Here is a 69,510-nt window from a genome sequence, read left to right as displayed (position 1 = left end):
ACATTTTCAACAGGTACGGGATCCCTAGGGCTGTCATCTCAGACCAAGGAACCCATTTTAAGAACCGTACAATAGAGGCTCTCATGAAGAAATACGGAGTCCACCATAGGTTGTCTACACCTTATCATCCTCAGTCCAACGGCCAGGCAGAAATATCAAATAGGGAGATAAAGGCCATTCTCGAAAAAACGGTGAACCCGTCTAGGAAGGATTGGAGTAAGAGACTGGATGATGCATTATGGGCTTATAGGACAGCTTATAAGACACCTATTGGTATGTCACCATATAGGTTGGTATTCGGAAAAATGTGCCACTTACCCGTGGGAATCGAACACAGAGCATACTGGGCGGTCAAAGAGATCAACATGAATCCGCAGGCTTGTGAAGAAGAGAGGAAGATGCAGCTCCAGGAACTGGAAGAGTTACGGCTTGAGTCTTATGAATCTGCCATGTGGTATAAGGAAAAAACTAAGCTTTGGCATGATAAAAATCTCCGGGTCAAGGAACTCAGGGTAGGACAGAAAGTCCTTTTGTTTCAATCCAAGCTCAAGTTGATGCCTGGAAATTTAAAGTCTAAATGGATTGGGCCTTACATCATCATGGGACTTCGAGCAAACGGAGAAGTTGAAATCCAGGGAAGTGCACCAAATTCCATACCTTTTCTTGTCAATGGACATAGGATAAAGGTCTTTAGGGATAGCTCAGAGTTGTGTGTAGTGGACGAAGTGCCACTACGCGCACTCTTTGATATCACCTAACCAGTCTAGGAAGGAAGTGTTTTTAAAATATCTCCTGGGTCTAGTAATATAAAGTTTGACTATACCCTGATCCAGGAAATTTTGAGAACACTTGACAACAATTTTGTAAATATTTAATTGCTTTCTTTAAATCAAGAAAAATCCAAACAAATAAAAAAAATTTATTCTTCCAAAAATATTTTCGAAACACCAGACCCATCGGGAATGTTTTTGATGCTGTCATATCCTAGACCCGGGGAGTTTGGCGTTTCATATTTGTTTTTTTTAGGTTGATGTTTTCTTTTAGTGTGTTTTGGCAGAAGGAATTTACTTGAGCAAGGAATTGTGGGGTAAAAGAGTTTTGGAGGGAATTGGCACCGGTCCGGATTTCAAAGAGCACTTTATGGGGAGGCGTACGGTCGCTAGCGTCACCACCTGCACCCGCCTGCAAAAGGAAACTGTCCTCTCCAATGCCTACACTATGATCGGTTTTGGCCTTTTTATTTTTTTCATTACTCATTCTCTCTCCAAATATTCTCTCTCCCAAATCAAAAACCCCAAATTTCAATCTCTCTCTAACCCTAATCTGAAAATTTCGCCCAAGTTCTTTTCAAAATTTTCTGCAGAATATCATGGATAACCAACAAGGAACCAGCAGCGCTTCTGGATCTGCCGAGAAGAGTGCGGCGGAGTTCATGAATGAACTATTTCAGAAGTTCGGAGGGGCCGATAAAGCGATGCAAGCGTTCGCGATGTTTGCAATGGGACAACCCATGCCAGCCGTTCCAACAACCACCGTGACACAACCGGAGGTTGTCGAGACACCACCCACTGCTGTACAAGAAACCGCACCGGAGGCTGCTACCATTATTCCAGACGAAACCACCTCTGCCCAGGACACAGTCCCAGAAACCGCCACCAGGCCGGAGGACGATGCAGTGCCCGACGTTCCAGGATCACCCATTGCGGAGATTCGCGAAGTAGAGACAGATCTGGCCGCGGGACTGACGTTATTGGCCGTAAGTGAACCCAGGTTAGGTTCTGATTCTCAGAAGGAATCCCCTGTTTTAAAGTTTGGAGGTGATGGTGTTTCAGAGGGAGTAAACCTTGATATTTCTGCTGTGAATTTGGTGGAGAGTGTTGTTGGGGGGGTAGATGCTCTTGTTGCGGTAGTTGAAGACACCGCTATTACTGTTAGTAGGGTTGAGGGGGAAACCCCTGTTCTGGAGGCGTCTGTTGAGAGGGATGCCGTTGTTGATGATGATGATGTTCAAGTGGGCGGAGAAGCCCTAAATTCTGAGAAGGATGTAGAAAAGGAAACCCTAGACGTAGTTGGGGGCGATGAAGCCCAATTTACTGAGGAAGATGTTAATGCGGGAAGGACTCCCGAAAAATCTGTGGGCACTGAAGCCCAACCTGAAGGAAATCTTACGGGGTTAGAAACCCCTGTTTATATCACGGGGGCAACCCCATTGTTAGCAGAGGAAAGTGGAGCACTCCATTCTGAGGGTGCTCAAGAAACTGTCGATGCAGGACTCAACATGATAGTAGATTTAACTGAGGTCTCTGAGGAGGCCGATTCGCAGCTTAATCTAAGGGAAACAAGGAGACGGACACGTCGGAGTATTCTTGATGACATTGCCGTATCTGCCCAACAAAGGGAAAAGGATACGCTGGACCTAGCGACAGCCGTGTCTGCGCAGGAAGACTCCCCCAGGCCGAGTGGAAGGGAGAGTGACGAAGAGGGGCGCCGCGCGAGGGCTAAGAAGAGGAAAGGGAAACAAATTGCTTCCTCCTCGACCGAGAAGGAGAGGGGGAAATCTACTGAATCTCCACTTCCTCCACCCGCCAAGGTACCATACGCCACGGAGCCCGAGAATCCTGCCAGGTCCAGTGATTCAGAGGAGCAAGACGAGGATGTACTGAACTTTGAGCCGACGGAGATTTGGATTACAAACGAGCTGCTAGACAATATGAGAAGATTTGACGATCCAAAACGTGTGGCCATATACAAGGAAAAGAGTGCTGAAGGAAAGGTGGCGAAGTCCGGAAAAATGTACCACCCGGCGGAACTCAAACATATTAGCTCTAACGATGAGTTCAGGGGGTATATAGATGCAATCGGTTTTGATTGGTTACTAAAGCACAGCACTTTCGAAGTTCCAGTCGACGCGGCCCGTGAATTCTTTTCCACCTTCCGGTTCAAATCCACCGCCGATTTGGATGCGGATTCCATAGCTTTCAGGCTTTTTAATGAAGAACATAGGATGAGTATCAGGGATTGGACGCTGCGGATGGGCTTGCTAACGAGAACAGAAGATGATGAGGGCCTGTGGAACGACAGAATGGTTGGTCCGCCGAAGTTGACGCCAGGATTTCAGGCACAAGGTGCGTGGGAGTTCTTGACTCACTCAAGAGTGGGTCAATTTAAAACAAGTTTTTCGAAGGCACACCATATAGAAAATCGGGTCCTGCGATTCGCCCAAACTTTTGTTAGCTACAACTTGATGGGCACTGCCAACAACGCCCTGACGACCGCCGACCTATACTTTACGTGGTGCATGGCCACAGGAGTACGAGTTCATTTGGGTTATTGGTTAGCCCAAGCCTGCCATCAAGTCACCTCCAACCCGTCCAGGCATCTGTACACGTGCCATCTTCTCGGGGCCTATTTGCAGCGCAACATTGTAATTAAAATCAGCAAGGCCTGCCGTGTAGTTAAGATGTGCTCAGCCCCGGAAGTCTTCAATTTCGACTTTTTTTTCAACAAGGGGTTGCTGATCGCCCGAGGGAAGGAGGTGTGTTTTTATGAGGTCGGTAAGTCAGAGGCACAAGTCAAGCAGGAACCCGATGGTGTGGAGGTAAAGGATCAAGCCACTGAGGACGAAGTCAGGCTGATGGTTCAGGGAGTTCAGACAGAAGTTGAGGAGGTAAGGAAAGGAATCGACGGGGTACGCAAGGAAATGACTGAGATCCGAAGGGAATTCGGAAAAAGCAGGGAAGGGGCCGCAGTCCTGAGGGGACGTATCACCGATTGGGTGGCTTCGTCAAGTGAGCAAACCAACAGGATGGCGGAGGGTATTGCTTTGATGACGACCATGCTGAAATGGCTGCACAAAAAGTTCCCGGATGCATCAGAAACTATTCCTGGGTCTAGCGGCAACATTACAACGCTAAGTCCAGGAAGTGTATCCGCGCAAAAGCCATCACAAGGCCCGAGGCCTCACATCACCCCCTCTTCCGCTAGACCCGTGGTCCTGAGGACAGCCATACCCCGACCTGCTGATGACAGACCAGTGAAGCCGGAGATGCCGGCCAGGAAGAAAGCAAAGGTGACCCAGCCGACGGTGCCACCAAAGTTTGGCTCCCACGGGGGCCAGACACCGAATTGAATTTCCCCTCAAACCCAAGTAACTTTTTCTTTCTTTTATTTAACAGTTCTTTCGTTTTATTTCTGTTTTACCTGCCAGCATGCTAGGTTCTGTATATATGTGTTGAACCCTTCCACTTAGACCAGGCATTGGTCTAAGTGTGGGAAGGGGTTATATGTCATAACATGTTTTGTGTTGTATGTTGTTCCTTCTCCCACTTAGCCCAATGCTTGGTCTAAGTGTGAGAAGTTTGTGTTTTGTTGAGTTCGTTTCATGTCGCCACTAACTGGCCTGCTTTCCACTTCATACGGATTGCTTGGGGACAAGCATAAATGAAGTGGGAGGGGGGACGCAGTTAGTGCAGTTAGTGTCTTGTACATATTCTGTTAGGTCTAGGAGTTTGTAGAAGTTTTTTTTTAGGTTTCGTGTTTGCATAACTGGTAAAATAAATAGCAAAAAGCCCCTTAGGGAGAGTAATTGAAGAGAAAATACATGCTAAATTGTGAATCCTTTTCTCTTAATAAATCAAAGTCAGTTGGATGAAGTGAGAACGATAGAGGATGCCTTAGATAACCCAGTTGTGCAGCCCTACTATAAGAGCGAGTTATAAGCCTATACACTTTGAGCTAACTTGTAAAAAGAATGGGCTACCACTTGATGCTTAGGGAGTAGAAAATAAAGGAGGTATAAGCTGGACGAAGTCCAGGAAAAGGAGGTATAAGCTGGACGAAGTCCAGGGGAGGAGTTAAAATAATAAAACCGGAGGTATAAGCTGGACGAAGTCCAGGGAAAAAAAAAAATTTAAGGGTAGGAAGCAGTAGTAACCAGACCCAGGAATAAAAAGGAGACGGTAGGAAGGAGAAACTCTCATAACCCGATGCATCAGTGGAGTAACTTTAACTTAAGAGCGATCCGATCCTAACATCCCTGGTGAGGAATGAGTGATCGAGTGAATCTAACAATTGGGAAGTCAGAAGGCTATCTTGACGAACTGACAACTCGACTAGATAGAAGAAGGGAAGGGGAGGAATCTGAGGCTGTAAACGCTTGGATTGACCTTAAACTTGTGGGGATGGCTGCTAGGAAAATACCAGTTTATGCGCTTATGTGTTTTCTTTTCTTTTGTGATTTTTATGTGTTTCGTGTTGTAGTTGTCTAGGTCTAGGAGTCTGTTTTGTTTGAAGAATAGTACTTGGGGGGGGCCGTGCATTGAAATTCGCCTTATTTCTTTTTCTTGTCTTTCATACTTGAGGACAAGCATGGTTTAAGTGTGAGCAGTTTGATAAGGCTAATTTCATGCATGGGTCTAGGGATTTAATTCGTGATTTTACTAGGACTAACGCACGTTTTAAGCCAGGTGTGTGAAGGAATTCGCCAGGTCCAGGAAAGAAGACCAAAAAATCACAAGGTCGAGGAACTGGCGATTTAGTGAACGATTATGAAGAGAATTGCTCGACGGAGGAAGCTCCAGAGTTGAAAGGTAGAATAGGGATTTCTACGAAGACTCAAGGACTATGTCCGCATCTATAAAAGGCAGAAGCATGCAAGCTGGAGGGATCTTCCCGGGGGAGACCTCACCATAGCCTGTTGCTTAGTTCACTTTCCCACACTTACACTTGATACTAGTTTTGAGGAGATCTCAGTTCGCACGTCCGGGTTTCATCTTAGCTTCCGATATGGTGTAACACCGCTCTTGTTAGGAGCGAAGAAACAATTTATTTTCCGCTTTCCGCATTTTGCTTACTCTGCCGAGCTTCGTTGTTCGAAGCTCGGTTCGCTGTTTTCACCGAATAGTTTCTGGTTTAAATGCAAGTTTGATTTTCCGTTATGGCGATTGTGTTGATTTCTGGTTTGATCGTTTCGCTTATTGAGATTTTGGAGTTTTTAAATTGTCTGAGTTGGATGCGTTTCGCAGCTGTTTACTGAGTTATTGTAGGTTAATGGTCAGATCTGGGAGATTGGAGTTGGATTGTGGAGGAATTTTGGTTGGATTTGCTGGATTTGTTGGTTGTTGGGTTCGGATGTCTTGGATCCGGAGTGGATCAAGTATTCTGACGTGAATCTGAGTAGTTTCGATCTGATTTTCATGCTTAGTTTACGTGTTTTTCTTTCATTCCGTCTAGTGTACGCAGATCTGATGTGTTTCCGAGTTGCAGCAAGATAACGACGGCCAAATCTCTATATTCTGTTCGAATCTCGCTTTTTGCTCTGTTTGTTCATCTGCAAGTTTAATTAGGTTGAGAGGATGCATTTTGCTGCGAGCTAGCGTCAGAGTTTGTTAATCTGCAGTTCTTTCCGTACTTGCCATTTTTGGAATTATGGTCCCCACTTTCAGTCATATTCTGTTTAGCTAGATTAGGTAGCTGTTTACACTGTCTAGGAAGTGGTTATGTTTCTTGTTGTCGAAGTCTGAATTTACAAGTTTAACATGTCCTAGGTCTAGCATTTACATTTTCTGCCTAGGTCTAGAGTTAGTTTAAAATTCTCAACCCTTTTGTTGCGTGGCAGCAGCCATTTGTCTGTCCAAAGTCTCTGAGCACTACTTTGCGAGTCCATCTCTGTGGGATCGACCCCACTTCCCTATACTAATTCATAGTATTCGGGTTGAGGGATTTATATTTTTTTTTGAAGGGGAGTCGATGTGTGTCCAACGACCAAGCACTTTATGTTCTCTTAAGTTCCTAGACCTTGTGCTCTAGTGGATTTAAGGAGCGTGGTGTCTTGACCAAGCGCTTGCAGTGATCTATTTCTGTGCACACGCGATATAAAAAAAATCCTCGTTTCAATTTCCTAATGCATTAAATGTTCTATCTTTTGTCTTGTAAAGTGTTTTGATACATTTAATTTTGCTTATTTTTTTGGTATTATATATTAAAAAACTTCTGATTAATTTATTTAATTTTTTCTTGTAAACATTGTTTGCTTCTCTTCTCATGCATTTATTTATCTTTATTATTTCTAAATCCTTTGCAAAACAAATTAATTTATTTTACTATTCCTAATGTTCTTAAACTTTTATTTTTTCTATTTTGAAAAATGACTAAATTTTACTTAGATAACTAAAAATATGATTTCTTCATAAAAATGATATATGTTGTTGCTAAATATAAAATAAATTATTAATATAATAATATAAATATTCTCATTTTTATATATAATGAAAATTATTATAAAAAAATATAAAATAATTAAAACATTGGTCGAATTTTGAAACTCTAAATCATTATAACTATTTATCGCACCCCCAGATCGAAAATCATGGATCCGCCACTGGATGGCTTTGGTGGGGTCTCTGGCATAGAAGGACCCTCATAACTCTTCCTTAGGATTTACAATTGGCTGCCCTGGAAACCATTCTTGGTTTTTTCTCATTTATAGAGACATCCTTGAATGTTTTATACATCCTTGAATGTTTTATACATCCATCCAGGTTCATGAACGCCTGTAATGTTTGTAACCGCCGACAGTTACAAATTAGCCTTAAAGGTAAATTTGACTCCATATCCTCCACATTGGCTATAAATAGTGATGCATACTCTTGCTTTCTCTGCACCAAGATATTTCAAGATACACTTGGAAATCTCTACACTCATAGCATACTCCCTCTTTTTTGTGCGTTGTTATTCTGTCGAAGCTTTACCCTCGCCTCCATCCAGTTCGTCGGAGCTCTGCTGATAGCGGTGTTGCTTCATAAGAGACGAAACCGTTTTATCTTTGGGGACAACACACCAAGAGCACTACCGGGGCGTATCTCGTCTTGCAGAAAGATGACTCCTCGACTCGGCTAATTACTGTTTTACGGTTATTATTTCGAATTCTTCATTGTAATTTCGTTTCAGTTACTTTTCTTTATTCATTCTTTTGGGTTGTATTACGTCCGACTAGTGTTTATCTTGTAATCCAAAAACCAAAAAACTTCTATATTTGGAAATAAATCACTCTCTTCTACTCCCTCTGCCCGCGAATAGGAGTCTCATTTTTCTATTTTGGTCCTCCGCGAATAGGAGTCCCGGTTCATAATTACTATAAATGGTAAAAAGGCCCCACATTCCACTAACTTACTCCACTTACATATCATTTATAACTAATATGTATAAGTGGGACTCATATTTTATTAACTTTCTTCCACCCACTTTTCTTAACATTTCTTAGAACCCGTGCCGGATAAAAATGAGACTTCTATTCACGGACGGAGGGAGTATCTTTTTATTAAAATATTCAATTAATTTTTTTTATCTCTACTTACTCCACCTAATAACTCTTCCTAAAATCTCGTATCATTTAAATATGTGTGTGGGACGGAGGAAGTATTATTAGAGCACCCGCAACGCGTCCTGCAGGTGTCTCTTATCTCATCCCTCCAAGACGAGATGGACGCGGTAAGCATTGCAGCGTCCCGTCTCGTCCCTATCTCGCCGAGACGCCTGTCTCACCGAGACGGCTGGCGCGCGTTCACCGAGACGCTTCGTCACGCTGACGCAATAAATTATTTTTTAAAAAAATCGAATTTAATAAAAAAATTTAAAAATTAAAAAACGGTAATATGACCGTTCAATGGTCATTTTTAAAAAAAAAAATTATTTATTTTTTCTTTTTTTATTCTATAAATACTCCTCTTTCACACACACAAACACACATCTATTATTCTCAAATCATCTCTCTTTCCTCTCCAATTTTCATCTCAAATCATCTCTTTTATCCTTCTCCCAAATTTAATCCATTCATGGATCCATTTGAGCAAATGCGTCGAATAATGGAAGAATCGCTTGAAGAAGATCGACGTAGGGAGGCGGAGGCGGAGGAAGCCGCGCCGCCCCAACGACGATCCTGGACTTACATCCATCGTAACCGGGAGGAACCCGCCGCAAGGTTAGTACGCGACTACTTCTGTGATAACCCGGTATGGGGAGAGACCTACTTCCGTCGCCGTTTCCGCATGCGGAAATCGCTATTTCTGCACATCGCAAATACATTGGCAGCCAGGGAAGAGTTCTTCCAAGAAGGGTTCGACACCGTCGGCCGTCCCAGCCACACGACGCTGCAGAATTGTACTGCAGCAATCCGTCAGCTTGCTACTGGACAAACGACGGATTTGTTCGACGAAAACCTCCACATTGGAGAAAACACTGGGAGAATGTGCTTGATGAACTTCTGCAAAGGCGTCCGGGCAGCCTTCACCGACGAATTTCTCCGGAAGCCAAGCACGATAAATTGTCAGTTTCTGTTCCACCTTCACGAAGAAGTGGACGGATTCCCCGGGATGCTTGGCAGCGTCGATTGCATGCATTGGCAATGGAAGACTTGTCCTATGGCGTGGAGGGGGTCATACACGAGCGGCCACAAAGGCACCCACCCCACCGTTATACTCGAGGCCGTTGCCGACTACCGGCTATGGATTTGGCATGCGTACTTCGGGGTCCCCGGATCGAACAACGACGTCAACGTGCTCAACCAATCCGACCTCTTCGCCGAAGTTTTGGATGGTAAAGCGTTGTCCATCAACTTCATCGCTAACAACCAGCGGTATAAAATGGGGTACTATCTTGCCGACGGCATCTACCCGAAGTGGCCAACCTTCGTGAAGACGTTCAACAGGCCGGTGAACGAAAAATAGGCTCTTTTTGCGCAGAAGCAAGAGGCTGCTCTCAAGGATGTGGAGAGGGCGTTCGGGGTTCTCCAAGCGCGCTTCAACATTATCAAAGCTCTGGCTCGTACGTGGTTTATGGAGAATATGGTCGACATCATGTATACGTGCATAATCTTGCACAACATGATTGTCGCCGACGAAGGCCCTGAGGCGGGAAATTGGTTCGACCCTGAAACCCCCGGAAGCTCTACCGCAAGTAGTCCGCCTCGCGATGGAGTGCATCCGTCTATGCAAGATCGGTTGTCTATTCGGGCAAGGACACGTGATTCTACCGCCCACGCCCAACTCCAAGATGATCTAATGGAACACATTTGGGCAAAATTTGGCAACCGGTAGACGCACATGATCTTTCTTCTGCTTCTTTGAGCTTTGAGATTTTGAATTTAGAGAGAGCGAGCGGAAGAAATTAAATTATGTAATTTTCATTTTTTAGGATTTTCAATTATGTTTTTTTTAATTTTTTTAGAATTTTAAGTTGTAATTTTATTTTATTTAATGAAGTGTGTTTTTATTAATTGAATTTGTTGGAAATAAAAATAAAAAATGAAATTGAATGAATAGTTAAGGGATGAGATGGTTAAGGGACAGATAAGAGATAGAGGGTTGCAGGTGTTGTCTCTTAGTTAAAAGATGGAGCGAAAAGTACAGTGGGGCTCATGAATAATTAAGAGATGAGATGGTTAAGAGGTGGATAAGAGATAGGAGGGATGACCTTAACATAAAATGAAAAAATTATCAAAAATAGAATATGGGGAAACTATTTTTTATTGGAAGGAGAGATTAATCGAAAAAAAGAAGGGTAAATGCGTGTTGTGTACTGGAGTCGACTGAGGGTAAATTCTTGCAGCAAACAGAGAGAAATCCGCTGCAGAAACAAATCTTCTAACCCTCTGAAATTTCCTTGTCAAAATAATACTTACCACGAGGTTTGAATTCCTTACCGTTTCTCTGTAATCCGCCAATTTGGTTTATGTAGGTAGTTGTGAATGTGTATGTGTCTAAATTTCTATTCACATATTTTGTTTTCTTTATTGCTTCGCTTTCCAGAATTATAATTTCTCATTCCTATGCGTAAAGTTCTATGCTTGTGCTTTGTGTTGATGCTTGGGCTTTTCTCTTACCTGAAATTCTCTTTTTGTGGACTGGCACTTGTTAAAATTTGGTTAATTGACAAGGGTCTGAACAATCTATTTTTCAACATTTTAATGTTGGCTCCACTTTCGATCAATGCCATTGGCTTTTTCGATCGATGTTGACTGCGGTGGGTGGATTAATCAATTAATGGGTTACTTTTTTTTCTCTTGTTTGTTGTTATTGTTGTTTATAAAGAGTTGATGAAGTATTCTTGTAATCAACCTAGTTCATGGTTTGATTAGTTTTTTATGATGTTTGTGGCACAAATGTGAAATCATGAGACCTTTGGGAATATGAAGTGTTGATAGGAATTAGGAAACATCAAGATTTTACCACATAAATGTTCATTTAGGTCAGTTCCTTAATGTTTTTTGAGACTATGTGAATCCACATCTTCCTTTCATATGTTTTTTATCCACTGTTGCATTAGAAGCACAATAACTTTGTTCGCCTTGCTGTGCAATCTCATAACAAACAAACATGAACTATTTTTGATTCACGTATTTAAGTTCAAGCTCAACAATCACTCAATTTATAACCCTCTTGCAAATTTGTTAGAATTCATTATATGGACTTTTTCTCCACAAACAGCATATTGGAAATTTGTTTGTCTTGTTTTGGAATTTCGGTTGTTCGTGCAATCAATCCTATCTGCTACTTACCATGTGTTCCTCTTCACTTTGCAGTTCTTGTGCTCAGTCTGGCAAAACCTATGATTCTTAATCCTGCTACTCGTGCTTACTCAACTGAGGCTAATGTTTCTGGCCCTGGAAGCCACTTAAATGGAAGTTCAGCTGAAGACAGCGAATGGGAAAAAACTAAATGTCTTCCTGGTTTTATATTCCTATGTAATATGAGCACAAAGTTGCAATGCTACCAATACCGTGTGTTTGGACTTCCCTTTGGCAGAATGGAAGTGGTGGAGAAGATAAAGATTGGCTCAAAGCTATTTTTGTTTGATTTTAAGTCAAAACTTCTATATGGTGTATATGAAGCAACTTGTGATGGAAACCTTAACTTGGAACCTGCAGCTTTTGGAGGGCAATTCCCTGCTCAGGTATAGCTTCAATAATTGATAGTACTAACCAAAAATGGGAGTAGAAAAAGTTATTATCCCCTCAATATTCTGATGCCTTGCTTCATTTTTATGAATTTACATTCTCATTATTGTGCTAAATCTGCAACTAGTATTAGACATATTATGTAATGATTTATCACATTATGTTTTGTTTGTTGTTCTAAGATTTGAGATATTATATATTTATCATTTTCTCTATCTTTCCATTTTATATATTTATAATTTTGGTCGATCTCCATAAGCCGCCATACGCCATTAATAACACCGGTAATGTTATCATTTACTGAAATCAGCCCCCAAAGCATTAAGATATGAAAAATGCAGAGAATAATATGGTTCGTTTCACTTTTTATTGTTTTGGTGAAATCGTGAAGGTAACGCGACCTGTTCAGAAACTTTTTTGACGAGCTGCTATTATCTCCACTTTCAGGTAAAGTTCAAAATCTTCAAGGAATGTCTTCCAATTCCTGAGAGTTCCCTCAGGTATATTATAAAGGAGAACTATACAGGTGCAAAATTTAAGCAAGAACTCGATGGAGAGCAAGTAAGTTATCGTTTCCATATCCACAGAGTTCAGTATATCTCCTTATCCTCTAATTTTGTATTGTGTACAATATCTAAAGAAGAAAACTTATCATTGGGATCAGGTGGCGAAATTGATATCAAATTTTCGTCCTTTGGCTTCATCGGTATGCCAGCCTGCTCCACAAGCTCTGGCCAATGTACCCCGACCAGGGGTCGATCCTCCTTCGCCATTAAAATATCTTCATAACCTTACTGGGAGACTGCCTAACATGGAAGTTCCTTACACACCTGCGGTGCAGTATAACAACATCCGCCCGCCAGTGGAGGCTCAACCTGCTGTTAACGTCACTTATCCAGAGTACAGCTTTCATAGAAAAGCAGCTTATGTGGAAAATATACAGCCAACTTTAGACCATCAAAGTTTTCCGGCAGCCAGTAGTTATGCTGCCCATCCTCAACCTCAACACCCATTGTTTGCCGAAGCAGGTTATGTGGGAAATGTACAGCCAAATTTTCCAGCAGCCAGTAGTTATGCTTATGCTGCATATCCTCAACCTCAACAACCATTGTTTGCCGAAGCAGCTTATGTGGAAACTGTTCAGCCAACCGTGGACCATCAAAGCTTTCCAGCAGCCAGTGGTTATGCTGCCCATCCTCAACCTCAACAACCATCAGCTTATGTGGAAACTATACAGCCAACTTTGGAGCATCAAAGTTTTCCGGCAGCCAGTAGGTATGCTGCGTATCCTCAGCCTCAACGACCATTATTTGCCGAAGCAGCTTATGTGGAAACTGTTCAGCAAACTATGGACCATCAAAATTTTCCGGCAGCCGGTAGTTATGCTGCCTATCCTCAACCTCAACGACCATTGTATGCCCAAAATGCTGCCCATCCTCAACCACAACAACCACAGCTTGCTGAAAATGTTGCCCATCAAGAGCAGCAGCCATTAAGCCGATTTTATTTTAATAATTATGCTTCATCATAAGAAACTGATCAAACTAGCTTTATCCCTTTCCCTGCAGCAAGCCACCACCCCAGTTTTTCTTCTAGTATAAATTTAGTCTGTGATATGATACCGTCAGTGTCTTATTTCAAACCTTTGAACTCCTGAAAGAGTATCTAGATTTACTTACGTAGAAATTATGAATCACAACTTTTCATGTCCGTATCCATGAAAAGATAAAAAATTCATGACAGGATTTAAGATTAAATTCATCTTCAAGATAAAAGAAAGTGATAGTTTGGTTCTCGAAACTATGTTATAGATGACATTATTTCACTTATTGTGAATTTGAAAATTTTATTCCATCCGTTTCTTAAAAATAAATTTTTTCCTTTTTTAGCCTATTTCTTAAAATAAAAATTCTCCATTTTTGAAAATGTATCCCACATTGACGGTAATTTCACTATTTTTTCTCTTCATTTGTCCTATTTTATTTATTTTTTTCTCTTTCTCATTCTTATTTTATCAATTTTGTATTAAAGCTTATGTTTTTTTTCCAAAGTTCCTATTTTTAGGAAATAGAGGCACTATCTTATTTTTTATAGTAATTAAGCAATATTAATTATTTATAAAATAGTGACAAGAAGAACATTAGTAGGGAATTCCCGGAAAACCATGCACAGGGAAGTTGGGACAAATTTCTGGCAATCGAATTCGAACTGTTGAGAGATGAAGCCCACAAAATTAATCTAACTTCAGGCAATATTTGGTATTGCAATGCAAGCAAACATTTTGAGCTTGTGAAGTGGCGCGAATTGAGAAATCAGATTGAATGCCACAATATTTACTTTGATATTTATGGCATGGTACAATTTATGTGCATATTTAGATAATTTGAAATTTAGTGAGACAAACGTGCTTACTTTTTTTAACTAACACGTTATCGAAAATTCCAAAAAGCCGTACCAAGTTGAACTGGTCATGATATGTCCGTTTCAATCAATGTGCAGTCATGCAGATACTGTGATTGTTCATCTTACCTGTAGTCCATTATTTAGTACATTTTCTTGTAACATGGAGTAGCTTTCATCACCAATATTATTTGGATTTTAGATCGCATGAGTTTTTTGCGTTTCAATTATTTACAGGGACATTGACGCCTAATATCACGAAATTTTTTAAAATCCTATTTTTTTTCATAAACTTTAAACTTGCCATATAATATCACTAAAATAAATAGTTGTTGAATTTTCTTGATATATTAAAATGAGATGAATAACTATATTTGCCTTTTAGGGACTTTGTAATCACATCACTGTCATTTTTCAATATTTTTAGGAATTGAGATGTAGCTGAATTCCGTGGTTAGTGAGAGAATTCAACAACTATTTAAGTTCGTAATAGTATATACTACCAAATTTAAAAGTTATGGAAAAAAATAAGTTTTTGGAAATTTTTTTTGATATTAGATACCAACACCTCTTATTTCTAATACTACCAAACAATATAAATATGTTTTGATAAAAAAAAATTACACGATTCAGTGCATTACTTCATTCCCCCACTTTCATTACTTTAATTTATTTACTTTCCCTAGTTGTATTGTCTTCTGAGGTTTCGAAAGGGTAAATACCAATTATATTCCCTAAGACCATCCACAATAGGAATAGCCCAGGAATAGCCCAGCCATAGCTCAGCCACTGCCACATCAGTAGCACTAAAAATCCTCCTGCCACATCATCAAACACAAGCAAATAGCCCAGCAATAGCCCAGCAATAGCCCAGCCATAGCCTAGCCACTAATATCCACATCACTATTAACAAATATATACAAAATGAAATAATTAACAATCACACAATATGCGAAATTTAATTTACGAGACATATACGGGAAAAGTTTAATAATACTATTAAAATTTAAAAAAGTACAATAATTTAAAACAAGTGGTGCGAATGAAAATGACGAACAAAGCGCGTATATATAGTGTTTCGAAAAAAAAAAATTTATTTTTTCGCGCTAGGCGGTGCGCTGGGCGATCCGGGCGCTGCAATAGCGCCGAACGGACCGCCCAGCGCACCGCGACCGCCCAGCACTGCGCGGTTTCTCTCTCCAATCGCCCGCTGGGCGGCTGCAATAGATCGCCCAGCGAACCGCCCAGCGCCGGCGCTCGGCTGGGCGGTCGCTGGGCGCCTATTGTGGATGGCCTAACTACGAGATTTATTCGTTATATATTACTGTTGAAATCGATTGAATCATAACAATATACTTTAAAATATGATATAACAATTAATGTGTAAATAATTAGCCAAAACTAAATGGCCGTGTTTTCATGGCTCATGCAGCTTCGAAAGGCCGGTTATGCCAATTGTATTTGATAATTGTATACTTCTATATAATTTATCCATTGCATATAACTTTTCGAAATTAATAACTTAAATTAGAGTGAACATCTCATTGCATATTCGTAGGTATGGCTGGTTTAGAAAAATTAGTTTTAATTTTATTCTTATACTTACACTGATCAAACAATTTTATTTTATTTTTTGTTTTTGCTTTTGCTTTTGCTTTTGCTTTTGTTTTATGGAACGTCTAGTTGCCCCACTAATAACATTTATAGTTATGGTTCGCACTTAACTTCATTGTTTACGTACCGTGGGATTCCATTGATTTTATATTATTCATTTTACTATTAATATTGTTATTTTGAAGAGTTAATTATTCATTTGCTGGTGTGATGAATGGTACTCACCGCTATCTGATTTTTAATTGAAAATTCAGAGTAAATGTTAGTAAAATTTTAAATTCTCGGATGGGGATTGTGACATATCATGTTCCTCATATGATTATCTAAAATGATAGTTTTAACTTTTTAGCTTCAATGAATTTTGATTTACCAAACAGTTAAACATGTTCAAATATATTCACTCGTAATGAAATACTTATTTTCCGCTACAAAATTTTATATAATGTTGTTTTTAAGTTATGAAGAAAGATTAAAATACAAATGATGTTATTTCTATTTTGGAAAATATGTCATTATCAATAAAATAATACAAAAAATGTCACCTTTAATAAAACATAGAAAATATTAAATTATGAAGTACTATTAGGGGCGGATCCAATGCGTGCACAGATGGGGTATATGCCCCCCTCAAATTTTCCCACATGCATATATATATATATATATATATAAAAGAAAGGTTATATTCATTTCTTTTTTTTTATCTTTTGTTATATTGTTTTTTTTAATCTCGATCATTCATTCTGAAGATCTAACGGTTCCAAATAATGCCAACTTTTGTTAAATTATATCATTAAAAATTGCGAAAAGGCTAGTTTAGGGAATTGACGTTGGTGGTTGTTATGGAAAATCCCATGATTTTCTCTTCCAAACTTAGCGGTTATTTTGATTGTAGATCACGTTGAATTTGTGGTTTCTTCCCAAAAATTTTGCGTCTGCACTCCACAAATCTCATCGCGCCTAAAGTTCGTCGCCGGATTTGGTTATTGAAGAGAACCGTCCGTTTATATATAGCATTGCAACCGTTCGTCGCCGGTTTCTGGGTGTGCTTCGTTGGTGTTTGTTATTAATTCAACAATGGAAGAAGGTACATATCGTTTATGTTCCAATTCTTTGTTCGCCTATTTATTCGCAGATTGCAGAATTTCTGTTGTAGTAAATCGTATGTGATTGATTGTTTTGTTAACAAAATGCACGCATACTATTGTAAATCAGTAAGTTCACTGCGCAATCGTATTTGTTTTTTGGTGTTGTTAACCAAGGTTTACGAATTTCATTCATTGCTCAAAGGTTGAGGGGAGCCTAAACCCTATTTAGTTAATTATATTTCATAAACGTAATGTACAGTCTAGTATGTAGTGATTGTATAGAGTTATGGACTGCATAATTTGTGATGTATCTATCGTGTAATATAATGCGTAATTTAGTTTCTGTAATGCATTATTTGTTAAGTTGTTCCGTGTGTCGATGTTTGGTGAACGATTCTTGTTTTCCCTAGGGGTTTGACAAGTCTAGGGGCTAGGGTGTAGTATGTTTTAAGTGTAAAAAAGCTTGTCCAAATATACGAGCTGGAGTAATTCTTCTGGGGTTGCACGTGCATAGCGCGTAGGTATTTTTTGAAAATAGATTTACATAATGTACATATTGTGTAGTATAATGCGTTGTTTAGTTTCTGTAATGCATTATTTGTGATATGTGCTGAACATTTATCCTGACCCGTTTAATTTAAGTTGTGACGTGTTTCGATGTTTGGCGCACGTTTCTTGTTTTCCCTAGGGGTTTAACAAGCCTAGGGGCTAGGGTGTAGTATGTTGTAAGTATAAAATCGTTCTCCAAGTACACGAGCTTCAGTAATGCATCTCGGCTTGCACATGCATAGCGCGTAGGTATATTTTTTCAACAGACATACATAATGTCTGTATAATGAGAGATATAATGCGTAGTTTAGGTTCTGTAATGCATTATTTGTAATATGAAATGAATATTTATCATGACCCGTTTAATTTAAGTTGTGCCGTGTTTCGATGTTTGGGGCACGTTTCTTGTTTTCCCCAAGGGTTTAACAAGACTAGGGGCTAGGGTCTAGTATGTACACATTAATAACAACGTTAACAAAGACCGCAAGTTTGAGTTATACATAATGTACGTTTTATGTAATGTACATATTATACATAATAATGGTAGTCTTAGGTGCATTAATTGTCAGAACATGAATTGTAATGTACATGTTTGCTGACCCCTTTTTTTTCGTTTCTGTATAGTGGTGGTTGTACCTGAATGCTAGCCCAAGGGCCACGCTAGTAGCTCAGGGAGCCGTCTGATTTCGAAGCGAGAGAAGGCTATAAATGATGCTACTAGTCCTGTTAGACGGTGTAAGGCGTGCGATGAGATGGGTCATCACGACTCCAGGAACTGTCCAATGCTTAAAGAGATGGCGATGGAGAAAGAGACGCGGAAGGGCAAGAGACCAGCTTGACTCAGTTTCGATAAACTCAACATCACTGATTTTTTTTTGCTCATAGTCGTCCTGTTTTCATCCAATTATTTTTCTTGCATTAGTACACTGTTTTCGTTCATTATTGGATTCTATATCTTCAATTACTCTATATAAATGTGAGATTAACTCAGTGGAGTACCCATGTGCCCATTGATTCTTCGTATTGCCTACAACATTCAAACTAATGACAACTTCTCGATGCATAATGCAAGGTCTCAATCAAATAATGCACATATACATATCTCATATCTATACCCACTTTTGACAAACAATGCATCCCATATACACAGTAATTATCATAATGCATACTATATTGCAAATAATGACAATTGCTTTACACATTATGCACAGCCTCAAAAAACGTAATGCACATACTATATTGCTGAATAATGACACATACTCCATTCATAATGCATAGTCCCAAAATCAGTGTCTTATACCAAAACGTACATAAAAAGTTGTTAAAAATATACCACGCCACAAGGTGGTTGCGTCCACTTTCCATCATGTGTCTACTAAAACCCTTACAGTTTTAAATAATCAATCAAGCAATCAATTAACACATGAACCTCCATCACCCGAGCTTAGACTCTCACTCCAATATCTCATTGCCTTAGACTAGTTTGCGGCACCTCTGGTGTTGTGCGCACAAGTAAGGAGCGTCTTTGCAAACTGGATTCTAAACATCTCTAAGCTTTTTGTTCCTTTTGCGCTCAACCCACAATCCCAATTCTTCTCATTTTCCCCGAAGTACGTCTCCATATGGCGCATGACATACACCCCCCGTCTCCATTGTTACTACGTTGTTCCTCCACGGCATTGTCACCACATGGGTACTGCAGCTTCGTACCAGCCTGCCAGTTTCGGTTCTTTGCACTTGGTAAGTGCATCGGCCATGAATTTTTTCTACAACAAATAGTAAAAGTGTGTAAGAAATCAGTATAATGTAAATTTTGTTTATTATGATGCAACATAACCGAATATCTGCATTACGTACCAAAAGAGACGGTGTGTTGTCATATTTGGCGCTGAAGGATACGTGAGGTTCTGCCAAGCTGTGGTCTATTCATTTTGCCATCTGGGATATCGAAACAAACCATGTACTGATGGTTGTCACCCCAAATTGGAAAGAAGAACTACACAATGAAGGGAACATTGCATGAATTTTTTTGCAAGTGCTACTGGAATTACGTCGTCGACCACTTCGTTGATGTCTAGTCTTAGCTGCTTCTCTGATATGGACCAAACAATATAAAACATCAGAAAATTATCAATACAGCAGAATACAACATGATAGGAGCTTTATAACGAACAATACTAACGACAACAATCACTTATGAATTCAAATAATGTGTACTTTGAAGTTAACTGAAATAATTCACACATATACACAATAGTCTTCCTAATGAATACTATTTTTTAATTAATGACAAAAACTTGACCCATAATGAGCAAGACAAATCAAATAATGCACATATTTATATTGCATACAATAATGGATCATTTTAATGACGCAATTATACACTTTGAATCTTCAATGAGTCTATTAACCAATATAAACAATACCTCTAATAATGCCTAATATACCCCAAATAATGACAATAACATGCTACATAATGCACTGCATAAATCAAATAATGCACATATGTAATCTTCTCTGAATTGATTAACCCATATACAAAATACATCTCATAATGCCTAATACACCCCAAATAATGACAATAACCTGCTATATAATGCACTGCATAAACCAAATAATGCACATATGTAATCTTCACTGAATTGATTAACTCATATACAAAATACATCTCATAATGTATAATATACTTAAAGTAATGACAATTACCTGCTACATAATGCAATGTCTAAACCAAATAATGCACATATGTAATCTTCACTGAGTTGATTAACCCATATACAAAACACCTCTCATAATGCATAATATACTCAAAATAATGACAATTAACTGCTACATAATGCACTGTCTAAACCAAACAATACACATATTTAATCTTCACTGAGTTGATTAACCAATATACAAAATACCTTTCATAATGCATAATATACTGCACATAATGACAACTTACAGATACATAATGCACTGCCTACACCAAATAATGTACAAATGTAATATTGACTGAGTTGCTTAACCAACACATAGAATACCCATATTAATGCATAATATACTGTAGATAATGGCATTTAGCATCTACATAATGCACTAACTATTACACACAATACCCCACATAATGCACATATGTAATCTTCACTGAGGATATTAACTATTACACACAATACCCCACATAATGCCTAATATACTGCAAATAATGACAAATTATGAATACATATGTATGCAATCTTGATTGAGATGCGTAAACAATATACACAATACCCCAAAAAAAGCATAATATACTGCAGATTATGACAATAAAAACCTACATGATGCACTACCTAAACCAAATAATTCACATACGTATCTTTCAATAACCACTTTTCGCACAACAACTAAAGAACCTGGTACATTAATCAAAATTTTTAACAAATAATGCATCCAAGTACATCGACAATGTGAATTTTAGATTACCTAATGCGCACTAAACAAACATGCAATTGCACAATTATACACGCAGTTATACCTGCAGCTTGTGAAGGTTGTGAGCGCGGACGACCTCGTTTAGGCATTTCGATTCTGTCATAAAAGAAACATATAAGATACCCGAATCCATGATTTTAAACACAAAACAATGTCTACGCTTCGGTACAGAGAAAACCCTGAAAAAAATAAATAGTTATTTCTGAATTTCATAAGTCGCGACCTAGTGGAAATTCAAATCTTTGCTTTTCGTGTCTAAAAAATCATGAAATCGACTTCCAGTAAGCCCTTTCCACACATACCTTGGCGAATTGGTCGATACAACAGCACCGTTGTTGCCGGTTTGGGTTCGATGTTTGCACCGGTGGAGTGTGGGTGACGGGATCTTGGACGAGTGATGTGAAATCTTTCGTCGCCTACCGAAAATAGAAAACGGCGGCGGAAACTAGGGTTTACCGTATAATGGAAGATGGGGAGAGGAAAAGGTGGAAGAGTGGAGATGAAGATAGAAAGTGTAGAATGAGAGATAATGAACCGATTGAGAGGGCTGAATTCATCAAATTGCTTGAATCACGAACTTTCTGAATTCTGGCGGTTCCAATTTTCATTCATTGTCTAAAATACCCTTATAATGCATAGAAACCAGCCTTATAATGCAACGCGGGTTTAAATAAATTGCATCCATCCGGACCGTTGATGAATCAGATCTAACGACCCATATTAAGAAGAATAAAGGATCTTAGGGATGAATAGAAGAATAATGCTCATATATATATATATATATACTTGCCATGCTACTATAAACATACTACTTCCTCCGTCCCTCTATAGTAGAGACATTTCTTTTCGGCTCGGGATTTAAGAAAAATTATTTTAAATGAATAATTAAGTAAAAGGAGAATAAAGTAGAAAGGAAAAAGGTAGAGAGATGCAGAGAGAGTAAAGTAAGAGAGCGTAAAGTACTTTTTGCCAAAAAGGAAATGACTCAGCTACAGTGAGACAACTCAAAAAGGAATATGACTCAGTTATAGAGGGACGAAGGAAGTATATTACATCGTTTATTAACTAAATGCCCCTCCTCAAACTCTCTAAAATTTTCTTTCTATATATTTTTACCCCTCTTGAAGCTAATTTCGGGCTCCGCCCCTAAGTACTATACTTTTACATAGGGATATTGGCCTTAATATCATAGAACTTTTAAAAAGTTGGGTTTTTCCCACGAACTTTTACTTTAGCAAATAATATCATAAACTTTATTCGTGTTTGTTATTTCCCACCAACAATTTTTTTTGGCTACATTAATGAATTGAAGAACAATTTTGGAGTGTGTACTTCAAGAAAAACTATCCTTAAAGATTGAAAAACATGATGCTCTTGAAGTTGTTGTCGAGAAATTACGAAAAAAAAATCCGTATCGTTATATTTTTTTGTCATAATTTTTTTGCCAGTGAAAAATAACAAACTTAGATAAAGTTCGTGATATTATTTGCCAAGTTTAAAATTTATGGAAAAAATCCAGTTTTTTTAAAGTTCTATGATATTAGAGGCCAATATTCCTTTTAAATATGTTGTCCAATTTAATAATACGATATTGTCTGACACTATTGCTTATAAGGGTGCGTTATATTGCTAACTAATTCCTAAATTGCTAACTATAAGATAGAAATTGGATCATGAAATCAAGGCACAAGATCATTCATTAATAAATATCTCAAAACTTTAAATGGTTTTAACTAACTCAATCTAAATTATTTTTTTAAACAACACATATCAAATTAAAGATAATTTTATTAATGATTCCAACGAGATCTCACTATGTTCCGACGTCAAAATTTGAAAAAAAATTCTTGAATTTTCATATTTTTCAAGATTAAGCTAAATGTCAATGTAATTATCATAATATGTCAATATAATACGTATATAATGTCAATACTAAATTGTGTTGACATATTCAATGAATTGTAGTGATATGTTTAGTATACTATATTGACATTTTAATATAAAAACCTAATTTTGGTAGTTTTTTATCTTTTTAAATTTAAATAATAAATAAAAAACAAAATTACACATGACAATTTATAGACCACTAGATTTCTACTAATCTTATGGTTCTAAATTAGTTGTAGTTAGCAATTAAAGGTTGAGTTAGCAATTGATCACACCCCATTGCTTATATTTTGATAACGGGACCTATAAGGGAGTGTTATATTGCTAACTACAATTAAATAATAGTTATTAGATATTTAAATCAAGTGCCTAGATCATCATCCCAGAGTGTCTATATGATCAACAAAAAACGTCAATAAGGGTATTAAAGTCAATTTACAACAAATTAGTTGTAACTAACTTTTGAAAAAATATCATAACTTTAAAACGCATATAACTTTCTCGATTTAAAGCACACCATATATCAAATTAAAGATAATTTTATAAGGATTCTAACGAGATCTCACTTGTATATGTTCCGATGTCAAAATTTGAAAAAAAATTCGAAATTTTCATAAATTTCGTTAATAGCTTTATATCAATACACGACACATAATATGTCAAAACAATGCTTGTACAATGTCAATATGAACTTGTATTGACATTGTCATGTCTTTGTGTTGATGTATTTCATACACTATATTGACATTGTGTTTCTAAATCCTAAATTTGATAGTTGCTATTATCTTTTTAATATTAAAAAATAAAAAATGAAATTACACATGACAAATTGTAGACCACACGATTTCTAAAATCCTATGATCTTAAATTAGTTGTAGATTGCAATTAAATGATGAGTTAGCAATTGATCATTATATATGCAACAAATGCACAAAATTAATGTACTGAGTCTTAAAATGTTATTGCGTTTATATCAGTATCTTGTTAATAAAAATAATTTGATTCTTTATCATGTTTGCATCAAATTCGTAAATAAACCCATTATCAATAATGTTACTTTAATTATCTATCTAAATTCTTATTCTACTAGCTGGAATTTATCTTAGTTTTATTATTTTTTTTAACTTTGAGTTTAAACTATGTGTGGGCCTCAATCAATAGTAGAGGGAGGGAATCCTTAATTTGCCGTCTACTGCCTGCCTAGTAGTTTTATAGGGAAAAAGCAGAGCTTGCGTGTTATATTTATATATAGCATAAGTGGCACATTGACTTTTGATCGCGGATTCACTATTTCGTGAAGCATTTCAATTTCAAACGTCTCCACAGCTGCAAAAAGCACACAAATTCCAGCTGTGCACAAAAAGTCCAATACAGTCGACGCTGATTTCATTCCACAGGTTCATCCCAATCCCCAAGAGCTGTGTCAGCAGTGTCTCCATATTTGCGTCTGTAACAAACTGCCGTCAAACTAAGTATACGTATAAACATAAAAATAAATTTGTGTGTGTGATATCGGAAATTGAGTTCGTATTTGTTTGATTGATTGTATTGATTTACTCACCTCAGTAGAAGTGCGTCGATCGTGTGTTTGGAAATGGCAAAAGCTGGTGGCGTAGTCGGTTTTGTGGGGTTGGATGACATTTCTCTGGAATTGGCTGCTTCTCTTCTCCGCTCTGGCTATTCTGTTCAGGCGTTTGAGGTTTCCACATTCATTTCTCTCCATCTCTCCATTTCGGTTTCTGCTGCTCAATTATTCCATTTTTTGCTGCGAATTTGACGTACGGAATCAATTGGACGGAGTTCACAAGTTTGACTAAATTTATTTAGATAAACCTGTTTTGTGGTATGCATGCAGAGAGAGTTTGATGAGCAGCAGTAAAGTGAGAGGTTCAAATTAGTTAGATTATAGCAGTCGATTAGTGGCGTCGTTGTGATTTGCTTCGATGAGATCATTGATTTAACTATTGGCCGCAATCTGTAGAGTTTTTGTTTCTTTATTCATGATAAGTTAATTTATTTAACGATTGGGTATGGAACTTGTTCTTATTTGCTATCTTCAAAATAACTCATGCCTGAAACCTCAACCTTGCAGAAATCCAGTCAGCTGATAGATGACTTCTCAAATCTCGGTGGTAAAAGGTGTGCCAATCTGACTGAGATAAAGCAAGGTAAATCTTATTCATGTCTTTTACAGGGTTCTTTTTGGAACGAAGCTGGAGTTTGCAGTACAATTATTTTATTAAATACTTGCATGAACAGTTCAGATTTAGTTAATTCTTCGCAAAACAATTTTATCTACCTATGAACTTGGCAATGATTTCTGGAGATTATGATATTTGAGTGTTCTTGTGAATTATATTGCTCTGTTCTTCCGTCACTGAACTCCACTTGCCATTTGTGTCTCCCTTAAAATATGATCTCTGCTTCAACGACTTTCACTTGACTGCCCTGTTGGGCCTTTGGCTAATGTCAAGTAGCTTGAAGCAATTTCAGTATTTTTCAGTTTATGTCATATGCACTGATTAATTTTTTCCTCTTGTTGATTCCTGCAGGTGTTAGTGCTTTGGTCACACTGATTTCTCACTCTGATCAAATAGATGATCTCTTTCATGGTGATGAGGGGATTCTGAAAGGTTCTCACAAGCTTGTGAACAAAATCCTTTACAGCTATGGCACCTTAACTTTTGGAATGCAACTAATTTCTTTTTCACCTCTAAATTCCAGGACTTCCAAAAGATGTGATCATCATTATCCACTCAACCATACTACCTCTACATATCAAGAAGTTGGAGAAAAGTCTTACAGGCAAATTACATTTAATATGCATATTGTTTTTGTAAATGAGTTATTGTATTCTTATACATATAAATGGTTTGTTAAATGTTTTTCCACACGTAATGTATTTAATGCCCATATATATGAATTTGATTAAAATATAGCTAAACTGCTGATGACCGATAAGTCATAAGGACTGAGTTTTCAGTATTTATTTTTATCAGTTTTTTGTGTTCTGGGTACTGAAACACCACAGGTCTTAGGGCAATATAAACTGGAGAAAAGGCAAGAACTACATACATACAGTAATAAAAGCCAATGGTAATTTGCAGATTATTATCACAAATATGAGTTATGTAGTTTTCATTAGTCATTTCTTTTGCGAGGATAACCGTATTCTGCTCATTCATTCTACTTTCTTTGCCTGTGGGTTTGTAGATAACAGGTTGTTATGAAAATATTCTTGTTTGTCTAATTTATTACACTTAGCTCTAATCTTCATAAACTTATAATAGCACCATGACTTCAAAATGCATATAAGACATAGGTAGTGTCTTTCCCATTCCAGTAACTGTCAAGGTATAAAGTTCCACAAGAAGACCACGATAGTATGAATGAAAGACTCAAGTGGATAAAATCCTAAACTTTACCTATGCATGTTAGCATGTATTTCATGTATGTCCGGATATTTAATCTAGTCTTTGCAATTGCAGAGGATCATCATGTTGCAAATGTTGTTGATATGTATGCCTTCAAATCAGTCTCTGAAGTCTCACATGGAAAAGTCATGGTAAAACTTTGAAGCTATTTTTAATTTATTATTATATTCAAATCCACACCCATACATGCTCAACTGTATCTCCTTTGGGTTGATTATTTATCTTCAGGTTATTTCCTCTGGACTATCGGAGTCAACCTCTAGGGCAAAGCCCTTCCTTTCAGGTTCAGTTTTCCTTTTCCCTTATGCACTTGGTGTTAAGAAATTTCTTTCCAGCACCACGTGGAAATTGTAATTTACACAATCATTTCAAATCTGAGTCCAGCGTTTATTTTTTGAGCAGCTATGGGCAAGAAACTTTTCGCATTTGAGGGTGATGTAGGTGCAGGCAGGTGTGCTTAATTACGGGCCCTAGAGCTGTTCATTTTAAATAATAATTCCTTAAACCATTTATTAGAACAATGATCTAATATTTGACTATTCTCTGAAAGAAATGGGTACACAAATCGTTATTGTATCATGATCATGGTGTAATTAGATTATTATCATACTTCTTTCATGTATTAATTTTTCCTACTTTGCTGGCAGCAAAAGTAAAATGATAATTGAGCTTCTTGAAGGAATTCACCTCGTTGCTTCTCTTGAAGCCATTTCACTGAGTACCCAAGCTGGTATACATCCACAGACAGTATATGATATCGTCTCTAACGCAGCTGGAAACTCATGGTGATTACTTATATCTTCTCCATTATTTCACTCCCAGGCAACTGGAAGCACGTTTATTTGCTCTTTTTTTCGGAATCCTGAAACTAAATTGATAATCTTGAAGCACATATTGTTTGCTCTTTTTTCCGGTATGTTTGAGAAAAACTGACGAATTATGAGCATTATCTATGCGTTTCACCCTGCAGTTTCATCTGAAAAGGCTGGCTGGTAGACTTAACCTTTTTTTTGTTAGTTGCACCAAAAATGTGGTTAACTACTCCTTTCAGTATAAGTAACCCTAGAGTCTCTTGTTTAGGAATCAGAATCAGCCCGGTATGTATTTTCAAGGTGATCCTTTTCAGTTAGTTTACACCATAACATGTTGAATAGGATTAGGAATATAGTTGCGGATATATATCTGTCAAAACTTCTGTAATTCATATATAAAAGGGGTGAAAGTGTCATGGTGGGTTAGTGTTGCAGCAATCTGTTGGTCATCATGGTTTGAACAGTATAGTTGAATTTCTTAGGATCAAGAAGCATCTTTATGTGAACTCCCAATAGGAATAAATCTGTAATAAAATAAAGCTAGATTGCAATAGGTGATAAAATAAAAATCCTCCATTTAGATGTAATTATTCTTTGGTAATGTGTATGTCCTGTTAATTTTTCTGTACCTACACATTGTTAACATTTTGTGGGTAACAGGATAATTTAGATTTGTAGACAATGGTAGCCAAATTTCTGTTCTGGTCTTCTAAACTGCATTTTCTTGTTTTATTATGAACTTATTTTCTAAAGTTTATAAATCATCTGACTGGTGTTGTGGTTTTTGTCTTCCAAATGTTTTGCAGGATCTTCAAAAATTACATCCCTAATCTGTTACAGAGCAATCCGTCGACCTCTCATCTCTTCTCTACTTTTAACAAAAGCATGGTAAGATATCAAACTTATTTTATGTGAAAGGATTCTTGTATCGCTACTGAAAATGACAGACTGTTTAATCAAATAAGTGGATAAGAGGTTTCTCATGTATTATACATTTATACTGATTCCAAATTCCAGGAGTATATACTTTATCCTGCATGCATGTGCACATGCACAGGATAAACATGACAATTTCACATTCTGGAGTCATTCCATTGACATATGCTTGTCAGAACTCATCTGATTTGTTTAATCACAATATATATGTAGATGTATATGACAGAAGACTAGCTAGTAATCTCATCTATCATCTGGAGTAGGGCTAGACTTGTAAGACTGGTCTATAGTTGGAACTAAGATATTAATCAAATGTTGGCATGGTGTTTTTAGTTTTGGACTTGTTGTGTTGAATATTTGAGATGCTTAAGTTTTAAACATGAATTTATATGGTTGCACAAATGTATAGCAGTCATTTGCATCTAACTGATCTCCAGCAGTACAAGAACATTATCATCTGTATTAGGGATCTAAGGAGTATATTAGATAATTAGAAATATGTAAAGGTATACGTGAGCTATTTAATTTCCCGGCTTTGATGAACCATTACACTGAACTAACTAGAAAAGGCTAATGAATGTCAAACCTTTAGCCCAAGATTCAGGTCAACCTCTGGGTGAATCAAGAACTACTGATAAACATAAAAAAAGGGTAGAGGGTTGGAATTTACATGTCAGTACTAAGTAAACAAGGTTGTTTCATCATAAACAAGGTCAAGTAGCATAGAATTTATCATTCCAGCTGTATGTTTGTTGCTTTGAATTGTAAGGAGTAAGGAGTTGTCTAAAAGTTTAAAGAATCACCAGAGAGAGAGCATGAAGCAGGGTTAATTTTAAGGTTTGTTGGAGGACACTTCTCAAATCATCATCAAGAGTTCAAGGATGACTCAGTTCTTTGTACAAAAAAAAAGGAAAAGAATGAAGGAAACACAAGGGCTTCCAGTTCTACAACACAAATATGTAAATTCCTGGAAAGAAAGATGAAAGGCTTAAAGAACATCTCTAACCATCAAATTTTAAATATAAAAGTTACAGACTTATTTCTTATCTCTCCTTTGTAGTCTAGAATACCGAGCACTGATTTTGAATAGAATAATATAAGAAGAATGTTTGGGTTGTACTGTTCAGTGATCCTTACCTGTATCATTAACCATTAGTTTTGGTTGAATGCATGTCTTTTGTCAACTAATCAGTCCGAATAATCTCCATCTGCATTTAAGGAAATAATATTGGAGATGGCAAGATCACTGATATTCCCTCTTCCACTAACAAGTGTTGCTCACCAACAAATCCTTGCAGGTATGGCATATATAACTTAGACTAAGTCTAGATTTATTCTACAGCTATGCAATTCCATGTAGATAAATTTAATATGTTTTTGGCTTAGTTTATTCATTATCTTTTATCAGGATGTTCTCATGGAGGGAAGGAAGATGAGAATGCCACATTGCTCAAAGTAAACGATTATATAACTTATTCAGATGCTTTCATGTTCTCTACTCTGAAACTCTGGTAAGTTATCTAAAATTGCATGTGTTGTCAAAGGTCTGGGAGGAGTTATCCGGGGTGAACATCAGAGGTGCTGCCAACGCAAAACCGTACAATCCAGAGGAACTGGCTAAGCAATTATCTGCCAAATCAAAAACTGCAAAGCGAATAGGATTTATTGGTCTGGGAGCAATGGGATTTGGAATGGCAACACATTTGCTAAAATCAAATTTCACTGTACTTGGTTATGACGTAAGTTTAGCTCTGACATTACTCTGTATTCCTTCTAAAATACACGAGTGCATGGCAGTTCTACCCTGGATTGCAATGTTTTAGAAATTCTCATGTGTATGCAGTTGGGTGCTTATGATATTTATACTAGTTCCCTCTAAACTATACAACTTGCCTTGAAATGCTGTTATAATTGTGGAGCCTATGACTTTACCAAATCTAAAATTTTAGAATAAGATTTGCAAACGTGGTTTCCGTGGTTAGAAGGGATGTGCATGCACATCCGATGTGTGAATCAACTATATAGAAGATGTATGTCATTGTGTGATAACTTAGAATTAGGTATGGGGATTTTAATTTTGAAAATGTATATTATTAGTGTTTTTCTTGACCTTGTTTCTGGACTCCTACTCGAACTATAACATTGTCTCAACTAGTAGTTGGAATTTATTTTTGGAAATTTCATGTCAAAATGTGGCCTTGACGGTCAACTGTCAATTAAACATAAAGAAACTTCACTGTAAACTTTTCCTAAAAGTTGGATACTTACGAGTTGCAACAAGGTGCCTGTATTCCTATACCTACCATTAGCAATGTCTGAAAAATGAAAAAAGACATGAGAAAAGACGATCTATGGCTCTTACTGTTTCATCTAGAATTTTGCAAAGTTAGAAAATTTGAACAAAGTATGAGATGTAAACTTCTGCTTTTTGCATGCCCTCTTTTAAGAAGTATCAAAATCGTTCTTAATTTGGGTTGAGTCCGGGAGCTTTTCCCTTAACTATGATTGACGAGGATACTCGGCGATCGATAACCTCTCCGGCATCCAATCGTAGGATCGGCGGAGGCAAGATTTGGCTGTGCGCGGAAACCTTTCCGTCGGGCAGCTCAAGATCAAGTTCAGATAAATCTGGACGGCTGTGCGCGGGGCTTCCCGTCGGGCAGCGGCGTCAGAAGTGAGGGAACCGTGAGACTCTTTAGGGCTCAAATAATATTGTATTTCATTGATTGCATAAAATGATAACAATCTATCCTATATATAATACTAGAATTACTACCCTAACTTACTGACCAAGAAAATAATATATGGAAATACTAAGATATAGGGATTGTATCAACTCCCCCACGGTTGAAATCCACCTTGTCCTCAAGCTGGGAATCCACGACACCATGAAGAGCATCACGACCAGAAGCATTGGCGAGCTATACCCTCCTGGATCGAACGCACGCCAAATAGGCAAACGTCTCCTGACATAATAATCCCCATCAGATTTCTGAATATTAGTGAGGACAACAGGGTTTGCCGGCATGTTTAGCCCGATGTTAAATGTCTTTGTGGCTAGCAAGCACTTCATAAATCCTCCATGTGGCAGCTCCGTATCATCATCCGACAGCATATTCAAAGCATTCTAGAGAACATTGTCAATGTGCAGTTTCTCATCCTCAACCTGGAGATCCATTGCTTCCAAGTGCAGAGCATGAAATTCCCAATTTCGTTTGCTAAAACTGACACATAACCAGGGTCGAAAGCACACAAACGAATCAATGTGATCCTCTTAATTATATCATCATTCTCTTTGTCGGCCTCCTCCCTAGTAATCTCCGATCCTCCAGCGCAAGTAAGTTCATAGACCATGACAGATGGATACGATACTTCACGAAGGCAATTCATAGCTTCTTCCATCAAACCACTCTCATCACCATTGAGTAGAATTGTTTCCTTCACGATCGCAGTCGACTTCTCTCCATCTACGGTTTTCCTTTCCCTCGCAACACCATCTTCTAACAAAGTCTCTTCCTTGACAATAATATTGGGGTTGCACGATGCCGAGAACACGACTGGTGGGGGGACGACACTTCATCTAACAAGTTCCCCTCCTTTTTCATTGAGATCGGGACACCAGCTTGTGGATGTGGATTAGCGGCCAATGTTGGAGTTGTTATGGGCAGTGGTTGCAAAGGTCGGTAAGCCCCCGGTGTGGCGGAGGGCGGCAACTCTGTGGGTAATGCTGGACTTGGTTGCTTCGGCGGACGATCTGATCGCATTGGTGGTAGCGGTGCAGCAGCAACTGTCAGTGGCGCTGCTAAGCGGCGATGTCCTGCCTGCGGTGGTGATGTAGACCGCGAGGGTTTGTATTCGTGCCGCCATTGGTGAAATTCAGCATGGGGATTTCGTGGTGGTACGTCCGACGAATAGGTGGGTTGCCTAATAGTCGAGGTCTTGTATTGCCTCGGTGGTACATATGAGGAATCCATGTTGGTGTAGGGCGGCTGCCCATATAGTGGTGGGTTGTGCAGCCGAGGAGCGTGACTCTCTCCAACGCGGCTACTAGAAGTTTGGAAGGGCGGATCCCAGCAAGTTGGAGGACGCCTAGGCAATGCCTGCAATTTTGTCAAACGACGATCGATTTCTTCAAATTGTGATTCCAACCTGGAGGTAGCGGCATCCAAGAGATCGATCAATTGTTCATAACGCCCCACTCTAGAGTAGTGTTGCTGTGGCATCTCGAGTCGAGAGGGCGTCACTCGGAGATGTGGTGACTGTTGTGGGACATAGGGCTGGACTCCCCTTAATTGTCTCTGTCGTGGCAGGTCCCAGGGCTGTCTCTGTCGCCCCAATTGCTGGTGGTGGGAACGATATAGCGGGTCCCAACACGTCCGGGGAGCGGCCATGAATTGAATTGATGTATGAAAGAAGATGTAGAGAATTTGTGCTGCTGATCGGAGGTGTAGGCTGAAAAAGGTTTATTTTTTATTTTTTTTTGGTAATGGAGATATATGTGGGGGATACGGATGAACAGAGACGGAGGATGAGTACAGGATGAAAGCACCAGTTGATAAGGAGCTTTTCCCTTAACTATGATCGACGAGGATACTCGGCGATCGATAACCTCTCCGGCGTCCAATCGTAGGATCGGCGGAGGCAAGATTTGGCTGTGCGCGGAAACCTTTCCGTCGGGCAGCTCAAGATCAAGTTCAGATAAATCTGGGCGGCTGTGCGCGGGGCTTCCCGTCGGGCAGCGGCGTCAGAAGTGAGGGAACCGTGAGACTCTTTAGGGCTCAAATAATATTGTATTTCATTGATTGCATAAAATGATAACAATCTATCCTATATATAATACTAGAATTACTACCCTAACTTATTGACCAAGAAAACAATATATGGAAAGATATAGTGAATCAAAAGATAACTAAATACTAAGATATAGGGATCGTATCACACTGTTAGTTTTAATTACTCTTTACACAATTGATGAGTTCTGAAATCGTCATTTATGATAGCACCGGAGTGATATTATTAAGGCCTATGTACTCGTCTTTGAATTAATGAATTAGAGCTTTAGGACTAGATTCCCAATTGAAAATTGAAAAAATTTCAGAAGTAACAGAGAGTTCCTTCTTTGGTCTATTGTGTAGATCTACAGACCTTCATTATCTCGATTTGAAGATGAAGGAGGCATTGGAGGTAGCAGCCCTGCAGAAGTATCCAAAGGTAACTGTGCAAGTTATTAAAAGGTGTGGGTGGGAGGTATGCTCCAAGCCTCAGTACTGACTTTACAGAATTTTACCATTGTCGAATATGGGGTTTTCTCTGTCGTACTCAAATTTGGTGATAGCAATTGGTATTAAATAGTTCATCTTACTCTAAGAAATTGACCCTTGCATTTGAAAGCTGAGTACTTGAGTTTAGGAAATCCCATACACCATAGTTTCAATATAAAGTTTCAGATTTTACACAACCATTTCTGACCTAATGGTTGTTTCCAGATGTGGATGTATTGGTCTTAATGGTCACAAATGAATATCAAGCTGAGAGTGTTCTGTTTGGGAAAGCTGGTGCTGTAGCAGGTATGGGTCTTTGGTTTCTCTAGTGGCCAGTGGGTGTCATCTCTTGATGTTGAGCCCTTGTATCTGAATATCTTCTTTGACTGTTTCTTGATTTATCAGCACTTCCATCTGGAGCAACTATTATCCTTTCATCCACTGTGTCTCCGGCTTTTGTCAGCAAGCTAGAAGGAAGATTGCTAGGTATTCTTTTCCTTGGGTTTTCCTAAAATGCAAACAACATATCTTCTCTAGACATGTTAGATGATTATTTCCAAAGAGAATGAAAGACATATATTGGAGAAAAGATGGTCTGTATATTATACATATATCATATCAGTACAGTAACACTCCCAGAGATTTGGTTAAACTACATTCTCTTTCTTCATATTATCTTTTCTGTTTCACATATTCAAGTCAGCACATGATAAGATTGTAGTTGGATATTCATAAAAAAAGAGGTTGTAAGTGGACAGATCGCAGATTCTTTAATGTTACGCAATCTAATGAGACAGCAATTCAGAAAAGTGAAAACACTGAAAAAGAGTGTTTAGTTATATTTTCAGTTTGAATTAGTGATCTCTGTTTCACATGTTGAAGCACCGTGTCATTCATACTAAAGATTTTTGTAATTGTTGCTAACTCTAATTCTTTCAGATGAAAAAAAGAATTTAAAGTTGGTGGATGCTCCCGTCTCTGGGGGTGTGAAGAGAGCTGCTGATGGAACACTTACTGTATGAGTATCGGATTCTATCCTACGTCTATTCTGAAAGAGCCTTAATGTCTACACTGGGATTAATTCTTGATTGCTATTGAGTATTGATAATATAACTCTTCATTTCAGATAATGGCATCAGGTACAGAAGACGCTCTGGTGAGTGCAGGTTCAGTACTTTCAGGTTGAGAAAATTGTGCTCGATAAAATCTATAATTTCTGATCCTGATTTTTAATTCCAAAATATCATATTGAAACTGAAAGTATCTAATTGGTTTTGGAACAGCATCAAGTGAGAAGCTTTATATCATAAATGGAGGTTGTGGAGCTGGAAGGTACATCCAAATTCACTCTTGGTGATTTTACGAAAGCATAAAACCATTTTTTCTCATGGCCAAAGTTCTCAGATTAATGACAAGGGCATTTAAAAAAAAATTATAACCTCAAGTGATACAGGGGCATTCTAGAATTTGGTTTTGCATTGTGAAACTTATAGCCATTGGGCCATAAGTGTCATTTGTAATCAATTCCATGTGTTTGTCTATTACTATGAGTCGTTTTTCTTTCTCTTTCTAAACTTCCATAATCCAGCATTTGACCATATATACCCATTTTAACCCAAAAAAAATCTGTCTGTATAATTCTCTGTCTGCCAGTTGCAATTCTTGCATAAGTTCATGTCTTCCTTCACAAACAACTAATTTCCTACTAGGATCATGAAGTGGTTTATTGATATTCATGGAACAAATGCACAGAGTTTTTTGCAATAAGTCCTTGTATAAGTTTTGTTGTTGGTGTGACGATGAAGCACAACTTATTTGGTAAGACTCTTCACCTCCAACCAAAAGGTCAAGGGTCTGAGTCAGCTCGGCTATGAGGATAAATGTGGACCATTATTGATCCTCTTCTTTAAAAAAATTTGAGTGATTGGTGTTTCAGATGCTTTCAAGATTAAGGAACTAGGAAACCTAAAATGAATATGACACATTGTGCCGGTTTAAGAAATATGGGATATATAGCCTAAGAAATTATCATAATTCCACATACCTTCCAATAATTATAGAGATAACTTTACATTAAAATATAGGGAGATATGTTACGAAACTGATACACATAAAATTTCACTAATGAGTTCTTCCTTATTTTTGCATTGCACCGTAACATTTTGAATACTGAATATATATTTTAGTATTTTACAACTTTGTGCTTGATTATCTGGTGATATCATCATGGAATACAATCCTTTCTAATGCAAATTTTATAGTGGTGTAAAAATGATCAATCAACTACTTGCTGGAGTTCATATTGCATCAGCAGCAGAAGCAATAGCATTTGCAGCTCGGTTGGGCCTGAACACTAGTCAGTTATTTGACATCATCACATTGAGTGCTGGAACGTCATGGTAAGTTTTATACATAATTGAATCCATCAAATATTTTTCATGAGAACCAAGATGTTTTTAGCCTCATTGATACTATGCGTTTCTTTGTTTTATCTTGTACCTTGCTTTTCTTATAATTGTTTCATCACCTTATGATTTTATTTGTATTCCGAACGAGCCCCTTAATATTAGGAAAGGCCTTTTAGAAGGCTCTAGGTATTCGTAATGGGAACGAGCCCCTGCAGATGCCAATTTTCTTTCTCAATATTTATGTTTTCTAGGTTTATCTCCTTTGTTATTCAGATCCCACTGAATGCTATATTTTTAATGGAAGCTCACCTATTGCTTTTCATATATAATCTGAAGCAACTCATTACATACTGCCATAATGATCATTATCAGTAACAAATTAACATAATTTATATCTTATCTACCACAGGATGCTTGAGAATCGTGGTCCACACATGATACAGAATGACTACACGCCATTATCTGCACTTGATATATTTGTGAAGGATTTGGTAAGACCGACTATTCTGATTTTGGGGTTTTACAGTTAATACAAGTTTTCGTTGTTAAAATCTTGTACAGGGCATAGTATCTCAAGAAGGCTCTTCTCGCAAGGTCCCACTTCATGTGTCAAATGGTGCACATCAGTTGTTCTTGTCAGGTAGGCCGATTGGGTTACCCTTTTAGTAAGTTACAGTAATAATTTTGTATAAAGTTGGAATGCATTTGAAGTACTTGTTGGTTGAATGCATTGCTTCATTATCTTGATTTTGAGCCTCACTCTTTGGGCCTAAGGCATTAAAAGTATTCTGAACCTACGGGAGTTATCCATGTGAGAAAGCATACGCATGTTTACTTGGGCATAGGCTTTGTTAGGAGGAACTCTAAATGACATAGCATATCCAACTGGAGGTTGTTGACATTGAACAGGAACAAATCTTTGAGAGGTTCTGTGAGATTTGATTTAGCCCAATATATTAAAGCAATGAGTGTTACATTGTTTTAGTCCAAACATGATCACAATTCCAAAATTCTGACCATAACCTTGGAGTGTACAGAGTTGTATATTTGGACTAACCATAAGTTATGCTGTTCTTATGAATGTATTTGTCTGTGTTACATATTGAACTATGTATTGGTCCAAAATTTTCTTTCATTTTTTATTTTGATTATTATTGCTATTTGTTTTCGTCTTTGTTTATTTTTGTATTTCAGTTTAGTTTGGGTAATTAGAAATAAAATACTGATTTGCTTATACAGTGTATATGCACTTTGTGATCTTAATTACCTTGTGCAAATAAAAAAGTTGGAATGTTTGCTAGAACAGGTTCAGCTGCTGGATGGGGGCGAATAGATGATTCTTCTGTAGTAAAGGTATGCTCTTACGATGTCTCTAAATTCAAAGATTCATTTTAGAATATTTCAAGTTTATGATAAAGTACTTATCTTAGTACAAATAAATATCAATAATGTTCTTAGTTCTTTAAATTTAATTAAAAAGTATTCATATGTTCATAAAAGATCTTAAAATTTCAGGACAGTATCATAAACACATAGAGAAGTTCAGGAAAAATAATTTAATGTTTAATTAGTGTTTGTTATGAATATTTTTTTAATATCGAAATGCAAGCTTATAAAATTATAAATCACTGGACATGCTTATATAAGAAAAATGTCATAAAAGATAATTTGAATTGTTAATTTGTTCCATATTACACGTACTTGAAAGTTATATGTATTGTCAACACTTCAGCAAAATGATTAGTCTACATGGATGATATGAAAATATTATTATTCCCATTTTAGTAGTGTGTTTAGATACTAGTCGTGCTTTTGAGAAAGTGATTCTTGATAGTAAAAACAAGGAATATTTGTAATGAGAAGATAAAAGCTGAAAAGTTTAGTATCTGGAGTGTCTGCACAAGCATCACTATTTGAACAGTAAATATTGTTTAATACAAACATATTTTTATTTTGATTTTATAGAACTTTTTTTCAAAAACACTCTGATTTTATCGCAATGTTAAAATTATTGCTTAAGTAATCCTAAGGATTTAAAATTTATATCATTCAAGGTTTTTTTTTTAACTTTTTAAATTATAACTGGGACCCAAACAGTTTATAACTAGAATCATGTAAAATAATGTACGGGTGAGAATTCATCAAATTTCAAATATTTTACAAAAAATTTAATGACATCAAAATATATTTGGTTTTTGTATAGCTACATAGTAGTTATATAATGTTATGCCCACGTCATATTGGAGCAGATTATGGCTATGTGTTATATACATAATTTACTGAAATCTGCAGGTTTATGAGACACTTACAGGAGTCAAAGTTGAAGGAAAACACCATGCTTTAAGCAAAAAATTTGTCCTTGATTCTCTTCCACCTGAGTGGCCGACAGATCCCATTGAGGATATAATTAGCCTGAACCAGAAAAGTTCAAAAACATTGGTTGTTTTGGATGATGATCCAACTGGGACACAAACAGTTCATGACCTTGACGTCTTGGCAGAATGGTGAGTCACAACTACTTACAATGTTCATTCTCACATGTACATAAACAGTGAGTCCAATTCTCAATTAGTATAATGAGCAATAAGTTCTTTGTTTGTGGAACCAGTAATGTTGTGTCATACTCCCTCCGTTTTTTAAAAATAGCAACTATTTCCATTTTGGGCCGTTCCTTAAACATAGAAACTTTAGAATCTTTCTATTTTAGGGGATAGACCCCACAATCCACTAACTCTACTTTCACTACTTTTTCTTTTCCTCATATTACTTTACTCATTTTTCTTTTCCTCTCTCTTACTTTACCAATTCTTTTCACTTACTTTATACCAATTGGGCATTAAAACCCATGCCGTTTCAAATGTTTCTATTTTTTTGAATACGGAGGGAGTATAAGTTATGGGGGGAGGTAGATATCTGTCATAGTGTAAGCAGCATCTCTTATTTCATGTATTGTAGTGTAAGAAAACATGACTAGTATGATGTCTACACCAAATTATGCACTTCCCTTAAGAATCATGTGGGGGTTGCTTTTTTACCGAACTTCTTGATAATATGCAATACACAGCAAGCATTAGGTACCAGTATCATATACACATTTCACTATAGAGTGATTCCATATTCCACTTGTATTTAGTAATTCACTACTTCTAGTTAATATTTTTAACAGTATGCTATGGTAACTTTGGTTTACAACTATCTTCTTGAGTATATACTAATGTTTTATTATTGTCGTTGTATTATACAGAAAGAACCTAGTGCATGGCTTACGTTGTAATTCTAACCACACATTTAACTCCAAATTACTTTCTAATAACAAACTCTATATCCAGTACCAAGAAAAATGATCTCCTGAGCATTTATACTGTTTGAAGACCCAGAAGGTTATAGCTAAGTACAGACTAGTTTAGTTTAGGAGAACAAAATGATTTTTATTTTTTTTAAGTTCTTGTGTTAATCAGTACCTGAGCCTCTTAAAGTAGTGTTCCAGGGTTTATTAAGTGTGCACAATTTTTTCTTAAATATCAAATGTTAATTTGGTGTTAAATAGAATTTATATTTATTCTTTTAAGATGTACTGCAATTATGAAACACCATGCCAGTCATGTTATTACGGATACACCATTGTGCGACTGGTTGAGGCTGGGAAGTGATAGCCGTGGACCTTTTGGTCCCTCCTAAAATCGTCTGCATCCAAGTTGCTTTAGTTTAGACAATCTCTACCAATTAGTCAAATTTTCTATAGTAACAATGAGGCTGTATTATGCTTTAGATAATATCATGGTTTAAAGAACATGGTGTAATCTCATGTTTGAAATAGTGATTTTAAAGGCTCTCTAGTAAGAAGAGATGGAGGAAGAAATTTGTTTGATTTTTTACCAAGTTCAGTATCCGCAGAGACGTACGGATATATTTTATTTTTTATATCCTAACACATTAAAAGTCTATTAGGAAGTAATATATCTTAGTTTGACAATCTCTATCTCCATCTAGTGAGTTGATGGTATTAAGAGAAGGAAAACCAAAACTATTAAAAGAAAATTAACTTTAGTTATGATGCGGTGAAAAGTCATTTGTCATACTTTGGATAAAACAGTTGGGTAATGTTCTTGTGTGATTTCAGGAGCATTGAGTCACTTGTTGAACAATTTGGTAAAAGGTCAAAGTGCTTTTTTATTTTGACAAATTCACGATCAATGAGTCCCACAAAGGTAAAAATAGTGGGCTAACGGTTATCAAGTTCGTTTATCTCCAACATTGTCGTGCTATTTATTGGAGTTCTCTTTTTACAGGCTACTGAACTAGTTAAAGAGATCTGCAGCAACTTGTCTGCTGCTGCAAAAACAGTGGATAACACTAAGTACACTGTGGTTCTGAGGGGGGATTCAACACTTCGAGGCCATTTCCCAGAGGCAAGGCCACTAAACATATGAAGAAGTATAACTTTCCGACCTTTATATCTCAAATGAGCTTCATGCCTTGAATTTTGAATGTATAGGAAGCAGATGCTGCCGTCTCTGTTATTGGTGCAGTGGATGCATGGATAATTTGTCCTTTCTTCATACAAGGAGGCCGCTATACTATTATGGATGTACACTATGTTGCGGATGGAGATAGGTATTATTCTTTCACTTCTGCTACACTGTTTGTTGAATAAGTAACGTAACTAGGATCGTTGTGTCTGTAGTCTTATCCCTGCAGGTGAAACAGAGTTTGCAAAAGATGCTTCATTTGGATATAGATCTTCTGATTTGAGGGAGGTAAATGCATCTATCTTGTAGTATTTATGAAAAAAACAATATATATACCGTGAGACTGAAGTTCAATGTGCTATTTCTTTGGAAACCAGTGGGTGGAGGAGAAAACTGGAGGTCGTATAAATGCAGGTAGCGTGGCTTCCATTTCTATTGCACTGCTAAGGGTGGGCGGGCCTCGAGCTGTTTGTGAACATCTCTGTAGTTTAAAGAAGGTACAGATTCAGAGTACAACCTGGAAGGCTAATTTCTATATAGTATATTACTCGTTTCTCTTCATTTTTGTTTGGTTCGGGGGTTGGATAATTCTAGCCATCTTCTCATCACAAATCAGCATGTGGAGGTAGAATATAGTTAATGCATAACTTTCGAGTGTTGTGTAAAATTTATTAATCACAATTAAAATTATCTATGATTTAATATGAAAAAGTCTCTAACTAGTTTATTTCTTGTTTATGATTCTTCAAGATTTTATGCATAATAGACTGAAGATAAAATATTAGCTATCGGTTTCCACCCGATCTCAATCATCGTCTCAAAGTTTTTCTTAGGCCCTTAGGGTCTTACTATAAAGCGAATAAGACTCTTCGATGTCTATTGAAGTTTTTACTGACTTTCTAAATCTCTCTGTTATTGATTGAAACAGGGATCTTCATGCATAGTTAATGCTGCTAGTGAAAGAGACATGGCTGTATTCGCTGCAGGAATGATTGAGGTAGATAATTTTATTTTCATTGTAACATCTATACAATAAAAAAAGAAGTCTGCTTCATCATTGGCCTGCATCTCTTGTAGGCTGAAATAAAGGGAAAAAGTTTCTTATGCCGTACTGCAGCTAGCTTTGTTTCTACTCGGGTTGGAATAAAACCAAAAGCTCCAGTATTGCCACATGATCTAATGTTATCCAGGGAGAGGATTGGTGGACTCATAGTCGTAGGGTCATACGTTCCAAAGACGACAAGACAGGTTCAAGTTGCCATAAATCATAATTTAGTAATTACAGCCCTTGAGCTCTCAGTATAAGCTAAGTATCACGGTAACATGCAGGTTGAAGAACTGTTGGTTCAAAGGGGTCATGCATTGAAAATGATTGAGGTTTTACAGCTCTCTCACCTCTTTTGTCTTCTATCAATAAAATATGTGAAAGAGGAGAATAAAAAGGAGTGATTGATATTTGCTATGACGATTATAAAATATCATACATTTCACCCTCCCTATCGCAACAGGTTTTGGTTAATAAAGTTGCTGAGAGCTCGATTGAAGAAAGAGAGCAAGAGATTAATAAAGTAGCTGATATGGCCGATGTATACCTAAAAAGTGGGAAAGACACTCTTATATTGACTAGCAGGCAACTTCTTGTTGGAAAAAGTGAGTCATCATCAATAGACATTATTTATTCCTTTCCACCCAGAATTGGATATCGATCCAGTGTTTTATAACTTCTATCATATTCGACTTTCAGTCAGTTATGAAATATAACTGCAATTTAATAATAATAAAATAATAATATAAGTATTATTTTTAGATGCTGCTAGTGATCTTTACATGTGTGAAACAGATGCTTCTGAAAGCCTGGTGATCAATAGCAAAGTAAGCTCTGCATTAGTGGAAATAGTACGGCGGATAACTACAAGACCGCGTTACATTCTTGCAAAGGTATGATGTGATTTGGTGCCAGCATTCAGTTTCTTCTTCCACATTTATTAGAGGTAGACTGAATAGAAAAGTTCCAATGCTCAATTCTTAGGTAACCTGCATATAACTGTTTCTCTTTCCTCTAGCATTTGTTTGCTAGTATATGGGGCATAGTAGCACAATGTTTGGTAGGGTTAGCAACAAACCGTCACCTAAAGATTGGCCTATTTTTTTCGAAACACACAAATTGTCTAAAAAAATACTACAAATGATATCGAGGCTGAAAGGGAAGACTGTAGATTACAAGTACTTTTTTTTAGGCCAAAAATATGGGAATCCTTGTAATATCCAGTTTAATCTTGCATTTATGGACTACATTTCATTTTCCCCTCTTCCTTCACTGTTTACTGACAGTAACTTATTGACAATCAAAGAGTCCACGTAGGTATTGTTCATTTACGGATCTTCAATGTAAACAAGCCCTTACTCAATTTTACCCACCCAAGGAGATGTAAGCAAATACTTTCTGTTCAAGGAAACAAACACACTGACTTTTATCAAGTCCTTTAACACGAGTATAATATTTTTAGTTATTTTTTTCCTTGAAAAGTTTGATGTTCGAGCATCCTTATTCCTGACTGTTATAGTTTCTCTTGACACCATGTTTGCTTTAACCTGATTCATTGCACTTAAGTGAACTAATTGTCTGTATGGTGGGCTCAGAGAGAGAATGTATTCATTCAGATCAATGACAATTAATAATATATAATAGGGTGGAATTACGTCTTCTGACCTTGCGACAAAAGCTCTAGAAGTAAAACGAGCTAAAATTGTGGGCCAAGCTCTAGCTGGAATACCCTTATGGCAGCTAGGACCTGAAAGCAGACACCCATGCATTCCTTATATTGTGTTTCCTGGTAATATGAGTGACCAAAGATTGCAGTATCAGTTCTTGTTGCATGTTCAACATTTCTGAAATAATATCAACTCTCAGGAAATGTGGGTGATAATAATGCTATAGCAGAAGTTGTGAAAAACTGGACACATCCAGGCAGGCTTTCAACAAAGGAACTTCTTCTTGTAAGAGCTCTTCATCCATTGCCATTACTCTTTTATTCCTATGAAATTCTGACAATGTGTTACGTTTAAAAGAATGCAGAAAAAGGCGGATATGCTATTGGGGCCTTTAATGTATACAATCTGGAAGGGGTTCTGGCAGTTGTTGCTGCTGCCGAGGAGCAACGGAGTCCAGCAATTTTGCAGGTTTTAGCTGTGCAATTGCTCTTGTAACTAACCTCTATCTCTGTGTTGTAAAATAGCTTTCCATCTCCTATTATTCTGGTTTGATCTCCTTAAATTAGTTCTAGACTAACTCTTTAAGCTAAGATGTTGGTGCTCTCATTATTAAAACTTTCCACCATAATCTGGACAAGTATGTCAAGTCTGATAATTAACTTTGAATAGTGAAGTCATCAGTTTAGTTTCTGTGAACTGAATTCACAATTTCAGCAGTAGTGAAGACTTTCCTGTCTAAAGTGTTTCGGTTAGTGTTTTATGGAGTTGGAGGAATGCTTCTCTTAGAATTTCCAAAATTATATCTTTACTTGTTAAGATCTTTAACAGCTACTACTGAGTGATTCTGATTGCACTCACCTATGTTGTCCGAAAGTTATTCATCATTTGGAATTGGATTTTCTCAACCCAATGGTATACTCCCTCCGTCCCGGCCTAAGCGAGACGTTTCTATTTTGGCACAAGAATTTAGGTAGTGGTGTTTAGTGAATTAAATTATTAAAAGTAAAGTAAGAAAGAGAGAGAGAGAGACAAAAGTAAGATTGTAAGAGAGATGATAAAGTAAGAAAGAGAAAGAGAGAATAAAGTAAGAGAGATGATAAAGTAGGAGAGATAAGAGAATAAAGTAAGAGAGATGAGTGAGTTGATTGTTGCCAAAAAGGAAACGTCTCACTTACGTTGGGACGTACCAAAAAGGAATACGTCTCACTTAGGCTGGTACGGATGGAGTGGTAATTATTCTAAAAATACTACAATGAAAGTTAGGGTAACTATAGTTTTATGTAGCTATTATATGTATACTGTATGTATCAAATAAAACTAAATTATATTTTTCAATCAAGTGGTAAATGATTTCTTATGTTTGCAGATTCATCCTGGTGCCTTCAAACAAGGAGGAGCTCCATTGGTTGCCAGTTGCGTCTTTGCCGCTGAACAAGCTAGTGTAAGTAGCACCAGAAATTCTAAAAAACTTGAACCCTAAATGAGTGCATATGTTGAAACTGTACGATAGTCGTAAAGCTTTAGATTGTCAAGAAACTCTTATGCTATTTGGTGATCTCGTCTGAAATCCAAACTTGTAGATAGGAGTACCAATTTCAAATGTAACTAATATATTCAATGTAGATTTTTCATGCCCATAATCTAGCTTAAAGGCATTATGATTTGACATATATACTGCCTTCTAAAATGATCTCTTAACAATTAAAGCTAACTGGGGCACTTAGTTATCATATTAGTCTTTGAAAGGAAGATACCTTCTTGGATTTGTATATTCCCTCCATTAGGGAAATTTAGATCAAATTCTCTTAAAAACACTCATACCGAATTATTTTGTGTTGGGTAACTGTTATGACATGTAATGTTATAAATGCTAACATGTTGGCCACAACACAGTAATTAATATTCATCAAGAAGTTTGTACTTGAAGTTTTAGAGGTATAAATTTGTATTTTCTGCTACAGGTTCCTATAACAGTTCACTTTGACCATGGAAATTCAAAGCAAGAACTATTGGAGATTCTTGAATTGGTAAGCTTCTTGACTTCTTCAATTTTGAAGATTCAGGTTTTGTTCCTTCCTTTTAATTCACCAAATTCTTCTATGATCTATTAGTAACCCACTATGTTTATTATATATGCGGCAAACTGACAGGGATTTGACTCGATCATGGCTGATGGTTCTCATCTATCCTTCAAGGAAAATATTGCGTACACCAAGTATCTTGCAGACTTGGCACATTCTAAAAATTTAATGATCGAAGCTGAGTTGGGAAGATTGTCTGGAACAGAAGACGATTTGACTGTTGAAGATTATCTAGCGAGACTAACTGATGTTAACCAGGTTCCTTCTTCCCCCATGCCTGAATAAATAAAGGACATTAATTCTAAAACGAAATCCATGATTCAGCCCATTTAAAAAAATGAAGGGTTATTTTCCTATTCAATGATCGTCAAAGGTTTTGTGTTGTAAAAATAACTGCATGCAAATTTCAGGCAAACGAGTTCATTGATTCAACTGGTATTGATTTTTTGGCTGTTTGCATTGGAAACGTTCATGGAACATACCCTGTTGGCGGCCCAAATCTTAGACTCGATTTGCTCAAGGTAAATTACTTATACTTCAAGTATTTTCTTTTTCCTGTAAAATTAATATAACAATGATATTGTTATTTGAGAGAAATTATGAATAAGGGTATAAATTGGTTTTTGGAAATCAGTTGTAGTTGCGTTTTTTTGCAAAAGTGAAATAGCTGAGGTTTTAGCAAACCTGTGAAGCCATGTTAAATCTTTGAAATACACTTAATCAGTGAACTGAATTCTATATTGGGTTTATCTTTCAGACCAAGTTGAGCTATGCAGACCTTACATCAATATCCTTGTTAAACTCCCACCCCAGGCCCCCTAGCAATGTCAATTGTTTTTCATGAAAACTTGAATAAGAGAATAATTATATGATAGAATAGAGCAGTCACATGCTATTATCTAGCTTTCAATATTTTTCAACATGCTAGTAGCTATGGGTATCTTTTGATTTTTTTTTCCTGATTTGGTGTTTTCCAATATTTCCTGATGCTAAATCTGATCACTTTTGAGATATTGATGTTCTTCTGTTACTCCTCAATCTCCTAGAATGCACGCACAAATGACTTTGGCAATTATAAACATTCCATGAAAAGAATACGAGTTGCTAATCACATTGATCAGGAAACGTCGTTGGAAACTCAATGACTCTTTATACCATGAGTTAAAAAAAGCACAAGCTCTAATAATGCTCATCAGCAAGTAGATGCTAGATTAGTTAACCTTGTTTATTTCTGAATAACAGGATATATATGCTTTAACTTCAAAACGAGGAGTTCACCTTGTTCTTCATGGCGCTTCTGGCTTGCACAAGGATATCATTGAGGTAAGAACATCGCTCTTGGTAGTCCTTGATATTTAAATGAAGGTGTTCAGCTTAGTTTCCTTGTCTGAGTTGAGTAAATGAACATGCAGGAATGTGTGAGGCTGGGAGTAAGGAAATTCAATGTGAACACTGAGGTTAGAAAGGCATACATGGGTTCATTAACGAAGACTGAGAAAGATGTTGTCAACGTAATGACATCTGCAAAGGAAGCTATGAAAGTTGTGGTTGCTGAGAAGATGCATCTCTTTGGTTCTGCTGGAAAAGCTTGATAACCAGCTCTTTCTTTTCTTTGTTCAACATTTTTCCTATCTGATGATGACTGTAATTAAGGAATCTGGAATTCACCTGAGCATGTTTACATGAGATATGGAAGAAGTTGTGAATGTAATGAGGATGACTATCGATGTTGCAAATGGTTTTCAGTTGGTCCGTAAGCATATGTATAAAAAAACGTCAAGTAGCATAGTTCTGTCTATGCTGCTTAGTTCTGTCTAAAACATACAGTTTGGTTGCAACAATTACTTGTGATTAAAGTCTTGACTAATCTTATCTATTGAGCAGTTGCATTCTTATCTATATGACTAAACTTTCTCAAGAACACTAATCATTCCTCCATCCGTCTCACTTAAGATAACACATTTTCCTTTTAAGTTTGTCCTAAATAAGATGACACATTTCATTTTTTAGAAACTTTCTCTCCCCAATTAATACAGTCAACCACTTTTTCTCACTCCTATTAAAATATCCATCTTTCTTTCTCTCTATTTTAATACTTACATCCCTTTTTTCTCTCTTCAATTAAACACATTAACCAATAGCTCTTAAAATCCCGTGCTGGCTAAGAAATGTGTCATCTTAGCCGGGACGGAGGAAGTATTATAGAATTCCCGTAGAGTTAATGAACCAAAGGTTTGTAGACTGTATAGATGAGTTACCTTAGCTTTCTCAACTGTTACGGTATTTCTAGGTCATTTGTGAAATTCCACCAGGTCAAGTGAAGAGGAAGCGAGTCCAAAGACTCACACTCGATCGAGTTTGAGTTGAGCTCTATAACTCAGTTGGGTCTCATAAAATGGAGTCCAGAGAGTCATGCACGAGTTGAGCTCTATAACCCAGGAGTCCTGCCTGATCGGGTAGGAATTGAGCTTGGGAAGACCACCCGAAATTTAGGATGTCCCATCTGACCGGGTAGTAACACCAGTGGCAGATCTAGAAATTTTTGTTTGGGGGTACGATAATTAATTATTGCACTTCAAGCCTCAAAATTTAACCGATTCTTTTTATTTTTTTAATTTATTTTCTCAATTAAAATTTATGATTTTATTTTTGTTATTAAAAACAACATAAAGATATGCATTAGAAGAAAATTGGAAAATAAAAACTAATTATATATTATGCCAAAACGATATTGAATTAAAATACATTAGAATATTTTTAAAAAGCTAAAATGATGAAGATATAAAGAATTCTATTAATGATTTGGAAAAAAGAAAGAACAAATATATGTGTGAATTGTGTAGGTTTCAAATACATTAAAATAATTTTAAAAGCTAAAATGATGAATGTATAAATTGCTTTAAAAGATATAAAAAATAGATAAAATAAATATATTGTAAATTGTGTATATTTTAAATGAATTGAAAAAACAAAAATGCTAAGATATAAAAAAAATGTGTGCATTAGATGAATTTCTATTTTAGAATGCAAATTAGAATATTTAAAAAGGATAAAAAAAAGATTTAATAATTGAATCCGTGATACGCTCGGATTTTGCACTATTTTAAGGCAATTTTTGGGTCCGTTTTGAGTGTCAAAGTTGCATTACATGTCCATTATTTGCATATTTTATCCATTTTGTTATTTTGACGTGTTTTATGAGAAATGTGCAAAATAGAGCTGAAAAGGACATAAAAACGTCAAATCTGGAAGCTGGAACTGAAGCGCAACCCAGCGGCCCGCTGGACCCATGCCAACGGTTGCTGCAACGAATCCAGAGAGTTCTGGAGCTGTCCAGCGGCCCGCTAGGCCCGGTCGCGCACGACAGCCTGTGTTCAAACTCAATTTTCTAGTGATCCTGAAGTTCAATCATGGCATTCTACATGTCATTCTCTTCATTTTCGAAAGATCTTCGCGGTGGGACTTTGATCATCTCAATCATAGTTCTGTGGAGAAAGTTATGGCTGTTGCACCAAAGTCGCGCAAAGCTGTCAAATGCAGAGTTGGTGGCGGAAATTGAAAGAAGGAAAGAAGACATTACATTGTGAAGCTAAATCTTTTCCTTAACCTATGGGGCACGGAAATTCTATATTTACTATTACTTGGAGGAGACTTTTTTACCAAGTTTAAATCCTTTTCAAGTCTATAAATACCCCATAACCTAATTCATAATATTCACCAATTCATAGCCTCCAAAAGGGGAGCCTTCATGGCTCCCCCTCCACTCTCCAACCCTAATTCCTCCATCCATCATTCCATCACCATTCTTGGAGATTAGAGCAAGGCAAGAGAAGACTAAAGATTGCACAACAATTCATCATTGGGTTTTGTTTACTTTTTCTTTATGTTTTGTACTTTAATTTGTAGTTTTTGCTATTTGTCTATAAGTAGCTTAACTATAAGACTTCTTTGGATGTGTTAGTAACTTTTATTGATTTATAAAATTCCGTTTTGCTATTTAATATCAGTTTTGTTCTTACTTCGTTTCTTCCCTAAGTTGTTAGATAATGCTTCACGTTTGAGTGACACATTCTGTGATGATTTAATATAACTTGTTACATAATCGTGAGAGGAGGTTGGCGAATTAGGTCAACTTAGCAGACACTACAATTAGCTTCCCTTAAAGCGGCACTGTTAATTGAGAGTGGGGACTTTTCAAGAGTCTTAGGAGCTTTTGGGAGTTACAGATCTAGGATTGACAACCCTAGTGTTAGTAAACTAACCTTGTGCCGCATGGGCAAAACTTAGGTGACTCGTTCTATCGAAGTATGAACTGTGCTAGGATGTTGTAGTTGGAATTTGTATAATCATAATTGTGAAACCACTATTCTTGGAATTCCACCATTTGCCTAATTTATTTGCTTTATATTATTTGTGTTTACTTAGTTAAACCAAATCTCTTGTTTCTCTAGATAGTATATGACGCTTAATACATGATAGTCAGTTGCAATTATATTCCCCCTATTCGATATCGCGGTACTGACCTTTAGCTATACTAGATCTACCATGTATACTTGCAGGTATTTTTAGTGCTATTAAAAAGTGCATCAAGTTTTTGGCGCCTGATAAGGCTCGTTTCATGCATCTATTTTGGGTATAAATTCTGTGTTTTCTACAATGCTAACGCGTATTTATAAGTCCAGGTGCGTGAATAATCTACTAGACATAGGAACAAAGATTAATCACCAAGGCAGAGGAAATAGAAGAGAAAAAGTGAAGAAAAAGAGCAAAATCCTCAAGGGCACAAATGTCAAATCACGAAGTCCATTACCCTAGGGATTTGAGCCACGCCTATAAATACAAGGAATCTTGCGAAAAAGGGAGGCTCTTAGTTAGAAAAATTCCTTAGGTGTTTCGGCTCACTCTTCATCTTCACTCACTTAGCTCACGCATTTGGTTTCATATGGGGAATCCTGGGTAGTGTAGCGTGGAATGTTTGCTCAGTTGGAAGTGTAACACCGTCCTGATAAGGACGAAGAAACAATTTTAATTTTACGCACGTACTTTCTCTCGCCGACTTCCTTGCCAGAAGTTCGGCGACTGTTTTGTGACTCACTTCGATGTTTTTATGGTTAATCTAGTTCCATTTCTCGATTTCACTCTGATTTGTGATGTTTTGTGTTTACTTTACTGATTTGGATGCTTTTCGCAATTGAATGTTCGTTTGAAGTTGAGATCGGAGAGATCTAAGTGGTTTTGTTGGTTGTTGGTTTGAATCGGAGTTGGAGGTTATGGATCTGAGTTTTGTTGGTGTTGAATCTGATGGATCTAATGTAGATTTCCTTTTTAATGTTTAAATCTGAGTACGTACTTTTGGATCTGCATGGAGTTGTCTGTTATTGTTGATTTGCTTGACCTGGTAGATTAGATCTGGTGATATTTAGCTTAATCGTTTTGTTTAACGTTCGATTTGAAGTATGCTCTGTTTCTATGCTCTATTTTGTTTTATTTTGTGTTCGTTTGCTGAAGAAAAGATGAAGTCGATTGGTAGTTATAGTCGAGTTTGCTTTAGTTTGTTAGTTGCAGCTTTCTGTTAGTAGCCAGTTAGGGAAATCTGTTTTGTCGTTTACTTTTGCATGCCTTGTGTCTAGCTATTTTAGGGAACTCATTTGCTTGACCCAGGAAATTTGGTGAATGATCCAAAGTTAAATTCAGGTTCGAATCATGCATGCATTTATATTTTACGCATTTTCCATTCTCTGGACCCAGTAGATAGAATAGATTAGGTTTAATTTCCCAGGTCTAGTAGTTAAAACTCAACCCTCTCATTACGTGGCAGCAACCGAACCTTCCAAAGTTCTCTTAATGCATTCTAACCCTTCCATCCTCGTGGATTCGATCCCGACTTCCCTATACTAGCCAATAGTATAGATGGTTGAGGTTTTGAAGCGGGGGATTATTGTGACAACGACTGCATATCCGAAGGTTCCACAATCTCCTAGACCCTATGCTCTAGTGAATCCTTTGGACCTAGGGGTTTGTAAACCACAGGTGCAAACAAAAAAAAAATCACTTCGTCCCACGCGAGCTTCAAATGGCGTCGTTGCCGGGGATGGATGGCGTTGTTTACGTTTGCATTTAGAGATTTTTGGCGTACATAATTTTAATTTGTTGTTTTTCGTTTTCTTTTCAGTTTATGAGCAGAGGTACAAGGTCTGGACACTGGAATAACTCATTTGGTTGGAAAGACGCTCAAATTAGTTGGCAGATCAAGAAAATAGTCTCCCCTGTTACTACTCGATCTGGGTTAACAACAAGAGATCTAGTCCAGCTGAGTTCAGAAAGTGTCGACGACCTAGTCCCACCCATCAAGGAGGAAGTCAAGTCGACTGCAGACTCAGACGAAGAAGGAACCGTCAGAATGGCGGCTAAACCAGACAACGATCCAGAGATCGGCTCGCTCAATGCTCATTTGAACGGCGAGCAGGCGCAAGCAATAGTGATCACCCCAGCTCATAGATTGATAGACATCAAGACCAATGTACAGGCCGTAATGCCACACTTCTATGGCCGTAAGATAGAATGTCCCTACGAGTTCCTACACGAGTTTTGCAAACTCTGCAGCATTCAGAAAAGGCCGCCCAACTCGATCGAGGAAGATTATAGGCTACGTACTCTTCCTTTCGCACTGAAGGGAGAGGCGAATACTTGGCTACTGAGGCTGCCGGCAAACTCTATAAGCTCATGGGAGGATTTCAGGCTACTGTTCTTGGACTACTTTTTCCCGTCGAATAAGACAAATGCAATTAAGAAGGAGATTCTGGCATGTCGACGGGATTATGATGAGTCTCTGAGCCAGTATTGGTCACGTTTCAAGGGATTGATCGATTCATGCCCCAACAATCGGATGTGCGAAGCAGAGGTCTACAACATTTTCTATGAAGGGACGAATCCAGAATCCAAGGATTTACTGAACTCTTCAAGCAGGGGGAATTTCACAAAGAAGCGAGTAAGCGAGGCCAGAAAGATCTTAGGAAGGCTAATCGATGCTAAGAAGGCGTACAACTCACCTCGCACCATCCTTAAGAGGGGGAGTGTAGAAGCAGTGAACGTGCAAAGTGAAGACCGGATAGATGCAAGGATAGATAAGCTGGAGAAAGCAATTCTGATTGCCTTAGGGAAGAACAATTCCTCGGCAGGCGAGAAGATCAAGCAAATGCCAGGTCCAGAGGAAATATACCAGTGCTATGGTCAGCAAAGCGAGGGAGATATCCAAGCTTAGGCGAATGCCACGGGGAGCTGGAATCCTAATGGAAGTTGGAACCCAGGCATGTAAAGGGATGCTCCCTGGAGGGATCACCCAAACTTCAGATGGTCCGACAATGATCCGAACTTGCCACCCCAACAACAGAGCAACAACTATTCAAACCCTCAGGAGCGACAATCAAACTGGGTAAACAGAAATCAAGAAGGGAACAATTGGGGCAATCGGCAGCAAAATGACCATCCTAACTGGGCGAACAGAAATCAGAGCAACCCAGCAAGTTCATACGTGCCGCCACATCAGAGGAATTACCAAGGCAACACTCAGAATTCTCAGCCCAACCATCAAGGTCACCAAGGGCAGAACCCACAATACAACAACCCAGGAGGTATAGGAAACTTCCGCCCGAATCAGGGGCATGGCCCAAACCACCCTCAAGGGCTGAATACCAGCCAGCAGAGCTCAAGACAGCTGAAAAGCATTGACGAATTGGTGACTGATATGGTGAACTCACAGCAGCACATTTAGAACAACATGCAGTCCAACAATGACGTGGTGCATAAGCTTCAGGATGCGCAAACTGAGCAGAAGGCAGCTATGGACTTGTTAGCGAAGCAGCTATCCCAGATCACGACTTCTTTGAGTGAGATGCGCGGGAACGAATGAAGGATTCCTGCCTCGGTGCAACCACCGGATAGGGGGAACATCAGCCAGATCACCCTAAGATCTGGGCGAGAATATGACGGTCCAAGTACGAAGGAAGATGAATGGTCGACTCCAACTCCACCGGATAAGAAAACCGAAACAGGGGAGGTTGAAACAGGGGAAGTCAGAACAGAGGATGACAACCAGAGCAGAAACGGTAAAAGACCAGAACCCCAAGAAGTTGATCAACACTTCTTGGGCCCAAGAGTTGAGGTAGAGATAGAAGAAATCAGGAGAGAGGCTGGAGAGTCTTCCAAGGGAGACAGTAGCAACAAAGAAAGGCAGGTGAAACCCTTTCCCTACAAAGGGGAACTTAAGAAGAAAAAGGAGGATCCAGCGGACTTCATGGAAATTTTTGGGAAGTTGGAAATTAATCTGACGTTTCTCCAAGCTTTAAAGCTGCCCATCTTCAGCAAGTTTATCAAGGAGTTTATCGCCGGGAAGACTAAACCCAGCGGCAAAATAGTGATTGGAGAAACCGTATCGGCAGTGATTTAGAAGAGAAGAATGCCCTCCAAGCGTACTGATCCAGGTATGTTCACTCTCCCCATTTCGATTGGGAACATTAAAGTCGAGCATGCTTTGTGTGATCTAGGTGCATCAATAAATGTTTTACCGCTTTCCCTTTATAAGAAACTGGAAGGAGTGAGAATGGTTGATACGAAGGTGGTAATTCAATTAGCTGATAGGTTGTGCATCAGTCCCGAGGGTGTGTTAGAGAATGTAATAGTCAAAGTGCATGATTTTCTATACCCTGCTGATTTCCATGTTATAAAGATGAGTGAGTACCAGTCTGCTGAGTCTAGCGGAGTGCTTTTAGGAAGACCATTTTTACGCACCGCTAAGACAATCATTGATGTTTTTGATGGAACTATTTGCTTAGATTATCATGGACAGAAGTTTATTTTTAACATAGATGAGGTTATGAAGAAGCCACTGGACATAGAAATGTGCATGTTGTAGATGTAATTAACCCCCTGGTCCAAAAATTTCTTGAGACTGAATTGATGCAGGAACAGGTGGAAAATTCTGAGTTAAGTCACTTCATTGACAAGGAGGTGGCCAATTGGTGCGAGGCCGTAAACACACTGGGAATGACAGATGAAGAGTTAGCAGAGGCACTTCTGGAATTCTGTAAAAGTCCTGAATCTGCCAGGTCTAAGGAATTAGCATGTGTGTCTAATGTGGAAAATTTTCTTGGACCTGAAGGATTAATCACCAAGGAGGCAAAGAAGAATCCACTACCTCAGGAGACAAGTTCAACAAAGAATGAACTGAAGACATTGCCCCCAGGCCTAAGGTATGCTTATTTGGAGGAGAACGAGATGTTCCCGATGATCATTAACAACAACCTAACCGGGGAGCAAGAAACAGAATTACTAAAAGTACTCAGGAGGAACAAGAAAGCCATAGGATGGACTCCGTCAGACCTGGTGGGAATCAGTCTTGACCTCTGCATGCACCATATTTGCTTGGAGGAAGGAGCGAAACCCCACTGAGACCCACAGAGAAAGTTGAACCCGGATATGAGAGAAGAGGTCTTGAAGGAAGTGCTCAAGCTGCTGTCATTAGGTATCATATACTCGATTCCCGACAATAAGTGGGTAAGCCCAGTCCATATGGTACCAAAGAAGTCGGGGATCCAAGTGGTGACAAATGAGAAAAATGAATTGGTACACACAAGGTTAGTAATCGGTTGGCGGATGTGCATCGATTATCGGAAACTGAATGAGGCCACGCGGAAGGACTATTTCCCATTGCTATTTATAGACCAAATGTTGGAGAGATTGGCAGGCAAGAAGTTTTTCTATTTTCTGGATTGATATAGCGGATACTTCCAGATTTACGTCAATCCAGAAGATCAGGAAAAGACGACCTTCACGTAGAGATGCCCACGGTTCGAAAACCGGCGGTTCCGGTTCGGAACCGCCGGTTCCGGTTTTGGCGGAAGCGGAACCGGAACCGGACCGTGAGGCTATTTCACGGTTCCGGTTCCGGTTCGAAAACCGGGCGGTTCCGGTTCCGGTTCGGAACCGCCGGTTTTCCGGCGGTTTTGGCGGTTCCGGTTTTTGAACCGGCGGTTTCGCCGGTTCAATTATTATTATTTTTTTTTTTAAATTTGAAATTTGGCTTTATACAACAAATCGGAACAAGACAATGCATAATTCAAGCACAAATAAGACGAATAAGGAGAAAATGAAATAAATTTTATTGATTTTGAGTTGTAACGGACAACGATACATTACAATTTACAATACATAAGTATACAATACAACAACATACAACAATGTAATATAATTTACAAGTGTCGTCGGGCGTCGGCTCGTCGCCTCGTCGGACTCGGAAGGTAAATTTAAAAAAAAATGAAATGGGGGGGAAAAAGGAAAAATTGAAAAGGGCTTGAGATCAACTTAAACTTTCAAAGTTAAACTTTTCAAATTTAAGTTGAGTTGCCTACGTATCCACAATTTTATTGAGGAATCAAAGCCCACGTAGTTCTCTTACCTTGGGATCAACCCTTTTTTCTTGCAAAATGTTGCCCATTTTCTAAGCAAACACATATCAACACGCTATATACACATTGCTACATTTCTAATAGGGGCAATTTGATCTTCCAAAGCAATCAATGCATCTCGAACACACATAGTCAGAATATTATTCAAGCATCTAGCATGGAAAAAATTAGTACTAATAGATAGTTTGTTCTGATTTTTTCCATGCTAGATGCTTAAATAATGTTCTGACTATGTGTGTTCGAGATGCATTGATTGCTTTGGAAGATCAAATTGCCCCTATTAGAAATGCAGCAATGTGTATATAGCGTGCTGATATGTGTTTGCTTAGAAAATGGGCAACATTTTGCAAGAAAAAAAGGTTGATTCCAAGGTAAGATTTCATAGATCATTCAGGATGCGGCTAAGTTGTACTTGAAGATCATTAAAATATATTCCGCATTTGATATTTATCAAATGGGGAATATATTTTAATGATCTTCAAGTACAACATAGCCGCATCCTGAATGATCTATGAAATAGGGGGGAAAAAAAAATTGAAAAGGGCTTGAGCTCAACTTAAACTTTCGAAGTTAAACTTTTCAAATTTAAGTTGAGGTGCCTACGTATCCACAATTTTATTGAGGAATCAAAGCCCACGTAGTTCTCTTACCTTGCTTACCTTTTTGGTCGGCAGTGCTCGCCGTTCACCGCCCCCGTCGACTCATTGCTAATGTTGAGTGCTATCGCTTCTGACCTCGTCATCGCCATCGGAAGAAAATTCTTCACCATCACTCTCTACACGGAAGTCGAAATCCGGCTCTTGTGCTCTCATGTCCGCCTTTGCCCAATTGTCAAGTAACATAGTGGCTTCCATGTTCTTGGCGGAGAGATTGCTCCTTTTGTCGTCTAGGACACAACCGCCGACACTAAAAGCTTGTTCAACGGCGACGGTGGAAGCGGGAACGGCGAATATCTCCTTAGCCATGATGGAGAGTATCGGAAACTCTTTGTCATGTGTTCCCCACCAATTAAGGACGTCAATTTGTTGAGTAGGAGGACCTGCATCTTGAAAAATAGAGCGCGATTCCAAATATATATCTAATTCACTAGTCGCTCTAGTCCTATTGGTTGTAGTACCGTATAGATCTTGCAATTGTGATACTACGTCGGGATCGATCATGACATTGGAAAAATCCCCTCCACCAAAATCAAATGTAGAAGGACTAGGAGGAGCACGTACCTGGTGAGCGGTGTTATACCGCATTTCATATTCCGCGTAGAGAGAACGAAGTGCACTATCTAACCTATGTTTGATTTCATCAACATCCGGAATACTTAGTTCGAAGCATTCTCCTCTTGTCAAGCCCATTTCGCGGAGTTGAGAAAAATCCAAAGCGTGCAAACAACCATAGTACATGTCTAAAATTTTATAAACACCATGCAACTTCCACTTTGGATCCAAGCATTTTGCAATCAAAAACACATTTGGAATACGTGAAAAATATTTTAACCATTTTTCAACCATGTAAAACAAAATAGCCTTCAACTCAACGAATTGAGTATTTTTCACACAAGTTTTAAAACCAATTGCCACATACATGCAATGCTCCAAAACGCGCACAGAAGTAGGATAATAAACACCGGATAACTCAACAGTGGCATTTTTGAAAGCGCGGAATAATCGAAATAAATCCATGCTGTGGTCCCAACAAGCGGGTATCAAAATCAAATCAGAAGGAACATGAGGACAACTTCTAAAAAAATCACATAAATACTCAATGTGGTTCAAAGTCGACTCCAACATATCATATGTCGAGTTCCACCGAGTTGAAACATCCAAACGAAAGTTGGTGTACCTGCATTGCTTACCATGACAATATCTCTTCCAAGCTCTACCAATAGGAGCTTTGTTATGAATCAACTTCACAGCAGTTCTAATAGGATCAACATACTTTTGCCACAAATCGATGGCATCTTGAACAGACAAATTCAAAATATGGGCAATACATCGCACATGGAAATATTTACCATCAATAACAGGAGAACATGCACTGATTAAATCATCTATGCTAGCAGTGTTAGCGCTAGCATTGTCAAAACCAATAGAAAAAATTTTATTGATCAATTGAAATTCATTCAAAACTTGAATGATCAATTGAGCAATTGCTTGTGCAGTGTGTGGTGCGGGAAATTCCCGAAATGCAATCAAACGTTTGTTTAAAGTCCAACTGTGATCAACGAAATGCACCGTGATGCCCATATACGAATTTTTACAAAAACAATCAGTCCACACATCAGAACAAATAGAAACTTTATGCCCTAAGTTAATAATAAACGTACCTAATTGCGCCTTCTTTTCCATGCATTGTCGAACAACGGCTCGCGTCATTGAAGTTCGACTCAATTTTCTTGCAGCAGCATTATATACTTGCCGCATACTCGACTCAAAAGCATCGTTATCAAAAGCATTGAATGGAAAATGTTTCATAACGGCAAATCTAGACATCACATTAAGAGCATTTTTGTGATCATATTTCAAAAGAGTATTGCTACACATACCTGATGTTTGGGATGAACCCGTCGTCCCACTTCCGACTCCATGTTGAAAGTTGAGTTGAGTTTGGGTTGGAGCGATACCAAACTCGACCGGATGCGCTTTCTCCAGGTGACGGGTAAATGTACCGTAGCCTCCACCCTTTCGGAATGTGTATACGTTTTCGCAATAGTTGCAATACACATTATAAGTGTTTGGATCGTTACTATCTTGTACCCTCTTGAAATGTTTCACGAAGATGTTTGAGGTTAAAGACCTTTCAGCTGGTCTAGGAGGTTGAGGAGGTTGTCCACGTCCACGACCACGACCACGCCGACTCCTTGGTGGTGGTGGGGGTGGCATTTCTTGAACCTCTTCTACCTCCTCCCCCTCCTCCTCGTCGTCATCATCATCATCATCATCGTCTTCATCAACATTCACGGGGGTTGGACTTTGTTGGGAATAGGCACCGCGACCGGGAGCACCACTACCGGTACCAACATAAGCATCGCCTTGGTATTGAGAGCGAGAGAGAGCAATAGCATGTGCCACATCTTGCTCTTCTCGAGCCTACAAAATAATATTTGTATTGTAAATACAAAATAAAATTATGAACAATAATGAAATGTAATTCAAAATTAATGAAATTAGTAGATAATAAATATTAACCTGCCACTCATCCATGTTCATTTGAGAAATTTCATCAATAACGGATCTCCGAGATGGCCTCTTGGCCTTTCCCTTTCCCTTATCAACACGACCTTCTCGGGATGAAGACATATTGGAATGGTATGTAGAAATGTAGAAATATGGAATAATATATTTTTTTTTGTTTTAGTAATTGAGAAAGAAAGACAACTTATAGAACTACGGGAACAAGTATAACTGTATAAGTGTATAACAATGCGTAATAAGAGTAGCAATTGCGTAATTAAATGGAAGCACAATAGCACAAATGAGAAATTGGAGACAAAGAGAGAGAATTGAGAGATTGAAGAGAGAAACTCTTATTAACACAAGAGTGGGGTGAACGTAAATGAGGATAGAGGGGGGTATTTATAGAAAAAAATGAGGGGGAAAATGGAAGAATTCGAATTTGAAATTTAAAAAAAAAAAAAAAATTTGAATTTTCACAAAACCGGCGGTTTTGGCGGAAAACCGCCGGAACCGGCGGAACCGCTGGTTTCCGGGCCAAAACCGCCGGTTTCCGAAATAAAACCGCCGGTTCGGTCAACGAACCGTCTGCAAAAGCTGCTCCATTGTCGCCTCGTGCTCCGCGCCGCCTCGAAAGTCACTAAACCGGCGGTTAACCGCCGGTTTTTCCGGTTAACCGCCGGTTAACCGCCGAAAAACCGGCGGTTTCGACCGTTTTTGAAGATCACCACCGGCCCCCATCCCCCTGCCTCGATTTAAGCGCCGGAACCGGCGGTTCCACGGTTAACCGCCGGTTCCGAACCGTCCCGAACCGCCGGTTCGGTGACGGTTCCGGTTCGAAATATCTTGAACCTGAACCGGACCGCGAACCGAATTGCGCCGGTTCCGGTTCGGGAATATTGCGCCGGTTCCGGAACCGCCGGTTCCGGTTCGGCGGTTAACCGCCGGAACCGGAACCGGTGGGCATGTCTACCTTCACGTGCCCTTTTGGGACGTATGCATATAGAAGGATGCCATTTGGCTTGTGTAATGCGCCAAGCACTTTTCAGAGGTGCAAGATGAGTATTTTCTCGGACCTGCTGGAAGAATGTATCTAATTCTTTATGGATGACTTCACGGTCTACGGGAATTCCTTCGAGACTTGCCTCACCAACTTGGATCTGGTATTACAAAGATGCAGTGAGAAGAATCTAGTGCTGAACTTCGAGAAATGTCATTTTATGGTACAGGAGGGAATTATTCTGGGCCACATTGTCTCGGAAAAGGGTATTCAGGTGGATAAGGCGAAGGTAGACGTAATCTCAAGGCTTCCATACCCTACAAATCAGAAGGAAATCAGGGGATTTTTGGGCCATGCGGGATTCTACCGTAGATTTATCAAGGACTTTGCAAAAATCCCGCAGCCACTTACCCACCTCCTGCAGAATGACGTAGACTTCAACTTTGACGAGGCATGTCAAGGGGCCTTCCAACTTCTGAAAGAAAGGCTTGTATCAGCCCCTATTATCAGAGCTCCAGACTGGAATTGTCCCTTCGAGGTAATGTATGACGTCAGTGATTATGCAGTCGTAGCAGTCCTAGGTCAAAGAATTAAAGGGAAGAACTATGCATCAAAGACCCTGAATCAAGCCCAGGAAAATTATGACACCACGGAAAAAGAGATATTCGTTGTCGTGTACTCCTTTGAGAAGTTCCGACCATACTTACTGGGGTCGAAGGTAGTAGTATTCACTGATCACGCAGCGATAAAGTATCTACTGGCAAAAAAGGGGTCCAAGCCACGATTGATCCGATGAGTGTTATTACTTCAAGAGTTCGACTAGGAAGTGAAAGACAAGAAGGGTACTGAGAACAAGGTGGCCGACCATCTCAGCAGGATCTTCCGAGGAGATACTGAAGAAGCTATACCAGATGCGTTCCCGGAGGAACATTTGTACCTCACAGGGGAAACCTCAATTCTTATTCGTTGGGATAAGGTGATGGCCGCAACTGGAGCAGGAGTTTCTGACAAAGCGAAGTATCCGCTGAATGCAGAACCATGGTTCGCTGACTTAGCAAACTACTTAGTCAAGGGGGAGCTACCCAGTACTCCAGAGATTTCCCGAGCCCAAAGGATAAAAATCAGAAGCGAGGCCAAGTACTATTACTGGGATGATCCGTATCTATGGAGAATGAGATCTGACCAAGTAATCAGGAGATGCATTCCAGAATGGGAGCAAAGAGACTTACTGGACCACTGCCATGCATTAGCGTGCGAAGGACATTTTGGTCCAAGGAAGACCGCTCGGAAGGTTTTAGATAGCGGATTCTATTGGCCAACATTGAACAAAGATGTTTATGAGTACTGCCAGAGTTATAACCGATGCCAGCAGACCGGGGGTATTTCCACTCGTGATGAGATGCCCCAGATTCCAGTGATTGTCTGTGAGGTGTTCGATATTTGGAGGGTGGACTTCATGGGGCCATTCCCATCTTCCTACGGTAATTCTTACATACTGGTAGCAGTGGATTACGTATCAAAGTGGATAGAGGCCAAGGCGACTGCCACATGCGAGGCGAAAGAGGTCACAAGGTTCCTCAAGGCGAATATTTTCAGTAGATATGGAGTGCCAAGGGCGGTCATTTCAGACCAAGGAACGCATTTCTGCAATCGGACAATGGAAGCGCTTATGAAGAAGTACGAGGTACATCACCGACTATCTACTCCATATCATCCACAGAGCAACGGTCAAGCAGAGATTTCTAATAGAGAGATCAAAGGGATTTTGGAGAAGACCGTTAACCCGTCAAGAAAGGATTGGACCAAAAGGTTAGATGATGCGCTCTGGGCCTATCGAACTGCGTTCAAGACCCCCATTGGAATGTCACCCTATAGGCTCGTGATCTGCAAATGTGTCATCTTCCAGTTGGGATAGAGCACAAAGCATATTGGGCGGTCAGAGAGATGATTATGAAGCCCCCAGTCCTGCAAATGTGTCATCTTCAAGTTAAGGCTCGAGTCGTATGATGCTGCAATGTGGTACATGGAGAAAACTAAGTTGTGGCACGACAAGAACCTCCGAGTGAAGAAATTGCAAGTTAGTCAAAAAGTGCTCTTATTCCAGTCAAGGTTAAAGCTGATGCCCGGGAAGCTGAAGTCAAAATGGACCGGACCCTACACAATCGTGAGCCTCAGAGCCAATGGAGTTGTGGAAATTCAGGGAAACACTCCTAACTCTATACCTTTTCTTGTTAATGGACATAGAGTAAAGATGTTTAGGGATGGTTCGGAGTTGTGTGTGGTGGAAGAAGTTCCACTGCGCATGCCCCCCATCATCGCCTAAGTTGTCGAAAGGTTTAGGCATTCTTCGGAAATTTTTGGGTCAAGGAAATGACATGAAGTTTGAAAATCTTAACAGAGATCCCATATTCTTAAGAGTACTTAAACAGTTTTTGTAAATATTGTGAATATTCTTTTTAAGTTTTCTCAAGAAAACCCAAACAAAGAAAAATATCTTTTAACCCAAAAATATTTTTGAAATGTTTAACAACCCTGAAGGGTCGGTTGAACTTTGAAATGTTTTCTATATAATTTCCTTGGACCTGTGAGTTCGGTGTTCCATTCTTTTGCTTAAGTTTTGTAATGTGGATAGGATGTGATGCAGGAACCCAGTGGTTAAAGTTAGGAGGGAGTGGGAGAAAAGGCGGGAGTTTTGATTTTGAATTTTAAAATTCAAAAGAGAGAAGGAAACGAACGGTCGCTGATGTCATTGTGCAACCTTCCGTTTTTTCCATCAATATTTTTAATATCCTGTTTTATTTCTTTAATCTGTCCTTTCCCCAAAAGGGAATTAAACCAACTGTGACAAAAAAAAGAATTGTATAATGTGGAAGTTGTAATTTCTAATCAAATGGACGAATTTTCATAAGGCTCAATCTCAAAGTAGCACATTGATGCACAATTTATTATCATTAAAAATAACTCTAAGTATACAGTATAGACATAATATAACTAAAGATAAGCACAGGATATCGAACAAGAAGACCAAGGGCACCCGCAATGGGGCACCCGATGGCGTCCATCGTCCTCGGGCGCGGATGATGCCCACATTGTGGGTGTCCGCCATCGTCCGCGCCCTACGTCCGCGCCCGATGCATCGTCCGCACCCAACGTAGAGGACGATGGCCTATCGTCCGCGCCATTGTGGGCTCGGCGGACGATAGGCCATCGTCTGGGCCATCGGGCGCCCCATTGCGGGATCGGCGGACGATGGTCGCTGACGATGGCACGCGTTTTTATGGCTATTTAAACCCCGTTTCTCATTCACTTGTTCGTACGAACATCTCACCTCTCTCATTTCGCTCATATCTCACATTTCTACCTCTCTCAAATACCAAAATGAACCACGATGATGACGCCACTAGTTCTAGCTCCTCGGAGTCGGGTAGTTTGACTTCGGCCACCTCGGAAGCCCTAGATGCAGCCGTTGAAGAGGCCATGGCGGAATGCTTAGCCCAAATGCAGCGCGAGGAGGCTACGGCGGCGGCGGAGCAGATCCACATGCCTATTCGACGTCGGAGGTCTGTCCGACGCGACCACGCGGCAGCTCACGAACGTCTGGTTGCAGACTATTTTGCCGATCAACCACGGTGGGGACAAACTGATTTCTGCCATCGGTTTAGAATGTCGCGTTACATTTTTCTCAGCATTGTCCGGACGTTGTCATCACGTGATGAATACTTCACGTATCGGGAAGACGGCGTCGGCCGACCCGGCCTTACACCGTTGCAAAAGTGCACGGCTGCACTCCATCAGTTGGCCTACGGCACCACGGCAGACATTTTCAACGAGTACCTCCACGTCGGGGAGACAACAGGCCGGGAGTGCCTGAAGAGATTTTGTAGGGGAGTTGTGGAGGCCTACGGCGACACATATTTGCACAAGCCGACTGCCGCTGATTGCCAGGGCCTGATAAAGATGCACGAGATGGCGCACGACTTTACTGGGATGCTAGGGAGCATCGACTGTATGTACTGGCAATGGAAGAATTGTCTGACGGTGTGGAGAGGCCAATTCACTAGTGGATACAAGGGCAGCCACCCGACGATGATCCTCGTAGCCTTCGCTGACCATCGGCTCTGGATCTGGCATGCTTTCTTTGGCGTAGTCGGGTCGAACAACGACATTAATGTCCTCAACTCATCCACCATCTTCACCGAGCAATGCAACGGCAACGGCCCGGCCATCGAGTTCACTGCCAATAGGCGCAAATGCCACATGGGGTACTACTTGGCCGATGGCATATACCCACGGTGACCTGTTTTTGTGAAGACGATCAGCTGCCCAATTGGTGAGAAGAGGGCCTTATTTGCGCAAAAGCAGGAGTCGGCTTGGAAGGATGTCGAGCGGGCATTTGGTGTGCTCCAAGCACGGTGGGTAATTGTGAAAGGGCTGGCTCGTCTCTGGTTCAAGGAAGTCATCGCCGATGTCATGTATGTTTGCATAATCATGCACAATATGATAGTCGAGCATGAGGGTGGGAGCATCACTGACTGGAACGATGATGCCGGTGCATCTAGCTCGTCCAGCACGGCGACCGAGCCCCCGCTAGAGAATTACCGCTGGGCTTCAATGAGGTTCTAGCTAGACAGACCTCAATGCGCAACCAACAAGACCATGTTCAGCTCATGAACGACATGATTGAAGAAGTGTGGGCCTATAACCGCCGTCGCTGAGTTTGCGTATTTTTTTAATTCGTATTGTAATGTATTAATTTCTATAAATGAAATGAAGTTTTTACCTAATTTTTGTAGTTATTTAAATATTCAAATAAAATGAAAATGCATAGGGCGCTACATTGCAGGTAGGGGGTAGGAGTCAGCATGTGCTTGGAGGAGGGCTTCTTCATCGTGAGGTACCCCACCTCATACGTTGGTGGAAGCGACGCAGGATAAAACTGATGACGCGGCGCGCCATAGGGCGCCCCATTGGTAATGGCCTAATAGTCAATTTGAGTACTGCAATAAAATTTCATATACATTTTTGGACAAGCTTAATTTTTGAATTTTTTATTAACTAAAATAATTAAAATAAAACAAAGCAAGTAATAATAAAGGTAAATCAGAAAAGACAGGGAATTCTAAGGACATGCTTTGACTCTTCCGTTTGTTGATATTCAGTTCTATCTTAATCGACAAAGCATTTGTTAGAGAGAATCTCCAAGCTCACCAACTTCTCCGCTTCAACAATTCCGACAGATGGCGCTAATGGTAAAAATTCCACTGAAAACAATTGATAATTAAATGAAGAACTTTGAAAGAATGTGTATTGAATTCGGTGTATTCAATATGAGAATGATTCAGAAATGTAAGTGCGAAGAAGAGAAACTTAGAATCAAGCTGGAAATCTGAAAACTAAACAACAAACAAAGATGAAATCTTTTAATCTAAAAACTAATAATCCAACTGCTAGTTAGATCGATGGCCAAGATTAAGACATCTTAACTCCACCTCATCCAACGGCCACTGAAACACTTCAGCTGGAAGATCAATAACGACTTCATCCCTTCAATTCCTCTGCTCTTCTTGATCAATGACTGATGAATGAATATTAAATGATTCTTTTCTGTTAGTTCCTTAGTCATAGAGACTGTAAATAAGAATATCAACCTGTTGGGTTAAATATTTGTCTAAAAATAAATTCTACGTTCGTTTCCACCAAGATGAAACCACCACTATTTTACAACAAAGTATCAGAAAAAATTACTTTGTGACCAAGCTCTTGCACAGTCAAACCCCTATACACTTTCCTGCAATAGAATCAGGCGCCAGAAAAACCACATCCCACCCTTCCTTTTTACATGGTCAAGCCAACAAGATCTCTTGGGTAAAATTCAATTAAGTTGAGGTGCATCGGGCTCCTTCGACGCTCCCTTAGGTAAAGAACTGTGAGGAGGCAGACAAAGAGCGTCAGAATTGTTGCATTGCCTTCTTCCATGATCACATTCTCCACCCATCCCTCCACTTCTGGGAGGGAATCAATCATACCAACCTGAAGAAACACGGTCGTCATACAACAAATTAGGCACATTCCATCATTCATCTACTTCAAGAAAGATGTATAAATAAATGTAATAGTACTTCATTTCTTTCCATAACAAAACCAAAAGCCTTGATCACAAATAATCAAATTCAAGAAAGGAAAAGATGTGTCACAGAAGAGCTAAATAACTCCAGAATATTACCAAACCAAAGGAAGAAATGCTTAGTTATTTTGTCATTATGTAAAGTGTAGCTCATAAGTTAACTTGTAAGAATCAATGGATCACAGAACTACAAATTAAGTTTACAAAATAAATGCAGGCAGTAAAGAGGTTAGTCCAATAAAAGTTGAAACAGCACCATGTGAGAAAAGGAAAGTTTACGACTTTTGCCAGGATGAAAACTTAGATATCAAGGATAAACCAAAAAGATAAATTGTTTTTCTGAGATTGAACCTCCACGATCACCTTCCACTAACAGCAGCACATATACTCATGCAGGAAAAAATACATTTTGCCAAAATCAAAACTTGGACATCCATCATCCATGTCAAACCAAAAAGAATAATTAGGAAATGAGGAGGTAATTAAATTGTTCTGTATCTAACAGAAAATATAAAGCCATGTTTAGCTCCCATATCACATGCCCACATGAAAACAAGGAGAAATAAAAAGGTCAACATATAGAGGAAAGAAAATAAGACTCACAAGGAAACTGTTGGCATGATTTCTTCTAATCCACAGACCGACAAGGGCTAGTGCTACAGGTAACTTTGAAGCAGGAACAACTTCTAAGGCTTGATCATAGTAACGCTTGGCAAGGTGAAGATCCAATGGTAGTCCCAACCCATGCTCATGCATGTATCCCAGCAGCACGATCAAAATCCCGTTCTGTACCCTACAGAATACAAGAGTGAGAAAAATAAGTGTGCATATACTCTCGATAGCCCTGTAGATGCATTAAACAAGACATCCTTATTGATGACATATAAAGAATGTTAAATGTTGTTACATACTCGGCCATAGTAATATGCATCCCCGATCAGCAAAGCAGCATGTTCATTTCCCTGCTCAAAAGCTCGCCACCATAACACATGGGCTCGTTGATGCCTTTCAGCATCTGTGCAGTGCCCAGACACACATACTGTGTTCCCCATACTTGTCCAAAATCCAAGCAGCATTACTTTGTGCGACCTCATACCCTATTTCTGCCATTCTTGAATACAAAAGGAATGCTTTGCCAATATCACCTTTCAGGTAAGACTCCAGTGCCCATCTAGACAACGAACTCCATGGCCCACGCTCTGCAACAAGTTTGTATAGTGCTATTGCCTGAAATGAAATGAAGTGCAGAACATAATTACTACATAAACCTAACTTGGAATTTGCAAAAAGAGTAAAGATGCACTCAAGAAGAGATAATGAAAAAGAGGAAACGAAATTGAAGCACTAGAGGGCATCAGGCACTAAAACATTCTTCGATCTTGTCAGAAAGTGAAAAGGAAAGATGCCATAATTTTATATTATGAGAGGAAGTTTAGACTTGATTCTTACCATATGAAGATTCTTCTTGAGACCGACACCAGTATGAAACATCTTCGCTAATTGGTAGAATGCTTTTGGCTGACCTGCATTAGCAGCTAGTGCAAAGTACTTGGTTGCTATCTTCAAGTCCCGCTTAGTCCCAACTCCCTTTAAATACATCACACCAAGGCTGTAGAACCCGCAAGGTTCTTCATTCTCAGCAGCTTTATCGAAGTATTCTTTCGCCTACAAAAGAAGTTTGAAGCATAAATATAAGAAGATTGGAAGAACAACCAAATGATTAATAGAAGGCAAACAGGAGAAAACAATGAACTAAAATTAGATCAAACCTTTGTGTAATTCTTTTTCTCCACTCCATAACCCTTTACATATAATATAAATATCCCATGCCATTGTAAGCTGAATAAAGTTGTTGTCTTGATGCCAGGGTAAGCCGTTCTAAAGCCTTAGTATAGTTACGTTCAACCCCACTACCTCTGGCATATATCTCCCCAAGAAGTTCCATTGATCTAGCCTCTCCCTTCTCCGCCGCCTTTGAGAACCACCGTAATCCCTTAGCATGATTGCGCCTCACTCCTCTCAACCCAAAGTAGTAAAATATACCAATTTTGTACATAGCACCTGCATTGCCTTTTTGAGCCTGATATTCCAAAATCTGGAAATCTTCATCATCCTCTCCTCTAGACTTCCTGAGAGCTGCTTTATTCTCCTCAGCATCAGTGTGGATTCGAGAAAATCGGGTTTAGGGGGCACTCTACCACTACAACAACAAAATTGTACCCACTTTGATAATTGTTCCATATATGAGAAATGCGCCAACCGTGATGGAGTTTTACATTTAATTTGAATTTTAAAAAATACGGTACTTATTTAAACTCGCCAACTAGGTTGGCGTGTTTTGTTTAAAAACGCCAATTAGTATGGCGTCTATTGATTAGAACACGCCAGTCGCAATGCCGTGTTACGATCGAATTTCCTGAGGACCCTTCTGTATTATATCATCAGAGATAACACGTCTCTAATAATATATGGGCAGGAGTTCCATCAGAAGACGTACGCTGCAGAAGATACGAAGGAATAATTTGGGATGTTCCCATACATCCTCGTGTTTTGGCAGTGATAGACGAGATGAGGTTCGGCGGGATATTGAGGTGTGGTCAGCCAAAAGACATTGACCATCATCTTATCACCGCATTGATTGAACGATGGAGGCCAGAGACTCACACGTTTCACTTTCCAGTCGGTGAATCGACAGTAACATTAGAAGACGTGGAGGTCTTATGGGGCCTCAAAGTTGACGGTGATGCTCAGACCTCCTCCACCGTCAAAAATGGAACACCAATATCAAATGTTGACGGTGATGCTCTGACCTGGTGATGGAAGAGGTCAGCGCATCACCGTCAACTTTGAGGCCCCATAAGACCTCCACGTCTTCTAATATCACTGTCGCTTCACCGACTGGAAAGTGAAACGTGTGAGTCTCTGGCCTCCATCGTTCAATCAATGCGGTGATAAGATGGTGGTCAATGTCTTTTGGTTGACCACACCTCAATATCCCGTCGAGCCCCATCTCATCTATCACTGCCAAAACACGAGGATGTATGGGAACATCCCAAATGATTCCTTCGTATCTTCTGCAGCGTACGTCTTCTGATGGAACTCTGCCCATATATTATTAGAGACGTTTTATCTCTGAAGATATAATACGGAAGGGTCTTCAGGGCCACATAAGAGTCTTCGACGAGCACTTGAAGATGATGCCATAGTTCACCTACACAACATTCACAATTCAAATTAAACAATTCACAAACCTAAACAATTTCAATACTTGGATACTATTTAAGTCAATATCACAAAATGGAATATCAATATCAAATAATGCACAATACAAAAATGCACAAATTCACCTGCACAACGTTACACAAATTCACCTACACAAAATTATAACACAATTCACCTACACAACATTAATAATTCAAACTAAACAATATACATCAACCTAAACAATTTCAATAATTTGTCACTATTGAACCCAATATCAAATAATGCAACACCTAAACCCAAATAATGCAACACCAATTTAAAATCCACATAAACTTGATTCCAAATCAAGTTGTCCAATTTTTAAGCTAGAACAACACTACCTAGTTTAAACCCAATTTTAATATTTATACCATAACTAAAAACTAATATCTCAAATATTAATCAACAATAATGCATTCAAACAACCCCACTGCACAAATATATCAAATATGCGGAAAAATA

The 69,510-nt window shown here is 38.7% G+C and overlaps 3 protein-coding genes and 1 pseudogene across 14 annotated transcripts; 3 read left to right on the top strand and 1 right to left on the bottom strand.

Moving 5' to 3' along the window:
- The first annotated feature begins 10,518 nt into the window (after positions 1-10,518).
- LOC121780459 lies at positions 10,519-13,649 on the top strand. 2 transcript variants are annotated; one of them, XM_042178092.1, is made up of 4 exons: positions 10,519-10,681; positions 11,576-11,946; positions 12,398-12,511; positions 12,615-13,649. In XM_042178092.1, the coding sequence occupies exons 2-4, from the start codon at positions 11,602-11,604 to the stop codon at positions 13,479-13,481; spliced, it is 1,326 nt and encodes a 441-aa protein (XP_042034026.1). In that variant the 5' UTR covers positions 10,519-10,681; positions 11,576-11,601; the 3' UTR covers positions 13,482-13,649. The 2 variants fall into 2 exon arrangements, with proteins under 2 accessions (XP_042034026.1, XP_042034027.1); XM_042178093.1 differs by lacking the exon at positions 10,519-10,681 and adding an exon at positions 11,106-11,241.
- Positions 13,650-24,180: 10,531 nt separating this feature from the next.
- LOC121780201 lies at positions 24,181-46,927 on the top strand. Of its 11 annotated transcripts, none has more exons than XM_042177724.1 (43): positions 24,181-24,335; positions 24,505-24,637; positions 25,031-25,106; positions 25,491-25,571; positions 25,663-25,743; positions 26,427-26,503; positions 26,601-26,655; positions 26,775-26,823; positions 27,020-27,157; positions 27,991-28,072; positions 29,340-29,418; positions 29,529-29,575; positions 29,665-29,859; positions 33,256-33,331; positions 33,607-33,687; positions 33,787-33,867; positions 34,321-34,397; positions 34,508-34,562; positions 34,665-34,713; positions 35,643-35,780; positions 36,199-36,280; positions 36,351-36,429; positions 37,096-37,142; positions 38,082-38,293; positions 39,910-39,997; positions 40,079-40,198; positions 40,285-40,403; positions 40,474-40,546; positions 40,636-40,755; positions 41,187-41,255; positions 41,336-41,506; positions 41,588-41,635; positions 41,767-41,908; positions 42,099-42,196; positions 42,948-43,092; positions 43,170-43,255; positions 43,328-43,438; positions 44,337-44,411; positions 44,932-44,997; positions 45,121-45,309; positions 45,462-45,572; positions 46,294-46,374; positions 46,464-46,927. In XM_042177724.1, the coding sequence occupies exons 2-43, from the start codon at positions 24,533-24,535 to the stop codon at positions 46,641-46,643; spliced, it is 4,134 nt and encodes a 1,377-aa protein (XP_042033658.1). In that variant the 5' UTR covers positions 24,181-24,335; positions 24,505-24,532; the 3' UTR covers positions 46,644-46,927. The 11 variants fall into 11 exon arrangements, 8 of the variants coding, with proteins under 8 accessions (XP_042033658.1, XP_042033662.1, XP_042033663.1 ...); XM_042177728.1 differs by having other exon boundaries at positions 24,211-24,335; positions 24,508-24,637; XM_042177729.1 differs by having other exon boundaries at positions 24,230-24,416.
- A 6,579-nt stretch (positions 46,928-53,506) lies between these two features.
- LOC121778955 lies at positions 53,507-54,498 on the top strand. The gene is made up of 2 exons (XM_042176330.1): positions 53,507-53,920; positions 54,013-54,498. Exons 1-2 carry the CDS (start codon positions 53,507-53,509, stop codon positions 54,496-54,498), a joined length of 900 nt encoding a protein of 299 aa, XP_042032264.1.
- Positions 54,499-65,316: 10,818 nt separating this feature from the next.
- LOC121779683 overlaps positions 65,317-69,510 on the bottom strand; it is a 5,685-nt pseudogene continuing 1,491 nt past the window's right edge.

This window comes from Salvia splendens, chromosome 19, assembly GCF_004379255.2.
Source record: "Salvia splendens isolate huo1 chromosome 19, SspV2, whole genome shotgun sequence".
In the NCBI taxonomy this organism is placed as follows: domain Eukaryota; kingdom Viridiplantae; phylum Streptophyta; class Magnoliopsida; order Lamiales; family Lamiaceae; genus Salvia; species Salvia splendens.
Note: the sequence above shows the minus strand (reverse complement) of the source record. Positions and strands in the feature narration are given on the sequence as shown.

Bases quoted from the DNA above. Each gene is read 5' to 3' on its own strand.
- LOC121780201 (XM_042177724.1), top strand. From the start codon at position 24,533: ATGGCAAAAGCTGGTGGCGTAGTCGGTTTTGTGGGGTTGGATGACATT. The intron at 33,688-33,786 runs GTATGGGTCTTT...TTGATTTATCAG, and splicing joins GAAAGCTGGTGCTGTAGCAG to CACTTCCATCTGGAGCAACT. The intron at 41,256-41,335 runs GTAGATAATTTT...CATCTCTTGTAG, and splicing joins TCGCTGCAGGAATGATTGAG to GCTGAAATAAAGGGAAAAAG.
- LOC121780459 (XM_042178092.1), top strand. From the start codon at position 11,602: ATGATTCTTAATCCTGCTACTCGTGCTTACTCAACTGAGGCTAATGTT. The intron at 11,947-12,397 runs GTATAGCTTCAA...CTCCACTTTCAG, and splicing joins GAGGGCAATTCCCTGCTCAG to GTAAAGTTCAAAATCTTCAA. The intron at 12,512-12,614 runs GTAAGTTATCGT...CATTGGGATCAG, and splicing joins AAGAACTCGATGGAGAGCAA to GTGGCGAAATTGATATCAAA.
- LOC121778955 (XM_042176330.1), top strand. From the start codon at position 53,507: ATGCCCTCCAAGCGTACTGATCCAGGTATGTTCACTCTCCCCATTTCG. The intron at 53,921-54,012 runs GTTATGAAGAAG...GAATTGATGCAG, and splicing joins TTATTTTTAACATAGATGAG to GAACAGGTGGAAAATTCTGA.